Source organism: Camellia sinensis, chromosome 7 (assembly GCF_055761805.1).
Source record: "Camellia sinensis isolate YWXY chromosome 7, ASM5576180v1, whole genome shotgun sequence".
Taxonomy (NCBI): Eukaryota; Viridiplantae; Streptophyta; class Magnoliopsida; order Ericales; family Theaceae; genus Camellia; species Camellia sinensis.
The window spans coordinates 38,637,421-38,709,509 of NC_138967.1; the positions used below are offsets into that span (position 1 = coordinate 38,637,421).

At 35.5% G+C, this 72,089-nt stretch overlaps 3 protein-coding genes across 4 annotated transcripts; 1 reads left to right on the forward strand and 2 right to left on the reverse strand.

The window, feature by feature from the left end:
- The first annotated feature begins 9,981 nt into the window (after positions 1-9,981).
- LOC145795740 (uncharacterized) lies at positions 9,982-12,175 on the forward strand. Its single transcript, XM_082880620.1, has 2 exons — positions 9,982-10,135; positions 11,691-12,175. Exons 1-2 carry the CDS (start codon positions 9,982-9,984, stop codon positions 12,173-12,175), a joined length of 639 nt encoding a protein of 212 aa, XP_082736746.1.
- Positions 12,176-24,342: 12,167 nt separating this feature from the next.
- LOC145795051 (uncharacterized) lies at positions 24,343-25,987 on the reverse strand. Its single transcript, XM_082877788.1, has 3 exons — positions 25,240-25,987; positions 24,635-24,885; positions 24,343-24,513 (listed from the first exon to the last, which is right to left on the reverse strand). Exons 1-3 carry the CDS (start codon positions 25,427-25,429, stop codon positions 24,442-24,444), a joined length of 513 nt encoding a protein of 170 aa, XP_082733914.1. The 5' UTR covers positions 25,430-25,987; the 3' UTR covers positions 24,343-24,441.
- A 12,135-nt stretch (positions 25,988-38,122) lies between these two features.
- LOC114259979 (protein PAM71-homolog, chloroplastic) lies at positions 38,123-60,064 on the reverse strand. Of its 2 annotated transcripts, XM_028200015.2 has the most exons (10): positions 59,615-60,064; positions 58,190-58,349; positions 57,326-57,509; positions 55,846-55,893; positions 53,535-53,631; positions 40,074-40,231; positions 39,779-39,844; positions 38,836-38,886; positions 38,635-38,739; positions 38,123-38,508 (listed from the first exon to the last, which is right to left on the reverse strand). In XM_028200015.2, the coding sequence occupies exons 1-10, from the start codon at positions 59,730-59,732 to the stop codon at positions 38,443-38,445; spliced, it is 1,053 nt and encodes a 350-aa protein (XP_028055816.1). In that variant the 5' UTR covers positions 59,733-60,064; the 3' UTR covers positions 38,123-38,442. The 2 variants fall into 2 exon arrangements, with proteins under 2 accessions (XP_028055816.1, XP_028055817.1); XM_028200016.2 differs by lacking the exon at positions 39,779-39,844 and having other exon boundaries at positions 59,615-60,023.
- Positions 60,065-72,089: the final 12,025 nt, after the last annotated feature.

Here is a 72,089-nt window from a genome sequence, read left to right on the forward strand (position 1 = left end):
TTTAGTTCAGTGACTCATCACAGTTATCCACGGTCAATCAAAAGTTTACAGGTATTTAAAGTGGATCCAGACACTGATTCCCGAGTCAACAAAGATAAAAATGAAGCAATCAACCACACGACATACGTAACTCATATATCCCCATAGTACCAATTGTAAAGTACAATAACATCGAGGAAGTCGACTTATAATAGAATACACGTGTCCTCAATTCATTCAACAGTTTACAGTTTACAATTCGGTTCAACATTCAATTCCCTGCTCCTTCGAGTCTTTCCACACTATCTCATAGTCGCAAAAAATAGAAGGCAATTCGTATATTAATCCCCATGATGTCAAAGATGATATCAAAACAGTCAATCACATGTTAAACACAATTTACACATCCTCAGAGCCTCAATTGCAGAATATAATGGCACTGAGCAGTTATTTACACAAGGCATATTGAATTCACATACTTTCAGACAATCAGGGTTTTTAAAAGCTTCTTGGATGTTAATAACATCTACATAATACCAAAGGATGACACTCCGGACAAAACAAATGGATAACCGTCTCGGAATCAAAGCACACCCGTTCACGACCGTCTGTGGCCGACCCGAGATCGATTAGACAAACCCACCCGTACCAAACCGTCGGTGGCAAAAGAGATATCCCAACAAGGTGCTACATAGGCTTAACGTCCCCTAGCATGAAAGGACGTCTCAAGAATGTCATCAAAACAAACACAATACCACTCACATAACCTGATTTTCCAAAATCCGATAACACTGAAGCAGGCATATGAAACATATTCTGATTAGTTGAGGATAAATATTCATTACTATTTGCAGTCAAATCAATCTGTTGTCATCAGCTTCCATAGCATCAAATAAGCAAGAGTATGACAATACACAAGCATTGTTCCTTAAGACACCCGATCACTGGATTTGCACAATTTAGTTCATTTCTAACACATATGTCCTCAATAGTGTTCATGGTTAGATAGATCTGTTGATAGTCCACAAAGGTCTTTCAAGTAAGTCAAGTACTCCAAACGGATTCAAGTTTTTAGTCTATCAATTTTCCTGCCAAGAATAATCTGGCTATTTATTCATACGTAATCCGTACTTCCCTTTAACAAGGTCAAATCAGATAGAGGGTCTCATCAAATTATATCAAATGAGGGTTCTAATAGGCCCAATCAAACAAAAGTTCTATCGGATCGAATCAGATAAAAGTTTTCTCAATGGGATATTTTTGGTTCTATAAGGCACACTTCATTGCTTAGGTACATAGTCATTAGTTTCACAACTGTTCTAAGTTCATCAATTTTCAAAGTCATATCGGAGTCATTTATCACAACTGTTCATGTCAAAGTATTTCAAATCATGTACAATATGGCATTGTTCACATAAGTTCAGGTGTAGTTACATATACAGGCGTTCATATCAGGAGGTATATATCATAATCAGTATAAAAAATCTCAAATAGGTCTTATATGCAAGCACATGGTGCACAGTAACACATTAAACAAGGTTCCTCGGTTGCACATAAGATAGGGTCTGTTACGCAAAAGTTCCAAATTAGTCACGAATCATAGGTTTATGAGTTAAGCCCAATATAGTCACATAGTTCAGTCAATTTTCTACCAATCAAAATACATGGTCTCACAATTATAGAGTTCATTACTTGGGGTGCTCAACTCAGTCACACAATCACAGAGTCACAATTCCAGTGGTTTAGTCAATGAAGGCAGTAATATAACAAATCACCCCGAGCATAGGTTTAGATGTACATGTGCATGTGCAGAGTTAATCGATCTCCCAACACATATTTCACAAATTTCCCAAATGGAACATATACATTCAATGAATACGGTCTCGATCTTGTGGGTCTAATCAATCTAGATACACATACAGCAGATATGAAAGAATATGCCGACCCGAATCAAATAATATTCCAAGCAAGGATGTACACATGCACTAGTCCAGAACCAGTCAACATATAGGCATTCGTTTATAACAGTATAATTACCTGGGATAACGGTCGCAGTATTCTGAGTGCTTTCTGGGACGAGTGCAATTACTCTATCCTGATTAGCAGTTCCCGCCGCTGGTACGAATCCAGCTGAGACCACGAGTCTATTCACGTTTTGCTCAATCCGGCAACAGTTCCTTACCATGTGGTCCATTTTACCACATCCATAACAAGCCCCAGAAATTCGATAACAAACTCCTCGGTGTTTCTTACCACATTCACTACATGTCGGTGTTGTATTCCCTGTAGAGTTTGAAGTGCGCGATAACCCCGTATTTTGCTTTTTAAATAACCTCTTCTTTGAGAAAAAACCTTGTCTCTTGTTTTTCCATTCAGAAGATCGGTTCACGTTAGCTTTAATCATCAGTGTTCGGTCTAGCACCTCAACGTATTTTGTGACTTCCAACTCATTCACTTGGTGCTCTTGCACTGGTGGTGGCAAAGGTTCTTGCTGTAGCGACAACTGATACTGTTGTCTTAAGATCTTTGCCATTTCTTGTACTGTTCTTTCCAGTCTATCAAGTCGGGCTGTAGAAGAGTCTGTCAACTCGTATGCCCTTACCTTCTCCATGATCTACACAAATTCTTATTAAGCCATGCCAAATAAGAAATGCCCAATACAGAAATAAACACAGATACACATAGGTGCATTCACACATAGGCATGTCATTATATTCTCATTTCACGTATCATCAGGGCACAATTAATCGTATGCAAAACAAACGACTGCATACTTATCAGATACCGCATGCTGAACATTTACTCAGTAATTATATACTCAAATCATATTCCACATAAACACCCATTTGCATAATTGAATGCACATATGCAACTTTTCATGATTCATATGTTCCTGTATGTGCATTATAACAAAACAAACTTGTTGTACACATTAGTGCAACAATTCATATCTCATATAATCGCATGTTCTCATCATCTAATTAAGCTTGCATTATACTTTATACAAAAGAGTCACAAGTATGCACATACTAAAGAGCATATGTATTCAAATAATTTGTAATGCAAGCGAATCACAAACTTGTAACACATAATCGTTCACAATTAGCATTTAAACGTATTCTTGATGCTTTCAGATTCATACTTATTACATGAATGCATCCCAGATCTCTTCTAGACGCTTATTGCTCTTTTGGACAAGTGTGTGAATTATTGACTCGTGCTCTAATACCACTCTGTCATGACTCGAACCCGCCCCCGTGGGTTAAGGACATAACCGGCAAGTAATCATGAGATTACCTATGTCCTCAAACCAAACAAAACGTATTTTAACAGAGTTAACGGGGGCCAAACGGAAGCAATTTAAAACTTCGTCCATAGAGCTGTGCTTACATGGCACGTCATAACAAACCATACATATGTACATTAATAACTCACAATAGAAGTATAGTACCATAAAGTTTTGTACAGACAGGATCATCCAAAACTAAGTCAACCCATGAAAACTATATACAGACATGTTCAAAGACTTCGCCAACATCACAACATAAAACAAAATGACAAAAAGGCAAAGACGAGTCTCGTGCGTGAGAGGCAAGGACTGACTCTTCAAACCTTTGTTGTTCCACACATACTTCACTGGGGCTGGGTTTGGACTTCTCTTGGCTCACCTACAAACACATGAATGAGCATTAGCGATAGCCCAGTGAATAATATCAAATAAAGGAGTTATACAAACGGTATATAGAACAACATGCTTCAAACGGCCTTGGGCCCAATTCATATTTCTATTTAACATATATATATACACAATTTAAGTCAAGTGACTGTGGTTCCAAACATACTGGCCTTTGGCCCATTTATCTTCCATTTGTCAAACTGGCCTTTGGCCCATTTATTCTTTCATTCATGTCAAACTGGCCTTTGGCATTCATGTCAAACTAGCCTCTGGCCCATTCATTCATGTCAAATTGGCCTCTAGCCCACTCATTTGGTATAGCAAACATTGTCCACCAATCGAAACAACGAACTTATAAAACTTACATAGAGGTAAGTAATTGGACAACAACATATCCATCGAATCAACGAACTTATAAAACTTACATAGAAGTAAGCAATTGGACAACAATACATTTCATATATCTTTGTTAAGATATTACTCACGGTGATCGGTTAGTTGGTTTTCTCTGGAGCTCGACCCTACACATCACATAACACATATGGGTCACAACCGATTCAATCCGTTCTTTAATTCACATATTCCTCTCTAAGCTTTATTTTTATCCTTCTAACTCAATTACAATGCTCAATGCATGCCTAAGAGTACTTAGAAGTGAAAGAGAACAGAAAATGAAACACATAATGTCTTTTCAAATTTTCAGAAAACAGGGTCCCCGCTCGAGCGTGGACTTCCCCGCTCGAGCAGACTCTTGAGGCCTGCAAAGTTACTGGTTATGTCGAATTTACGCTCGATCGTGCACTCTGGCGCTCAAGCGGAAGGCCTCTCTACATGGCTCCCCGCTCGAGCGTGAACTTCCCCGCTCGAGCGGACATCCATGTCTGCAAAAATATTGGGAGCACGAATTTCCCGCTCGAGCGTATCTTCCCCCGCTCGAGCGGACATAAAAAATTCTGGGTTTTCCAGAACATATTCTTGAGCTTCAACTTGACGTTCAAAGGTTCCAAATGCATGATTTTGGCTCAAACTTCACATATATATATACCAGCATGGTGTAAACACTAAATTTCAACATTATGAAGCTTAATTCCAAGAATTTCTCACATGCATGTCTCAAATTAACCCAAACTCATCACCAACATATCAAATTCAAACATGCAGCTCACACCTCCATGATCTACACTTGCATGTGAGAGATATTCATTATTCTCAATTTAATTGGTGAGGAGATGATCAAATACATGGATTTCAAACAAGATTCGTCATGGATTACACAATTCATGCTTAAACATGGAAATTTATAGCAATTTCCTACATGCATGCCTCTAATGACTTCAAATACAACAAAATCAACTCAATTTCCTCATAATCAATTTAATCTATGTTCATGACCATTATTCAACCTTGAATTTATAAGATGATAACTTACAATTCATGAATTCACTTACCTAGAGGCTTAATTCTTCCGGTCTATAGCAAATTCTTGAGTTTAATCCTCAAATTCTTCAAAAACTTAAGCCAAACCTTCAATTCCCTACACCATCTCCCTCTAATTCGGCTCTCTCATACTTAAGAGCCCAAATCAGCCAAAATGAATCCAAAAGAGAGAGATTGAGTGTATATGGCCCTTTATATAGCCCCACTAAGTCAATTAATTTAATATTAAATAGTTGGGCACTTAATTGATCGTTCTGAATCTAATTATTTTGATCTGAATAAATTTTCAATCAAATTTCACCGTAGGCTCTAAAAATTATGCCAATCACGATGGCGCAATCAATTTCGGGTTTTGTGGCTGATAAGGCCTTCAATTTAAATTCCAAAGCACATAATCAAACAGATATTCCTACGGTGAACAGATAGAAATTCAAAACCACATATATTCATATAAATGGCACTGAAAATCATATCAAACACATAATCATATGCATAAGGAGGATCAATTAGCATAATACAGAACAGGGGTATCATACATACTGTGACCCTCTGGCGGTAACAATCAATAACTGCCCGGTATGACGATAGCCAGTCCATACCCAAAATAGCATCAAAACCTGACATAGTCATAACTACAAAAGAAATAGAAGCCGGCGGTCGGCGACCTCTATATCGCACCCTCTACACCTTTGTTTCAAAATCAATTCACCCCCAACAGGTGATACTACATAAATAGGAGATGCTAACTGTGCCAACTCCAACACCAAAACAGATGCAAATGCAGCAGATATAAAGGAATGAGATGCACCCGTATCAATCAGCACAATGGCAACCGAGTTGCAAAACAAAAAGGTACCTCTCACAACAGATGGATCCGGTACTAGATCCTGCGCGGTAACAGCATACACACGCCCTGTAGGCCCCTGATCTACCTGCTCACCCCTAGGAGCAAAAGACTGCTGCACAGACTGAGACGATGAAGCCCCCTAATTGGCCCTCGAGGCCTGTACTGACTGTGCTGGCTGAAAACTCTGTGTCTGCCTAAAACCAGACGCACCCGATGTGGCACTCAACTGTGGGCAAAACCTCTTCAAGTGCCCCGCCTGACCACACTGGTAACAAGAGAGCGGCTGGCCTCTGCCCTGACTCTGGTTCTGAGGTCGAGCTGAAGATGAAGCTGCTCTTTGACCTCCTCTCCTCTGCGGGCAGGCTGGAGACTTGTGGCCCAGCTGACCACACTTGTAACATGTAACGTCTCCCTGACTGCCTCTCTCCGAGCCTACACTCTGCACTGGAAAGGTCAATCTAGCAAATGCACCCTGGGACTACTGAGGGTTAGAGCCCTTCTGCCTCCTACCATCTCCCTGACCATCCTGACTCCTCTTGGAGCCCCTCATCCTCTCACCCTCCTTCTGCATCATAATCTCCATATGGGCCGCGGCATCCACAAGGCACCCATATTCCCGGGTCATAGACCCCCTAACTCTCATCTTGAGCCCATGCCTCAACTTCTTCTCAAAGTCTAGACAACGGCGTTCTTCAGACGCCACAAGCTCAGGTGCAAACCTAGATAAACTAGTAAATATGGCCTCAAACTCGACCACTGAAGAACTCAGCTGCTTAAGCTGACAAAACTAATCCCTCAGCTTCTCCCTGACAGCTGGAGATAAGAACTTCTCCTGGAAAGTATCTACAAAGGCCTCTCATGTGCCACCAATACAACCCCTCATGAACTTCCACCACTAACCCGTATCCCCCTTAAGCTGGAAAGATGTCAAGGTCACCTTCAATGTCCCGTCTTTGATGCCAAGCATCTCAAACGACTTAGTCATCTGTTCCAACCACTCATCAGCCTTAAGTGGCTCTTTCGGATCACCGACAAACTTATCCGGATTTGACCGGAAAAACTCCCTCTTTAGAAAAGAAGACCCTGCATCAACAACCTGGGCCGGGACTTGATTCTCAGCTCTGAGAATGCCCATGGATTCCCTCAAAGCTCCTGCTATCTCGCGGGCTAAGGCGCCTATGGCCTGCTGACCTACTGGCTCGGCCACATTGGCTTGACCAACCCCCTCCTGCTGCGCCGGAATCTCATCCGGTATAGGCATCTCCTGCCTACCACACCTACCACCTTGTCCTCGTCCTGACATCCTAATAAAGGTAATGAAGACATTAGCACATTCACAAATGTGCCGAAGCTATAACACTCGCATCCTAATACATTGGACAACTGTAATTCATTCCGCGTAAGCACATAATCACATAAGCACCTACGAATTTTATTTTTGGATAATGATAGTCCCGAGGCGCTATTAGAGTTCCAGTTAGAAACAGCATTGATCAAGTGCTTTTCCAACAAGACTCACAGAAACCCAAGGATCCAATCAACATCCTAGAAACTAAATCTCATACCCAAATAGTCACATAAACATGTCATCAAATAAACACATAATGTCATACATAAGTCTCTAACAAGCGAGACAAACTCATTGTGGTACTAACCACTTCCCATGTACCCAAAGTATTCAAACCCGGTACGCTCTAATACCAAGTTGTAACGCCCTCGAAATAAAACCATAAATCATACAATCTTAACATGCCTAGACATAAGAGAATAAAACATAATTTCATTCATCAGAGTACTCATTACAAAAGTATTACATGTTGACATCAAAAGTAAATGCCCTACGGGCTTACAACTTTCTAAGTCGACACTTGGTTACAAAAAGAGAGTACTAACTCAAAACACAAAATAAGTCCTTGGCTTTATTTATATGTAATGCACAAAAATAAACAAGAGCCTTCAACTCCCACAACCATCCAAGCTAAGACCTCGGAGACGGCATAATACCTGAACTTGAAAAATGGTGTCCCATATAGGGTGAGCCAACGCCTAATAGAGATATGCTAAACATAATATGAGCAATAACTAAAACATTAGCATTCGATAAATGTTTAACTCATATATACCAACTTATAACACATTTCAATTACATGACAAATATGTCCATGTTTCATTCCATTTCCCATTACTTATCCAGTTCTCAATTTATGAATAAGGCTCAGAACCTGGCCAATAATTTAATGAGACTATAACTCATATCAAAACACTTCTATAATTCACAAATGATACACAGATTCGCTGTATCAATAACACATTAAAACACTTCCATACTTCATAAATGATACACAGATTTGCTGTATCAATGGAGTTCATCCTCTATCTCCTCCCAAATAAAATTCGGTTTAGGAGTCCATCCCCTATCTTCCCCTAAATCATGGAGTGCATCCCCTATCTCCTCCCACACAACACAATGTATATAAACACATATCATATGCATGAGCAGTCAATACATAAATTTGATGTATTATTCCAACCGTCATATTTGATGACATAATCAATTGATTAGTTTTAATTCGTCTAATCATCATGCATTGTCTACAACAATCAAGGCTATCCTCCACCGATAGCCCAAAGCAATTTATTTCTAAACAGATAATAAATGCATCAACAGATAATTTGACAACAATTTCATAAGTGAGCGATTAATAAATCCAACTCCACCATTCCCTTTTATAATGAGCCAATTACATTATTTCCAACTCAATTCCATATTTCCATAACATTCTCAAATTAATTATATAAATTAATTCATACAACAATACAACAATGTAGGGCTTTCTCTCCCTTTTTCTCTACAATGACCCAAAGGTCCCATATATCATCAACAACATCAATACCATCATTTTAAGACCCAAGATACACATCTATGAGTCAAAATAACCAAACCCCTCTTTATTCATTTTGAAACCCTAACACCCAAAATTACCTAACTTCAACATTACATCAAAATGACCAATAGTTTATGTCAAAGACCATAAAAATGAGTAGTTATCCCTACCTCAAATTCGGAGCTCAAATGAGAAGATGAAGAAATTTGAAAGTGCTCCAAACCCCAATATTTTCGGATCAAAATGTAGCCCTCAACGAGCTCCACACTTTTTACAAAGGCCTAAGGATAGAAGATCACTCCTACTAGATCAAACCCTAGAGAGAAGTTGGAGTTTTAGAGTGAGGTGCTCTCCAATGGAGGTTTTGAAAAAGTAGGGGAGAGAAAGAAAGTCAAAAAGTGATCCAAAATGTCACTTTTCGAACTGATATAAAAGTCGTCCCGCTCGAGCGTGGAACTCCCCGCTCGAGCGTCAGACACAGGCTCACGCTTGAGCGTGAAAAGAGCCGCTCGAGCATCGATTTCATACTTCCAGAAGTTTTGCAAGCCATGGTCCCCGCTTGAGCGTCAGACTCCCCATTCGAGCGGAGGAACAAAATCGAAAGGGCCCACTCGAGCATCAAAACTCCCGCTCGAGCGTACGATGACCTGCAGAGAAAATACTGGGAGATGAGTATTCACGGCTCAAGCGTCAAAACGCCTGCTCGAGCGGATAAGCAACAACAAAGGGCCCACTCGAGGGTCAAAAGCCCCGCTCGAGCATGAAGGCCAAAATCTGGGCATCAACTTTTGATTTCTAAACACAATCAACATGTTCCAAACCTGCCCAACACAACCCAAGATTCAAATACAAAGAGTAAAGGACGAAAATGAGAATAAGACAACAACATAACCACGGAACCAAGTCCGGAATACAATAAACAAAGGAAGGAAAAACCGGGATCGCTATAGGATGACATCAAACTAGTCAAGTTTACTGAAAGTGATTGGGCTTGTTCATTGGATGACAGAAAAAGTACATCAGGATATTTGTTTTGCCTTGGGGCAAAGGTAATTTCTTGGAGCTCAAAGAAGCAAAAGACTGTTGCCTTATCCTCAGGTGAAGTTGAGTACATTTCAACAACCGATGCAGCATGTGAAGTAGTTTGGCTAAGGAAAATGCTCTCAGATTTGAAACAACCGCAACAGCAGCCAACTATTATTCATTGTAACAATATGTCCGCAATTGCTATGACAAAAAATCCAGTGTTTCATGCACGGACAAAGCACATTGAGTTACGACATCATTTCATCAGAGATTTGGTGAGCAAAGGTGAAATTTGTTTGGAGTTTGTAAGCACTAATGAACAGCTAGCTGACATCCTCACAAAAGATGTTACTTCTGAAAAATTAGAGAAGTTCAAGAAGCAACTGAAAATTACAAATTAAGAGGGGGTGATGAAAGATAATTTGTAATTTCTAAGAAGATAATTTGATGAATATTCTGGAAGTCTACTCTTTGGAAATATCTGCCAAGGAGAATTAATTAGTTCTAAGTGTTGGTTCATCTCCCTAGAGCTTGGAAGAAGGCAAAGGTTAATGAGCAGAATTTTCTGAAGCATTTACTTGCAAGTATAAAATAATGGTGTTGATCTTCCTGCAGTTTAAGCCATCAGAAAGACATCCCAAAGATCTCAAACAATCCTTTGTGTAGCAGCAAAAGGTGTAGCAGTAGAAACAAAGTTGGAAAAGAACCTGGGGCACCATCAACTTTCCGAATCAAATTAGGGGAGTTTATATATATGTTTTTCAAGTATTTTTCTAATCTGTTATTCAGCCCCTTATTTAATGAAAATCTGCAGCACTTCAATATAGTTTTTCACTCTTCCTTTCATCCACAAACTTTTTGATTTATATCTTAATCCATTCACACTTCCGTCAACAAATTCTGCTTCTTCTTCATCATCAATCTTATTTTTCAGATTAAGGTTTTGTCTCGTCTCTGTTTCTTGAATCTTGGTGGCTTTTATATTTTGTGATGGAAAGGGACCCTGGAGGTGGTGGCATTCACTCAGCAAGTTGAGGGAAGATGACTCGCTTGAAGAGCAAAGAGGGCCTAGGATTTAGAGACTTCAAATCTTTCAACAAGGCTTTGCTTGCTCGACAAGGGAGGGGAGGCTAGTTAGATTCCCACATTCTTTCTTTGCAAAGTTTATGAAAGGAATTTATTCCCCCAATTCAAATTTCATGCACGCATCAAAAGGGGCTTGAGCTTCGTGGGCTTGGTCTAGAATTCTTCAAGGTCGAGCGGTGTTGAATAGTGGACTGAGGTGGCAGGTTCACAGTGGTACTTCGATAAAGTTTTGGGAAGACAAATGGCTTCCAAGTGCTCCAGATTTCAAGCTCAAGACTAGAAGGCCTGTTGGGAATTCAGTTGATCGTGTCAGAGATGTTATTGACTCCTCCTTTAAAGTTTGGGATCAATCGAAGCCTAGAGACTTAGTCTCTAAAGAAGAGAGTTGAGGCCTATTTCTTTGATTCCCATATCAATGGAAGATAAAGACGATCAGCTGGTTTGGCACCATAATCTGTAAGGCTCTTACACTGTCAAATCTGGAAATCAGTGTGCTTTGAATCAAGATGCTGCTTCCCTTGGAAATCTACCCTCCCCTTCTTTCTAATGGCCGGATCAGGACTGGAAGTTTATTTGGAGTATTAATATTCCACCGAAGTTAAGGCATTTCTTTTGGAGGTGTGCAATAATTTCTTAGAAACCAAACAAAATCTCCATTCCCGAAGATCCTCATTGACGGACAAATGTCATATCTGTCTTCACAATCCGGAATCTACTGAGCACTTATTGTTTGGGTGTGGATGGTCTAAAGCAGCTTGGTTTGGTAGTGGCTTGGGTCTTCGTATTGAGTACCATTCAATCCAATCCTTTCAGAAGTGGTTCAATGAGATCAGGGAGCGCATGAAGGATGATGAAAGATGTAAGTTGATGTTTTGTCAAGTTGTGTGGCTCTGTTGGAATATTTGGAAGGCCAGAAATGAATTTATCTTCAACCATACCCCAGTGGATCCAGTTTTTGTGGTGACCAAAGCGCAAAGGGATGAGGCAGAATACATTGCAGCTCAGATGTCCTTATCTTCCTCAATTGGTGCTGATTCTGGAAATAGAGTTGAGGAGATGCCTGGGTGGAGACCCCCAGCACCAGGTTTTTTAAAAGTTAACCGTGATGTGGCGGTTAATCTGAGGTCTTCAAGTAGAGCTACTGCGATTGTATTGCGGGATGCTCATGGAAGCCTCGTGAATGGTATGGTTCGTGCGGTAGCTGTTTCTTCAGCAACCCTGTTAGACTTGCTTGTTTGATGGTCATCTCTTTGAACCTGACCATGGTGGAGGTTGATGTTAGGGAAAATATGTGATTTCCTACGTGTAAATCAATCGATGAAAATAAAAATTAATGCGAAAAAATTAAATCAAAAGCAACACAAGAATTTTTACGTGGTTCGTCAATGTGAGGTACGTCCACGGGATCGAAATCCAATTCCACTATCAACCAAATAGTTTCCAAACGATTACAAACGAAACACCAATGGTCTCACAAAATCACCCTCAGGTGAATTCCAAATAATCACAAATAAACAAGAAGAAAGACCTCACTAAATAGATGAACCAAAATCTTCAGAAGCAAAATTGAAAAAGACCCAAAATAATAAACCCAAATCAAATCTATTAAACCAGCCGAATTCGAACCAACCACAAAGTATTTTTCCGAAGCTTGAACAAATCACTCCACCAAACTTAAATGCCATCAAATTGATTGATTAGCCCAAAGCATTGACCAATAGTCAAGAATTGAATTTATCCAGCAAAGTCACCAAAAAAACAAATCAATATTGATAGCACTCCCTCTGTCTCTTAGGCCGAACAAATAACAATATCAATATATGTATATTGTGAATTTAGAATTTTTTTTTTATCAAAACTTTAGTTGTTTCCAAATTGAATTGGGTCTTCATAAAATTAGATATAATATATAAAAATATATTATAACTAATACCAAACCAAATCAAACTCTTTTAATAAATCAATTGGATCCCACACTCCAATAAAGAGGTATACCCAACAGTTGAAGGGGATAACAAGCAGGTTATCCAATTGTCTCTGAAGATGCACCACCATGGGAGTGTAGCACTGTTATTGATGATATTCGGTCCATGGCTAGGCAAAACTGTGTCTTTTAAGTCATATTCTAGGAAAGCTAATGGGGTGGCTCATTGGGTAGCACAAGCCTGTTTGGGGGTTTATCTTCCTTTCAATTGGGTGTCTTTCCCTTCTGTGGCTTTGTTATCAGTTTTGTCCAATTCAATATAATTGGTTCTTTTAGTTCAAAGAAAAAAAAAAAAATTATATTATTTAATAGGGGCTTCTGGTCATAAGTCAATTTCTAAAATTTTTAAGTTATTAGACCAAAACTCTAATATTTTTGAGTCAAAATAATACAATTTGTCCAAAAAGACAATTATCAGTTGAAATTAATATATCTATTAATCAGTTGAAATCAACCTATTTGTCTATCTGTTAAAATGCATCAAATTAATTATTTGTTAAAATGTGACACATGTCACTTATTCAATAACTTATTTATTGAATATCACACATTTATCTACCTCACCACCACCACCACCACCACTTGCTGCCGCCGATCGCCAACGACTTTTCCGGCCAATGTTTTGGTTACTTTTCTGGTATATCCTTATCACCAAACAAAATTTTGCTTTGAATCTAATACCTTATACTACTTTTTGGATGGACTTTTCACCAATTAAATATGTTTAATAAGTAATTTTGATTTATAGTAAAAATTTGAAAATTGTTGAGTTTTATTTTTTTTTTTTTGAGTTAATGAGGAAAAATAGTTGTTCACTTAATTTCATGACCTTTTAGTAGTTAGTGACACCACATAAAATTGTGTCATTACCATACTAGTGTCTGTTTGACAGCTTAATTTTTTTAGACTTCGTTTGTTATTTTATTATATTATCATAATTAGGTCACAATTATTTTATTTAAATCACATCACCTCTATCACATTACTTCAAACTCAACTCATATTTTATGTTTTTTCATAAAAAATCAAAAAGTATACTAATCTAGCACTTCCTAAACAACTCCTTAGTGACTTTTGAAATTTTTATTTTTTTTACAAGGCAAAAAAAATCAATAAAATAATTTTTTATTTAAAGAAATAGTTATGAGAGAAAAAAGTGATTAATTGACATGTATGCCATTTTGATTTTTTGACCTTTGTTTTTTAAATATAATTCTTTGACTTTTTAAAGCCAAAATCATGTGTCAAACCAACCCTTAATATTTTTCACCAACTTGAGATTAAAGATTATTGTTGAGTCATAGTAGGCTTATTTCACTAGACTGATTTTTATTTAATACTTTTTTAGAAGATTTTTCATACAATAATTAAGTTGATTGTCTAATTTATAATCACATCATATTTTAAAAAATAATGTGATTTGATCATGTAATTATAATTACTTGGTCAATTTAATTTCTTAAACACACTGAAAAATGAACAAATTAAATCATTAATGCAGGTTCAGGGTTAAATCCACTAATGCCTAATAGAACACTCTGGGGAAAATCTCAACCCCTAAATAATTTTTTTTTATTTTAATAAAAAATTAGATTAAAATGTCCGCTAAAAATGTTGAATGTACATTGAAATCATACCTTAAAATAATAATAATAATAATAATAATAATTTTTTGGGTAATAAGTTTCCAATTAGGCCAATTGTTGATATTGTGAGAACCTAAATATAAAAATAAAGTAAATAATTAAATAATAATAATTTTAGAAACTTCAAATATTTTACTTGTAAATCTTAAGGTGCAAATCAAATATTACTGAACAATCTTTTAATTAATTTTAAACATAAAATAAATTTATGGTGAAAGTCTTTAATTTAGAAGCAAGATTATTTTTTTTTTTAAATGGAGAAGAGAGTGTAAGTTGAACTCTAGACCACAAAATTAATAAATAAGGCTCTTATCATTTGAGTTGCATATAACTTATATAAACATTTTGTATATTAATTATTTATTTGATCTACACATGCTTTGGGTGTACCCAACCACTAGTATTAAATAAAATACACACAAAACCCTACCTTCTTATTTATTCATCACAGCAGCGTTGAGAGAGAGAGAGAGAGAGAGAGAGAGAGAGAGAGAGAGAGAGAGAGAGAGAGAGAGAGAGTGAGAGAGAGAGAGAGAGAGGAGAGATTTGAGAGAAACTTTTGGCAACATTAGTGGTCAACAACTCTAAAGTATTGTCCTATTTTATTATATCTATATATTGTGATAGTTCATATGTGTAATCTTCTTGTTCTTGGGAAGGAATAGGAGAAACGGGTGTGTTGTTTGGGTGCCAAGTCAGTGATTGGTGATGAGAAATAATGGGTGAAATTATTAATCCAAAAATTCTGTAAAGAACCTCAACCTTTAAAAATCAAGAAACTATATTAAACGAATGAATTTTGAACTGAAATTTTTACAGTAGATTAATTACATATTGAGTTGCATATCAGAATTTTCTCATATTTTTTGGGAGTCAAAATCTATATTAACTACTGCGTTCAAATCTGTCCAGAAAACGAGTTTAAAATAGTAACTTCGGAAATGTCATTCTCTTTGGATATAAATCCAAAAATTATCAAATCAGCGTCATTAGAACCGATTACGAGTCTAGTTTCTTATATTTTTACCTTGTGTTGATTGCTAGTGTATACTAAGAGAACCATTAATTTCTTTAAAGTGCTGCAGAAAATAACCTGTTTGGATATAATTAATTGTAATAATTATTTTGATAAGAAAATCAAGTAAAACCAATTGGGTTTGAAACTTATGATATATTAGTTGATATCTGGAGGGCTTTGAAATTTTTCCACAACGTAGAGTGGGTTTTGTAATTCAAAGTCAGTGAATAGATTGGGAAAACTTGTTTAAAACTCTATTTTATCTTAAAATTACTTTTAATTAAGTTTCGATATGAACCCATATCTTGGGTAATTTTAAACCTTGAAGAACATGAACTTAGGTAATATTTAAGAGTAACGGTGAGTTGCTTTGAGCCGTGTTAGTGCGCTTTAATTTAGGGTTACTTAGTTCTTATTCTTTAGTATTTTTAAATGAGTAGTGACATGTAGTTTTCATATTTGGTTCAAGGCACTAGTTGGACTTTCATACTCTATTCGAGGATTATATTATTTCGTTTTCAGGTGAGTAGTTGCATGCTACATATTTTTATAAATGTTCCCCTACCCTGAATTGTTGAAAAATTGAATTCTTATTTCAGAACTAAACTGTTTTGATAAATTATTATAGTATCATTGGAATTAAATTATTTCTAAAACATGTGTAAATCTGGCATATTGTAAACTATTTCTTATGGTGAACTACCATGTTTTGCAAAATTGAATTGTACTGATTATTAGGACCATCTGTATATTTTGTCTAGGAAAATTCTCCCACTGTGTGGGGTGACTCTGGTCACTAGGGAAAAGATCTGGGTCGGGCAGTGATGACTCTAGTGCTCAACGATTATAAGAAAAAAACCTGGGTTGGGCTAGGTGACCTTCAATCGGATCGTCTTAGAGAAAAAGTCTGGGTTGCCATCCCGAGGATGACTCTTGGTTCAATATTGGATCCAATGGGCTTATTATCTTGAGAACTGTGTGGCATGTTACTTACTATTCCTAGTACCCAGAAAATTATTGGTGTTCATGTTGTAATCTGTTTTAAGTGAAAAATGTCATTTATCATGTTCTTGAGAGACATAAGTATTTTAACTGTTGAACTGTGGAACCTTCTTTTTGAAATAGATTATCTTTATCAAAAGTATATGTCAATCTAGTTTCTGTAATATATATCTTATTTTGGAATTGATCCATGTTTTCAAAACTGTATATACTATCCATGTTGCTACTCATTGAGCTATTAGCTGACTTAGTTGTTTATCATTTCCAGGTGTTAAAAGGAGTTAGAGTGGACTCATGGCGTAGTAGGGACTCAATTGTATAGACCTCTAGGACATTCATTTATTTTGTTTTAGATTGTTATGTCAAGTTTGTGCATATTTATTTTTATTTTTATTGAAGTTCATTTAGGATTATTTTGATATGCAGGCTGTTTATATCCCATAAGTTTGGATGGTATTGATTACGGTTGGTTTTGCCGTTTATAATTGTGGCATGTCACTAGATTGAGTTTTGGTTATTTGTTATTGGACTATTGTATAATTATTCAATGTGTTTATGGATTCGTATTTAGGCTTACGTATGCCTTAGGCTAAAGCCTTGTGGGCCATGGCCGGTCATACACGGGTTATTTTACTCATATAAAATGAATTTTATACTAATTTTTCACTCATGACTCCTGACTCCTAACCAAAAAAAAAAAGAAGGTTACAGTTACAAGAAAATACACAACACATCACAAAAATATATAACAAGATGCATATGGTACACACCCTTCAAAGGGTGTGTATCATAATATTTCCTTTAGATTTTTTTAAATGAAAAATGTTAAGACTAATAATTTTAGAATCACAAATTTACTTATAATAGTTGAGGCTTATATCATTAGATGTGTAAGAAATGAAAAGTTGATACATATCATACCACATCATTATAGGTCAAATTATTAAATTTTTTATGGATTTCAGACATTTTTCTTTTAATAATTTGGTTTTATTTTTTGACTTGAAGATAATGTTTGTTTTAGTAGATTAAAAATAATAATTTCATTTCATTCTATTTAATTCAATGGCATTCCATGGCGTACGTGTTGTGCCTCCACAATACTGTGCAGTCCATTTGGGCCCTTATCCCAAGTGTAATTTTTTTTTTTTAAATAAATCAGTCATATAACAAGTGATTCATTTTGTTAATAAATAAATTATCAATTTAATTAACAACTTTTAATGATATAAGAAATGTTTTTCAATGCATAATTTTGATAATTTTATTGTTGCATAGGAAAGTAGTTAGATTTTTTTTCTTATATTTGTAACGAGCGGTAGTTGTAATTTCTAGTATTATAAGGGCGACTCATATTTTAAACAAATCTCATTATATTTGTAATTTAATTAAAATAAAATATTTATATATCATGACTGACCAATATTTTTTTGCATAATTAGGATAAAACTTTCATCTAAATTACAACCACCAATAGTGATAAATATTACCAAAAGAGAGGGCAAAATGAAAAAATTAAAATAAGTAAATAATACAAAATAAAAGGACAAATTGGAAAACTAAACAAACAACCCATACTAACAGCAATTGGCGCTTATTAGTATATAATTTTTTAACAACCAACTTTTCAATTTAATAAATTTATTATTGAAAAATTAAAAAGAAATTATTTGACATATTGAAAAAAAAAATTTAAATGAAATGTTACATTCAACAATTAAAACAAGTTTAATGAACAAAGTTTGAACAAATTTTAAAATGCGTAAAAGTTTTCAAACCAAACTTGAATTGTTAAATGAACAAATTTTGAAATTCGTAAAAGTTTTTAAACCAAACTTGAATAGTTAAAGAGTGTTGCTATTAGTATTTGTCAAAATTCTTTGGACCCCCTAAATTTTAATAATATTTTTTTGGACACCCCCCACTTATTACCAAATCTACACATATTCATAATATTTTCACAATCAAATGCACACTCACCCAATTTTTCATACTCTATCCTTCCCTGTTACTTAACTGTCCGTCTCCTCTGCACCGACCCAATCATGCTATTTTATTTTTTTATTTTTTATTTTTTTGAGAATGTCTCTTGCTATTAAAGAACACCAGTCTCTTGCTAGTGGTGGAACCGCACACAATGTAGCTGGTGGTGGAGCCACACACAACAAAGCTGTAGACTTTTTCTTAAGAATCAAAGGTATAATTTGCTCCTTTCTTCTCCGCAATTAACTATGACCACACAAACAAAAACCTTTTACCAACCAAAACTACAACCACACAAAACCCTAATTGTGGAAGAATATTATAATGTAATGGATGGCCTGATTCCACATAAAATTCAAATATTTTAGGGAATAGAGGTCTGAATATTATAATCTAATGGATGGCTTGAATATTATAATGTAATAGAAGTCTACATACCAACTAGAAATAAAATAAAATAAAAATATCAAAACCCTTTGTCTTTTAAAAATTTTGTTTGGCTAACTGTTTGTGAAAATTGAACCTTCTGTCTTTCTTGCATTATTAGGGCCTGTTTTTGTTTTTTGTTTTCATAAAATTTGTTTGGATTACTAGGACATGTTTTGTTTGTGTTTTGTTTTTCTAATTTCCTTTATAATATACTGGTGAGATCGGCTGCGTGCATAGCACGCAACCTAGTGCCCATTATCTGGTTATAGAAGCTTCTTTAATTGTTGTTCATTGTTTTGTTTATTAATTATTGTTGGGAATCAAAGAGAAACTTAAGAGAGGAAGGGTAATAATTATCACATTGAAAAATTTCGAAGTGATTTTTTTTTTTTTTTTTTTGAGGACAAACAAGCAAAAACATATATAAAACTTAAGAAATATTGTTTACAAGATGAGCTAGAATATGCATTGGCTTAACCATAGACCTATCAATTTTAGATACACTTAAAAGTTAAAGGACCTAGTAATTGACCAAATATCTTTTACTACGGAAGCTATCTGCCAATTGATTATACACACCACAAACAACCATCAAGATCCAGTCATCATTTGTTGCTAATTTTGTGCCCTTAACAAAAAAGGACATTCACATTTTTTAGTACCAGTCAGTCATGTTTTTTTGGTCTTAGGCGTGTTGTTTTCTCAACTCTTCCTATGAGATCCACTCCTCTCACAAGCTAGGCTAAGTCTTGGCTTTCTACCACGAATACCACCGCCATTTGATTTTTCCACGACAATAACGAATCCATTTCCTCTTTCAACTTGACGTGCCCATCAAATTAACTTATCTCAACTCTTGAATATCTAAAATAAATAAATTAAACTAACCAATTATTGCACATAAAAAAGGACAAAAAAGGTACATTATTTGTAAAATAATCAAAGACTCACCTCATGAGTGATAAATTCATTACTGTAATCCATTAAAAATTTTGAATCAACCTTACTGCCTCTAGTCGAAGCATCACCCTGAAAACACGTGTGAATGTAATTTCAAAATTGAAAAAATCGTGTTCTGTTGAACAGTCCCGAAACTAATGGTTTTGTTCAGTTCAACAATGCCGAAAATAAAGATTATATTCGGTTCAACAATATTGACTCTCTGCATTAATGTTTGAAACCCATGTATTGAACTAAAGGATTATGTTCAGTACTGTTTTACCGAATATAATCCTAACAATCGGCAAACTAGTACTGAACAGCTCGAACAAAAGAAGAACGACTGAAAACGACCAAGAATATTAATGTAAGACAAATAAACTTACCAATGGAACGCCAGTCTCATTAGAATTGTTGTCATCGTCCTCCATTGCTCTACACAGTGAAATAAGTGATGAAGTATACATTATACTTGAAGTAAAACTTTCTGGTTCAATAGGGTTGATGATAGTGATGAAGATGACACATTTAGGGTTTAAGATGATTATGAAAAATAATAGATTTATGGTTTATGTTGGTTGGTTATGAAGAGTAATAGGTTTAGGGTTTACAAACATGGAATACGTATAGTTAGAGTTTGAGGTGGAGGTCGAGGTGGGGGTGGTGGTCGAGGTCGAGGTGGGTGTCCAATATTATAGAGTATAAGTTCTTATTTGATAGGTGGGTGTTCCATTAAATAATGTCTTTTAATGTCATTTTACTATAGGGTGTAATTGTAATAATAAAAAAATTATAAATTGGAGGGTCCAAAGAATTTTGGCAGGTACTAATAGCAGCACTCGTAGTTAAAATGTTAGTAAAAGTTACAATTAAAACCTTTTTTTATACGTATTTAAGAGTTTTAGTTATGAGTCCGGATTCTCTAAATTAATTTTGATTTTTTTTATATGACTGGTATTTAATTGTACAAAAATTAAAGAATATAATCATAAAAAGTTAAAAGTATAACAACCATACAAATAACCACTCTAACATCACTTTTAAAAAACAAATAAAGTCAAAAAAATCTCTCCTTCTAAACTATTAGTAGGTTAATAACAATGAACCAAATTTCTCCCTTTTGTGTGCGATTCTCTCTCTCCTTGTCGATTTTTCTCTCTACCTCACAAGTTGGTCGATTTCTTTTCGCTCGGTTACATAGAGCCGAACATGTTGAATATGTTCGGTGCTCCACAATCGAACATATGCCTTTTGTTTGGCTACATAGTACCGAACATCAGGATTTTGTTCAGAATTGGTTTTCTGAATGACAGTGAAAGTGGTCACGAAGGCAAAAAGATGGGTTTTCCGAACTGTTTATTCATCTTTCATCTTCAGCAACATCAATGTGATTCTCTACAATGGAGGAATCACCTTTCAAACTTGGGCCCATTATAGTTCTAACATTGTTATATTCCTTGAAACATAATTTGCATTTGTCTGATAATCCAAGGAAATAGATGGTTGCTCTGTTACTGCTGTCACTGTCTGAGCAGGTTGCCAGCAAGAAAGGGTTGCCAGAGTGGAAGGGGGACTGCCGGAGTAGGGAAGGATGAGTTGAAGGTGGAAGGTGTAGCGGTGGAGTTCAAAGGGTATATTTGAGATTATGGTAGGGGTCTAAAGAAAAATAAAAAATGAAGCAATTTTGGTGGTAGGGGGCCAAAGAAGTGGAGGGTCCAAAGTAGAAAGGTAAGGGTATTTAGCAGCCCTCTAAAACAAGCCTTCTCAACCAAAACAATCAAAATTTCTTACATTATTTCCAAAAGGCCACCACCCAAATTGTTTCACCAACCAAGCTAAAGGATAAAATAACAAATTTGAAAACAAACAAAGGTCAAAATAGGAATAACAAAAAGCAACCCACAAGCAAGACAGTGATTCTTATATATAGACTAGTAAAAAAAAGCTCGTGCAAGGCACGGGTTAGTATGATCTTTTGACTCTAATATTTTATTGAGTTTACTAAATAAAATTGAATAATATGACATTTTTTTGAAAATATTTATTTTATATTTGATTCATTCAAAAAATAATAAAAATGCATTATAAAAAAATAATAATTATTCCATAAAAAAATTAAAAAATAATCATTTCATTCTATTGCACTTTATTTCATTCCATTACCTGAACTTTTTTTTCCAAAAATAAGATTAGTTTCTTACAAAATTGATTAGAACCAATTATTAAATATATGATAGAAATTTTAATTTCTATTATAAAGTACAATTGTGGAATAAATAGGTGAGATAAAATTTTAATTCAAATGAGTGAATTATTTTTTATTATTTTTGATTAAGATGGAATAATCGATTGGTGATATTACACGCCAATGATCATATGGTACCACTGTTAAATTTTAATTTGGTTTCATTTGTAAAAAAAAAAAATAGGGATATTTACTGATAAATCCCATCCTACAAACAGTTTTACCAATTGGTCCCAATTTTATTTTATTGTTCTCATTAGTCCTATCAGTGAGGAAATATATTCATGTTTGATCCTATTCATTTGTTTTGCTTCATTTAGTGGGACAATTATACCCTTCCTTTCACACAGGACCGATTTTCTAAGAATTACTTGCACACATTTTGGTATTTCGTATATTTCTATTGGTGGAACATTCGGGGTGTCACGTTAAGGTTTTAGGGAGGCGTGGGAGGTTGTGTGTTTGTTTCACACACATTGATAGCTTCAACACACACACTGATACACGCACACACACACACACTGATAGCTTCAACACACACCCACACACTGATACACGCACACGCACACACACACACTGATGGCTTCAACACACACCCACACACACAGCACACACAACGCATACAGTACACACGACACAGACTGGGACATCAACACACATGCATCTACACGCACACACTGATACACGCACACACACACTGATACACTCACACACACACACACTAATGGCTTCAACACGCACACACACACACACACTCATGGCTTCAACACACACATACACACACACACACACACACACTGATACACACACAACGCACACAGTACACACGGCACAGACTGGGACATCAACACACATGCATCTACTGGCTCTCTCTCTCTCTCTCTCTCTCTCTCTCTCTCTCTCTCAGTGGATTTTGGAAGTGAAAAAGATCAATACAGACCTCTCTCTCTCTCTAGTTGAAAAACACACAAGATATATATCTCTCTCTCTGGTGAGGGATTAAAACAAAGAGAGGGGATAGACACACGCACAGGAAGACAGCAGCGGCTCTCTCTCTCTTGTGATGGCTGTAAGTACAAAAAGAATAAAAACCCTTAGTGTACTTTTGCACTGTGTGTCACAAAACCACGCGCACACCGTTGCACATTCTCATCAAACGCAGGGCTAAATATCATGTACAACACAGCTGTCACACTAATCAACACAAACTAGTGGCAATTCCGTCTTTTTCCAATATAAAGGACCAAATGGATCAGAAGAAAAATTTTGGGACTAAATGGAACACAAGTTCAACATTTAGGATTTATGGGTAACTTTTCCAAAAAAATATTTTTAGACCCATGCAAGGCACGGGTATTCTTGTGATAAATTTATATTTCTAAAATGCAAAGCCTATAACAAATTATTTTGTTTGATTTGATTTTTTAAAAATTATTTTTAGACAATTTTTCTTTTGTTTTAATAAACTTTTTCATATTTTATTCAAATTAATTTTTTTTACAATTTTTTTCTGTTTATTCTGTTAAAATAAAAATTCTAATAAGGAATAGTTGTAATTTCTAGTATTGTAGGGACATTTCATATTTTAAACACACCTCCGGAGTGTATTTGTAATTTACCCAAAACCAACATATTTATGTGTCATAACTGACGAAGAATCTTTGCATTATTACAAAAAACCCTTCATTCAAATTAGTACCATCAACATTGGTAAATATTACCAAAGAAGAGGGTAAAATGGGAAAGTCAAATTATAGGTTACCATTAGTAAATTATACAAGATAAAACATTTTACGTTACCATTAGTCAATTGTAGTCTATTAATTTTGTTATTAAGTGGTCTTTATATTCATTTAAAATATTATGACTAATTTGACACATTTAAAATATTATGATTAAAATGACATAAAACACATATTTTGAAAATAATTTATACATTTAATTCTAAATATCTATGTGTATAATAATAATAAATTTGATTTTCTTTGTGACAAAAAAAATGTGTGGTCTCAATGGCAAACACAGTCCACAACGTATAGATGCAATGAGGGGGAAAATGATGCAATGGACAAAGGAAACAAGGAGAGGAGCATTCGTGCTTTATGCGTATGTTTGATTGAAGTATTAAAAGGGAATTGATTGAAAAGGGAATATGTGGGGTTTATGTACCAATTAATGTGTACACTAATTGATATACATAGTATCATTGTTTTAGAAATATTAATAGGACAAATAACAGTGTAGTGGAAGTTAGAAAAATTAATTAGAATTATTGTTCCCAAATGAAGTCATTATTGTTCTCTTCATGGAATCATCTGCATTCGTATGAGCCTGCATTACAATTATACACACTTGTAATATGCAATGTCAACTACACTTGTAATATGCATTTCATATGGAATCCAATTGTAATATGCATTTCAACTTATTTCATATTAAATATTTGGATTACCTTTATCTCCCTCCATATGTTATCTTTATTTTGCTGTGGGACATAATGCCAAGTCGTAAAAGTGAGTGGTGCAAGACTCCCATCTCGTGCCAGAACGCCCAAATGTGAAGCAAGGGGTGTGTATCCTTCAACTACTTGATTCAACTCATTTGAAACAAGTTTTAAAATGCCATCATCTGAAGTACCCCATTGACCATGTACATATGTGGGACCCCTTGTCTGCTTTTGTGTGGCTTGACTTGAGCTAGGACCTATAAAAAAACAAAAACGGGGCCAAATAATTGATTTAATATATATATATATATATATACTACTGCAACAACAAGAAAATGTAAATGTGCATGTGCATGACCATCATGAATTTTCAGCGTCAAACATTCCCATTCTCCAACCACATTTTAGTCACCCTAAATTACTTTAATCAAGTAAGTTGACTTTAACATATTTTTAAAATCATGAATTATCTTTTTACTTTTTTCCTTTTTTGTTTGACATTATTTTTAGATCTAAATTGAAGAATATCCATACAGCATTATTTCAAATTAGCAAACATTATTTTTAGATCTTTAGAGAAAACAAGCACAATTAAAAATATCTATACATACCAGCTGAAACTGAGCCATGTGATGTACTACCGCTACGTGATGTGGTAGGAAGACTGCCTGGTGGATGCCATGATGCCGGTGGATCGGGTATGACTCTCATCTTAAGTGTGGCATGAGTCTCATCTGAACTAGAACTATTAGAGCTTGATTGCTCACTCTCACTAGAAGAACTCTCGGAGCTAGAACTCATAAATAATCTATAAAGAAACTACAAACATAAAAGTAAGGACATGATAATCTATAAAGAAACTGCATTCAAAACAGAATAAGAGTACATGAAAGGTAAAAATGGCCATTTAAAGAAAACTACAAAGGTATAAAAGCAAAGATTTTATTAACATGAATATCCATACAGAAAACACAAATGTAAAAGTGAATATGCAACCAATTACAATATCATATCATTTCTTCGTCATCTTCAAATGGTGCCTCTGTCGATGCTTCAAGAGATCCAATAGTTTCATCAACAGTTGTTCCATCAAAACCTTGCCTAACCCAATCCATGTCCTCCTCACAAGTGAAGGAAGCTACATCTAACTCTTGATCACCAAATCCTTCCACTTCGTTGTAATGTAGTCCTTCATCAATAGTTGGTTGTTCTCCACACACCTCATACAAGTCTCTAGGTTTCATCTTGAGTACAACATTCCAATCTTCATCAACAGAATCATTAACATAAAAGACTTGTTGTGCTTGAGATGCTAGGATGAATGGCTCATCACTGTCCTGTTTCTTCGCATACAACAAGTGATTGAAATTAACAAGTGTAAAACCAAAATCATCCCGCTTGAGTCCCTTATTGTTGTCAATCTAGTTGCACATGAATAACATGTATCTATGGTCATGTGAGTAATACAATTCAATAATATCTGTCACATATCCATAGTACACTACATCACCTTCCACTGGATTAATGTCTTTCGCACTTGCATAGCTAGAAGTCTTTGCCTTCACCATAACCCCACTATTCTGAGTTTTTCTTCTCAACTCACGACTCCTAGTATGATACCTAGTACCATTAATTATATACCCATTAAATCTGGTGGCCTTTTGGCTAGGTCCCAAAGCCAAAATTTTGATCTCATCTGACAACGCTACATTTTCAGTAGCTAACAGCTCTGCAACCTATTTTTAAAAGAAAGTTATCAATATTAAACATCAATTAACAACTTCAAAAATATAGAAACACGTGTATTACAAAAATATAAAAGACTTGTTGTGCTTGACATGCACTTACATGAGAATTGAACCATTTGGGAAACTCATCATTGTGACGACGATCCACATCATAATCTCTGAGATGACGATGTGACCGCTTAATAAATTCACGATGTTCCCTACACAATTAAACTACTTGTAAAATGCAAGATAATTATAGTTGGTATAAATACATTCACAATGAGACAAAGGTTGTGTCTATCTTACTCTCGATATGGGACAACCGCAGCGATGTTAAATAACACATACCGATGAGCCTGTACCCATGTTGTGTTATCAAGCACAAACCCTTTTCCTTTTCCTAAAGCCCGCCCCATTAATATCTCAGGATTGTCGCTAACATCACAATTCCTTAACGGTCGATGCAATTTCGACTCAACATCATGCAAGTACCTTGAGCAAAATATCATACATTCTTTGACTAAGTATCCCTGTGCAATTGAACCTTCAGGATGACTTCGATTACGCATGTATGATTTAAGCGTCATAAGGTACCTATAATCAAAAAGATGCATACATGACTTCCAAGTATTAACAAGCAAATATATACAAAATGGACATTGGAGTAGAATTACACACCTTTCTACAAAGTACATCCATCGATATTGCACCAGACCGGCAATCTTTGCTTCCTCAGCTAGGTGAATGGGTAAGTGCTCCATTATATCGAAAAATGATGGAGGAAAAATTCTCTCAAGATGGCAAAGTGTAACAGCAATTTGGGATTGAAGACGATTTAGACCATCCACCTCTAGGGTTTTGAAACACAACTGCCTGAAGAAATTGCTTAACTCAATTAATGGTTCAACCACTTTCTTCGGTAACAAATTTCTCACTGCTATTGGAAGTATTTGTTGCATGATTATATGATTATCATGACTTTTCAGTCCAGATATGCTACGCTGTTTGAGGTTAACCCGACGAGAGATATTAGATGCGTAACCATCTGGAACTTTGATATTCTTTAAAAGTGTGCAGAATAGACTTTTCTCTCTATTGTTCATGGCAAAACATGCAGGAGGCAAATAATACTTGTTCCCAACCCTTTTCTGAGGATGTAGTGCCTTCCGAATTCCCATATCTTGCAAATCTCGGCGAGTATTTAAATTGTCCTTCCCTTTCCCATCAACATTTAATATCGTCCACAATACATTATCACACACGTTCTTTTCAATGTGCATCACATCAAGATTGTGGCGAATCAAATTATGCTTCCAATATGATAGCTCGAAGAAAATACTCTTCTTCTTCCAATTATGACCCGAGTCCTCATTTTCCTCCTTTTCTTTCCCCTTTCGATTCCGTTTGCTAGATTGTTGACGCTTAGAATTCAATTTGAACTTAGGGCCTAGTTGTTGTAGCACATTAGCCCCTGATAACCGAGTTGGACATGGTTCGAATTCACGAGTGCCATCAAAAGACGCACTAGCTTTCCGAAATTTGTGACCCTCATTCAACCAGCGACGATGCCCCATGTAACATAATTTCCTTCCGTTCTTCAAATATCGAGAACGAGTATGTGTGTTACAACAAGGACAAGCTAAAGCACCTTTCGTGCTCCATCCAGACAAAATTGCATAGGCAGGAAAATCATTTATAGTCCACAATAACACAGCATGCATTCGGAACATCTGATTAGTTTCCGCATCATACGTGTCAACACCGTTTTCCCACAATTCTTTCAATTCATCCACTACAAGGCGTAAGTAGACGTCAATGTTATTTCCAGGTGAAGAAGGACCATCGATGAGCAATGTCATCATCATATGAGGCTGCTTCATGCACAACCATGGTGGCAAATTGTATGGCATCATAATAACTGGCCAACTGCTATGAGAGACATTCATTGCCTTGAATGGATTGAATCCATCCGCTGCTAAACCCAGTCTGACATTGCGAGGCCCACTCGCAAACTTGGGATACAAATTATCAAAAAATTTCCAGACTGGAGAGTCAGCGGGATGTCTCATTTTGCCGTCATCAATTCGGCCCTCTGCATGCCATCTCATTAAAGAAGATATTTTGGATGACATAAACAATCTTTGAAGCCTTGGAATCAATGGAAAGTATCTAACAATCTTCTGTGAAATTCTTTGTTGCTTCTTCTTAACATCATTCCCCTCCCCCTCAACCTGTTTGTATCTAGGCATATGACACACTATGCAATCATCCATACTAGCTGTTTCCTTCCAATATAGTGAACAATCCCTTGGGCATGCATGTACCTTATGATAATCGAGGCCCAAGTCCCTAAGGAGTTTCCTAGTTGCATAAAATGACTTTGGCAAAGTTTCACCCTTTGGGAACGAATCCTTCAAAAGCTCAAGCAACATCGTGAAAGACTTGTTACTCCATCCACTAAGGCACTTGATGTGCAATAACCGAACAATAAATGAGAGCGTTGAAAACTTCTGACACTCAGGATACAACTCTCTTTCGGCCTCTTTCAATAAATTGAAGAATTTTTCGGTTTTCTCATCTGGACCTTGTTTAATACCAGAACTTGCTGCCTCATGAATAAATCTTGGTGGAGGAAGTCCAAATCCTTCATATAGCATTTCATAAGTTTCATCACCATCGTTCAAATCAGTTTGCCCGACATTCACATTGTGTGGCACAGGCGACGACAAATTCTCCCCATGAAAAATCCAACTGATGTAACTTGGAAGAAACCCATTGATCATTAAATGTTCCCCTAACTGGCCTTTCTCCACCAATTTGACATTACGACACCGTTTACATGGGCATGTGACTTCATTCAACAACGGCTTATTTTCGCATGCAAATTTAATAAATTCCTTAACCCCTTGTATATATTCCGGGTGCAACCTATGCTGATTTATCCAACTTTTATCCATCTGACTCTGTCTTACACTACAAATGTCACTGCCAAATCAACAAAGTTCAAAATTACCGTTCCATTTTAATTAATCTTAACCTCAATTCAGTACCTTATAATGCATGCGACATGACATTATTCACCTCTAACTGGTCTCTAATATGTTGGTTCATCTTACTTTCCCATTCAGGAATGCACGGTCTATATTGTAAAAAGCAGTTCATACCGCTCTGTTCATCTCTAACGAAATTTCGGCAGCATCTCCCCATGGTTCTCCAAATACACGACATAGACTAGGTGTACTGCTACACCTTGTCTAGTATGCACTCGGAGAACACGAGGAGTTGCTACGCGAAATCTCTACGAGATGGACTATAAGCAGTAGAACTACTAATTACAATACAGACTTGTGCTCCTGAACTGTCCAAACTGGACAATCCAAGAAGAGCTTCATCAAAGATGACTAGGTATCTCTAATGAAGATTCTTGGACGGGTCTAAGGCTATTTATGCATGCATGCACCATTAATGATTGCATCCCGGTGGTGCAATCTAAATTAGTACTATCAAGCATACTAGAAGCATATCTAGTATGAAGCATATTAATGAAGAAACCAAAAGTTTCTACAATGCTCTTGATAGATTATGATAGATTCAAGAAATACATTGCTCTCTCAAATCCATCAATAATAGAATAGTTTTGGCAGGAACTCATGGATGTGGGAAGTTCAAACCCACTACCCAAACCAATAAGTGTACCAAAGCTCGAATACTTCTGATGATGATGATGATGATGATGATTCAAAAAACACCAAAGAGCAGCCACCATATGAGGAATCACATTCACAATCACAATCATATTAGTTGAGGAATCACAATCACAATCACAATCACAATCACAATCACAATCATAGTTATCCACGTTAATAACTAGAATCACAAAAATATAAGACACAAGTGAGAAGATTGTCTAGCTCTCTGATTAATTTATCTGTTCCTAACTTTTAAAGTCAGCCAGGTACACTCATGTGAGCTATTTTACCTACTCTCTTAAGAACAGTGCTATGCTATCAAGATTTGTGATGGAACAATCAGGACAGGTTAGCCAGCTGGCATGGCTAGACGGTGTTCGGGATTGGCAAATATTACTGACTCAACCAAGTAAACTATCCGAGGTTTATGCTTATTGTGGGGCGTTTGGTATCTTCAATGAGAATTCCTCGACCCATTGCACGTGTTTGCAGGGTTTTAAACCACTTTCAACCGAAGCAACGCTACTAGATGAGTGGAGGTTTTATAGACTCTGAAACAACAATTAAAAGTTCATTTATGTTACTAGGAAGCTGCCAGCTTTTCACGTGGATATAAGTTGTCTGATAATATGACATTGTTCTAGTCGATGAAATGTTGTTAGCATGGCTTATGTTGTTAGCATATGATATTGTTCTAGCGGATGACATTAAGAGAGGAATTAACACTAAATTAAAAATTTGGCAAAAAACACTCGAGTCAAAAGGGTTTATAATTAGTAGAAATAAAACTGAATATATGGAATGTAACTTTAGTAAGAAATAATGGAGCTGCACCTTATGGGGACTTGCACTCGAGCTTGCATCACCTTCTTTGTTTGCTTGTCTACTAAAAACATATAAGGTTAAAAGGAAAAAGTTCCCTAAATTGACAATGAGGTGTAATTCTTCTACGTAGTTCATTTAATTAAACTTTGAATTGAGTCAAATAAAATGAAACATGAATATTGCATAGATGTATATACAATTGCCTGGTTTTTATGCTATTGATGTGTGTTTAAAAAGGAACATTAAAAATCTATTATAGTCACAGCTCAGTGCAGCTATCAAATAATTTAGTTGTTAGACTCCAATGTGATTTTTTTATCTATTTGGACTATTATCAGTATACATGCACATATTAGCTATATGGTTGTTAACTTTTGAACAACCTTTGGATATATTATTTTCTGCATCACTTTTTTTTTAAAAACTTATTTAGGATGCTTTACTTTCCAGCCTACCTCGCCTATCAGATCTGAAATTGAAGTTAAGCTTGGGGGTACTCAGTGCAACATCATAATGAGCAGACTAAAGCCATGGATGCACCTGCAGTCCTCAAAAAAGAAGAAAATGGTGCTTCAAGATGGAAATTCTAACCCTGAAAGGCTGCGGTCAACCGAATCCAAAGCCATCATGTGGACTTGTACAGTTTCAGCGCCAGAGATGACTATTGTGCTTTATAGTCTTAGCGGTTCGCCCCTATATCATGTAAGTGATCTCTTCAATAATACATATATATATATATATATATATATATATATATATATTACTGTTGTTTGGTATTAGGAAATTGTCCGTTCATTCGGAGTATTGTATCATGCTGTCTATACTATCCCATGTGTAGATGAAAAACCTTTAACTAGTATGTATGTGGAAGGCTCTATTTCAGATCCCATATCTCAGAGATTGAAAATAAGTAATTAATAGTTCTCTAGCTAATGGTAGCTCAATTTTTCACTGCCAAAATGTAAACTTCCGTGCAAGCAGCAGTAGCTCCTGCCTCCAATATTCCAATGTACTGATTTTTTGTTGCATGCTGATGGATTCAGACTTGCTGCTATCAGAAAATGAAAATTCTGATTGATTATCGCTTATAATGAATACTCTGAGATTTCTTATTATAAATTTTCTTATAAATTCTGATTGATTATCCCTTTCCAGAAGTTTTATATCATCATTTCCCCGACTCTGCTTATTACAAAATTGTCATTGCTACTGGTATTATTTAACATTGCTATTCATATATTTGGTAGTATTATATCATCACAATAGAATTGACTAAAAAAAGTAATGAAATAACTAGTGCCTGATGCCAATACAGTAATTCTTCATTTTTCCCAAAGATCACAAATAGAGCGAGACAGAGAGAGAGAGAGAGAGTACCGATTGCAGTTCAGAAACAAAGTAGACTATTCAATGGAGGTTGAAATGCGAGTAATCGAGGGGACGACAGAGTTCAGATCTGAATCTTCGAAATCGCAGGCATGGAGCTTCGAAATCGCGTCGATGGAGCTTCGATCCGAATCTTCGATGGAGCTTCGAAATCGCTTCGCTCTGAATCTTCGCTCTGAATCTTTGATGGAGCTTAGAGAGGGTTGAGAGAGAGCGAGAGAGAGGCTCTGATTCAAAATAAGGGTTGAGAGAGAGAGAGAAAGGCTCCGATTCAAAAATAAGGGTTGAGAGGCCCGTGTTATTGTTCAACAAAAAAAAAAAAAAAAAAAAAAAAGAGGCGCGTGTGGCTACCGCATTCGGAGGCGTTTTTAAACGCCTCCCATTATAAAACGGTGTCGTTTTGCGTAATACAATACGTGGCGTTTTATAAAACGCCGTTAAATAATAAAAACAGTGACGTTCACAAAACCGTCGTTAAAAAAACGCCACCAAATCCACTTTTTCCTGTAGTGAATGGACAAAGGAAACAAGGAGAGGAGCATTCGTGCTTTATGCGTATGTTTGATTGAAGTATTAAAAGGGAATTGATTGAAAAGGGAATATGTGGGGTTTATGTACCAATTAATGTGTACACTAATTGATATACATAGTATCATTGTTTTAGAAATATTAATAGGACAAATAACAGTGTAGCGGAAGTTAGAAAAATTAATTAGAAAAAGTTATAAACATTATAAATATTCATAATAAAAATGATAATTATATTTATGTGCAATGATTTTTAAAAATTATCACTGACTCATAATTTTTTTTACTAATATGGTGTTTGATTGTGAGATAAGTGAGACAAGATTAAAGAGGGGGATAAATAGTTTCTACAAGATAATCTAATTCGATGTTTGTTTTTGCATATTACTAAATTTTGGATAATTTTAGTAATGGTATGAAGAATTCAATAGGAAAAAATAAGGGGAGTAAATAATACCATATATAGTGTACATAAAAAAAATTTAGGAGTATTTTTTTTATTTAAGGTCCTTGATATTATGATTTTATAGTATAAAGAACATCAACTATTTTCATTATGTCTAAGGTCCCTCAACATCAATCCAGAGAAATTTCAGTTCAGAGAAAATTCGATCCAGAGAAATTCTGGTCAGAGAAATTCTGGTCCAGAGAAATTCTGCCCAGAGAAATTCTGGTCCAGAGAAATTCTCTGAGTTGAAAATGTTGAGACTAGATTGATGACAATTTTGGAAAGGAAATGATTATGAAGGGCAAAGGCTGAATGCTTGTATGATGATGGGGGCAATCAAGTAATCAAACCCAACAATCAGAGAGAGAGAGAGAGAATGTATAAGCAGTTCAATTTTGACAGTTGAAAGCAAAGCACTAATCCAAAGTTCCAAACACAAACACCTCCTTTCTTGGAGAATAGGCAAAATATGCCTTCTATTACCTTGGTAGCTGAGAAAGAGAATGCTGGAAAGGAATTTAAATTGGAGAACCAAAAATTCACAAAACTGCTCGAACCACAGAAACATGCAGTTCTTCCCAGATCAGGTTGATTTGTCTTTTGGATCCTCCTCTCCAATCAGATCGTCGTAAGTAACAGGTACCCTCATTCTATCATGAACAGATGCCCGTTTCCTCTCAGCATCGGACTGCTCAAGTTGGTTTTGCACATGAGCTTTCGCCCGCCTGCTCTCAGCAACAAGTTACAAAATTCTCTGGTTTGGTTGGACTGAATTTTCTCTGGGTTGTTGGACTGAATTTTCTTTGCGTTGAACCTAGAGAAATTTGAATTTTCTCTGGGTTGGACGTGTATATAAGAACCAGTTTGTGTGTATACTTTTAAAAAACAATTTTGTAAAATTCAAGGATTTATAACAGAGGAGGAATAGTAGGTATAGCATATCAATCAACATAAGAACTGCAAATTTACAAGAGGATTTGGAAGTTTCATGAACATGCATGATAACTAGCTTTATCAATATTATCTCTCCAGAGAAATTTTGAAATTTCTCTGGATCCTTTGAATAATTTTTTAATGCAGTACCTAACCGATATAGCCACTGTATACAGATGCAGTTGAAGTTCACCAATCCAAAGACACTAGTTAGTCGCAATCTCAGAAGCATGCAAGGAGGTTTTCACACAACAAAACCAAAAAGACAGATAAATACATATATTTCTAGTTCAAAGCCCTTCAAGGTGGCTATAACCATCCATTACACTTCAAACAGCCGCAACTCAAGGAAATTGGCCATCTTCTCTATTCCCTCGGCTTCGGCATAGCCTTCTTCACAGTTTCTCTGGGTTGGTTGGTCTGAATTTTCTCTGGGTTGTTGGACTGAATTTTCTCTAGGTTCAACCCAGAGAGATTTGAATTTTCTCTGGGTTTGATGTGTATAAAAGAACCAGTTTGTGTGTATCAGAATAATCAGAGGGAGCAGGATTGACTATAGAGGTGAGTAACCTATACTCCAATGAATTGGATGAATAACCCCCTTTCCGATTCAGGTCTGAAAAAGCAGAATCCCGGGCAATAGAAACAACAGTATTCTGAGGAGGAGTCCCTCCAAGCACAGACGGAAGCATGTGATATCGCACAATCCCCTAATCTAGACAGCAGATCCTTTGACAAACTACATATTTCTGAAGGTGCAATTGTTGGCACTGCCCCTGACAACTCTAGAGAGGAAAAGGCCGATAGTATTCCCCATTCTGGGAAGAATCTGACACTTGAAACACTCTTTGGGTCTGCTTTCATGAAGGAGCTGCAATCAGCCAAAGCACTAGCTTCCATCCAAAGGGGCTTGGTTGGTTCTGCAGGAATCAATATTTCAGAACAGTAAGGGCTACCTTTTGGAATCATGGATGATACTCTCTTCCCGACTTCCACAGTTGGCGAGGGAGACGAGCTGCGAAGAGAGAGAGTTGAGTTCGTCGCAGGATTTGGAGTTGAGGAAGGAGAGCAACTGGTCAAGGGTTGGGGATTTGGAGCTAGCAGTGATCAAGCTCAGGACAACGTGGATGGAGAGGGGATGGGGTGAGGGACCTTAGACTACAAAAGAACACATTGTGGACCTAATCCATTACTAAAAGTTGGATAGGGACCTTAGACCGATTTTCCCAAAAATTTATCCAACACTAAAAAATAATTTTATCTTTTTATTTCATCCTAATCAAATATAATAGCTCACTAATTTTATTCAATTATTTATCATCCTTCATAACCCTATATATGGAAAACAGCAAAACCCATTGGAAGCAGAGACATGAAATCAAAACAGCAAACCAAAAATTAAAAAAAAAAGAAAAAATTAAAATTAAAAACAGAGAGAAGAACTGAATAATATGAGTAAATAAATAAATGAATTAAATTAAGATTTTAAAATTTTCTGTCGGAAACATAAATCATATGATACTATAAATGAATGAATTACAAAGAGAAGAACTGAATTTGAATTCTCATTTTATTATGTAAATATTTCTAACTATCCCAAGAAAAGAAAAGAAAAGAGAAAGTAGGGAAAGGGGGAGAGGAGGAGAGAGGGAGAAAGATGTTCTTTGAAAAAGGGTTGTTTTATTGGAAATGTTTGTTTGTTTGTTTTTTTTCTCCTTGAATTCATACAGTTAAAAAAAGGGAAAAAAAAAGTTTTTCTACTGCTTACTTCAGTTTATATAAGAAGGTGTAATTTTTTAAGGAACACCTGGAAACTATTAACCTCTAATAAAATTCATGATAGTCTAATGACAAAACTATTTGGGTGGAAAATGATTTTAACATCCAGCCAAAAGTTTATGCTCTTTAGAACAGAAAAATGAACATTGGATGGTCTACTGCATTTTTAGAAATTGATGCTGAAGTTGGGTTCTAATATATTGGAGAATATGGTTGTGTACATGGTCTATAGGCCATGTTTGTTTACCCGCGCGTGGGAGATCACAGCTTGTTTAGTGATGATTTGGGAAGGGGAGTAATAGTCCGAAGTAAGACCGTCAATAAGATCAGATTTAATCCTAATCTGCCCGAATCCAATCTGAAAATCTAATCCGATAATCCGAATCCGTTTAATCCGTTTATTAAACGGATTGAATACGCAAAAATCCAATCCGATCCGATAATTCAAGAATCCGATCTGATTATTAAAAATTTAAATGAAGAAAACATAAAATGAAAAAAAAAAAAAAAAAATCAAATTACATAAAATTATAGCTCAATAAATAAATAAATGGATCGGATCGGATATTCGAAATCATCAGACTCAGATTCAAATATATATAATCGGATATGAGCTAAACGGATTCGGATCGGATTCAAATTTTTCTTAATTGGATCGAATTCGGATTTTGACAGATCCGATCCATTTATAAGCCTAGTCCGAAGGACTTACTAATCCCCCCTCAGTAGGGTGTTAACGTCGCTCCTTATTTTCTTTTATGGGTACAGAACTGCTCTAGTTCAAAAAAAAAGTTCAATTTATTTTTCCTTCATGTTTTTTTATTTGATATAATTTACTCACCAAAATTCCTTTGATTGCTCTTGATGATAATAATTCATCTTGTAGAATTAAAATCAAGAAAATTGTATCAATTGTCTTGTGAAATTCTAAACTGACCAGAATATATGAATGGAGGAAGAGAGTACACAGAAATGCAAACAAACACAGAAATCACAAAAATCAGAAATCGCGAGTGAACACCGAAATCGCGACTGAGATTCAAAGAAATTGGGCCGTAATTCGAAATTAATAGCAAACAAATCAGAATAATTTGATAACTTATGCTGATGGAAGACCTAAATATACGAGGAGCAGATTTGTTGAGTAAGAACACAAATTGCAGAGTATTCACAGGACAGTTCTTATAAAACCCCAACCTTCTAATACTGTAGAACTCTCCAGAATAGATCTTTTTTCTTTAGATAGACTTCAAAATAGACTTTGATTTAAGTATTAAGGTCATGTTTTTTTTTTTTTGGGGGGGATATAATTTGCCCTTATTTATATTAAATAGATAAATACATGAATAATTTACAATCACACTGAAATTTATTTAAAATATAAATTACTTTCTATAATTTTGAAAATTATATCTCAATTTCTAATTGCATAACAAATTATCTTTTTATTTATAAATCATTAAATCAATTAATAATTTTAATGATATCAAAAGTATAAATTTTTTTTTTTTTTTTTGGTTGCATAGTAGACAACAATTAAAAATTATGACTTTATAATTTTTATAATTACTGAGAATAATTAATGAGGCCGCTTTTTTTTATTTTGTTTTGTTTTGTTGTGTATGTGAAACGGTTCGTGGGCGCAGCGCTAGCCCAATGTTGAGCAATTTTCATACACAGCTTTTTTTTTTTTTTTGGAACTGAATTTTCATACACACCTTACAATGAGAATAATAAACAGTAAAATAGGGAAAAAAATCATGGGCAATTGTGGAAGATGAAAATACAAGCCATCAACCCTCCGGCAATTCTTGTGTATATAGATATAGATATGTCACTTCATATTGCCTATGTGCCAAATCCACAATGACTCTGTTTGGTAAGACTTATTTTCAACTTATTTCAATTTTTAACTTAATTTAAACTATTTTAATGTATTTGATTCAACTTAACAATACAGCTTATAACTATTTGTAAGTCAAAAATCAACTTATGTTCACAGTTATAAGGTATAATTACTTTCTCACAATTCTACCAAACAAAGCCAATGCAAAAGCCATTTTAGCAAAACTGCATACAAGCCTCATGTGCTTCCTTCATTGTAAGGCACAAAACTCAGAAATAAATAAGCAAGGTGGAAAATCCATCAACATCATTGACAACAAAACATCCGAAATATACGAAAATAATCACATCCAAAAAGCTCTGAATATTGAAGCTGGTCACAGGACAAACCGAGTAAAACTCATTAATTTCAGGCTCAAGGGAATTATTGATCAACACTGCCACAATTCTCTACGGAAAAAATTTCTCTTAAACATATCTATTACTACAAGTACAGTTTTGTCCCACATCATCTTCAATGGGAGTTTGTGATCCCTCTTCTTCTGTCTATATCCCTAGCATCTAATTCCAAGTCGAGTTCAGTACCGCATAAGTATTTTTTGTAAAAAAGATTTCCTTTTTTAAATTATTCCATTGACTCCCCAAAATTTGTCAGAACACTCCTAGAAATGTGGCTACAGAGAAAATCAGAAACAGTGCTCCACCCAAGTAGCCAACCTGATTGAAAATTTCGGTTAGTCATAGAATGAATTCCCAACTTCTTTAAACAGGGAAAGAAATTTGTTACTCAGAAGACCATGTGGGGCGGAGGGTGGATTGAGTTTCAGAGAATTTCACTCTTACCAGTTTTTCAGAGATGAAATTGGCCAGAAATGCTCCCCCAACAATGGCAATTGATGTTGCAATAAGATGTCCAACAATTGCCCCGCTTGCCACGCCCCAAGGAGACTGAAAAAAAGAAAAAAAAAAAAGAGCAAATAAAAGTTTGCCATGGTTAGAAGATGAAAGTCGTTTGTTTAAGTAGAAATTTTAGAAAATTTGCACCTGAGCAGCACCAAGGGCAATTGTTGCTAGCATCGAGCGATCTCCCCATTCCTAGAAGCCATAACAATACAGTAAAATTGGAATGTGTGCTTTAGGAAGAACTCTTTAACACTTGGAGAATCCAAATGAAGTTGCTTAGATGGTAATAAGGATAGTTGCATATGACATTCGGATTCAACTCCACCATAAGTGTAGATATTTATTTTTGGGTAAATTATATTATTGGTCTCTCTAGTTTGAGAAAATTTCACTTTGGTCCCCATACTTTCAATTTTATCAATTAAAACCGACATTTCCAATTTCATTTCAATTTGATACCTTCGTCAGTTGCCCTAACATTTTAGGCAAAAAAACAATGTGTGCAACTAAATGGACCAAAGTGGAATTCCAAAGAAACTATAGGGACCACTAGTGTAAATTATTTATTTTTCTTTCTTCTGTGGGAATCACTAAATTTCCCACGTGAGTTGCAAGTGGCATTTTTCTGTCCAAAATGCTAATGACAACTGATAGAGGGACCACATTAAAACATAATTGGAAGTGTAGAGTTTAAATTGATGAAATTGAAATTACGGGGACCAAAGTGAAAGTTCATTCAAACTAGAAGGACCAACGGTGTAATTTACCCTTTATTTTTCAATGGGGTGCGGGAAAAGAAGCATGGAAATGCAATCTACATAATTGTACCATTATCATATAAGAAAATGCTGACTTGTTGCCAAGAAACTGAAGACATAACAGAACCTTAGTTTATGGATAAAATGAAAACAAAAGTCTCCACTCTCGATTGCAAAAATGTTTGACGATTGCAACAAAATTTGGAGAATTGAACAAAAGAAATAATTGTACATTATTCTGAATGTTTGAAAACCAATGGAAAATCAAGCAGAAATCTTGTGAGGACGAAGAATTTTGCTGCAAATAAGGAGATGGAGATGCTTACAGCAAAAAATACGAGGCTGAATGACTCCCACAAAATTTCAAGCGGATTTAAGAGTCGTTTTGACACCTGTGGACATCACATAGAGCAGTTCTGATTAGTTTGGATACTGCCCAAATGCAGAGAGAGAGAGAGTCTTTTGGAAAGGATGTTGCACACGCATACGTCATATTTTGAACAAAAGAAATGAATAATAACGCATCTACATACCGGAGTGTCTTTAAACTCATGGAAAAAGAAGAATCTTATTCCCGAATAAAGCCTTACAAAAGGAACCCAATGCATTTTAATATTTTACCTTTTCCTTTACAAGCTCCTCTGCTTCAACGTATTCACCAAGTTCGGGGATGTTCTTATCACCAGCTGCCTTTGATGGAAGGTCCCACGCATCTTTTATTGATTTGAGGCCAAAGAACATTAAAAGAGTTACTGCTGCATATTCTCCAATGGGTAAGGCTGTTCATAAGACCACACAACACAATGATTAAAGAACAGAATTTCTTATACAAAAATGGATTTTAGGCAGATATACGAGCCCAAAGTTATCATATCTCAAACATGGAACACATCAGAGGATTTTCAGATCTATATAACCACCCGCCACATATCACAATAATAGCTTTTGAACTTGGTCAAGAGACATTGGCTTACTTAACCCTCGTGAAAGTCAACGTAAATGAGAATCTGCAAGTTGGATAATAAGACAGAGCTATTTACCCTAACTGCAGTATTTAATGTAAAAATAGTAAAAAAACCATGATAGTCCCCTCTCTTGTTCATCTTTGCTATCTTGAAGCTCTGTCAGATTGCCCCTCGGGAATAAACTCAACGCTTGAGATTTTGTTACATGGTTTCTTGCTAGAAAGCCAAAACTCCTGTAGTTCTAGGCTATACTTTTAAACAACAGGTTCAGCAATTTCTCTTAAATCCATAACCAACTATGCCAGTCCATAATGAGATATCATTCATCAGACAAGATGTGCGTGACCATATCAACTTGAGGCAAATGGTGAAACATGCCACAAGTATGGGATATGGGATATGCACATCTTGTTTGATGAATTATATCTCATTATGGACTGAGTGTCAGACACATCCCATGCCCATACTTGTGGCATGTTACTGTTAAGTTATGAATTGTCCCAAAAGCTTAATCTTTTAGAAAATGGGCCCAACAATGTATATTAAGCTATCCATCACTCTTCCTCACGTTTAACCCCATCTTGCACATGGAGATACAAACATCCATAGATAGAGAGAAAAAAGAATACCAAAGCAATTTTTAAAAACCGGACCAGACCGGCCAGTTCAACCGGTTAACCCATCGACCAGTCCAGATACACCTCAGAACCGTTTTATTTTTAAAATAAGCCTTTTTTAGAGAACCCGAATAAACCCACAGTTAAACCGGTCAGCTGTGCAACCAAGTGCCGTTGAAGCAAATTGGCCAGACCATTGAGCACTCAAACAAGCTTGTGCTTGGCGTGGAAAAAGTGTATTTGCTGAAAATCAAACACGGAACCTCAAGTTGGAGAAGCTTCCTTGTTTCCACTAGGCCACAATCCCTCCTTGTTATTATATAGTCAATATATATTATTTATTGTTAGAATCTATTTACTCTTAAACACTAGCATGACTAACAGTTTTATAAACAATATTAATATAAAAATATATGTATAAACATATATGTTAGAATGTCTATGTCTATGCCTATGTTATTTATTTGTGTTAAGGATATTACAGTCATTTAGTTATATTGTATTTAGTTTAAATATTTTCTGATGGTTTAGGTTTATTATATGAGCCTAACACTTACGTTCAATACAGTTTCGCTTCTTCTCTTTGTTCTTCCCTCTTCTCTTTAACCCTAGTCTAAGTTTTCCATACTTGTGCACTTCAACTTGGTATCAGAGCACTGATTCGACCTTGCCAATCTGATCATCAGACTATTGAGATTTTTTTGAGGTGACAACGACGTGTTGACATCATATTCCGTACGATAATGTCAGTGTGACATTAGATTCTGTATGGGCAAGGTTCACCCTTCTTGGTCATCTCTCCCTCCTGATGTCCATGGTGATTTTTGTGGAATTTTTTTGGCACCATCTAATGTGAGTTTTCTATTTTTGAATATTTTTTGTGTTCTTGGTGGGCATTTTTTGATCTGTGCAAAAACTACTTACCCAGCAGTTTTTGGGTGTTGAAATCCTCTCCTAGGGGGCTGAAATTACCCTAGGAGTCTTTGCTTGAGCGTATTTTGCATCTGGGTTGCTGATTTGTTGTTTTTTCTGCTACTCCCTGTTCAACTCTTCCCATTGTCTTGCTGCTAAGTTGGTTTTTTGTGTTGAAATTCATTCCTTGGGAGCCGAAACTGATATAAGACTCCTTATTTCAGTTTGTTTTGCATTTGTGTTACTGGTTGTTGGATATTTTCGCTGCTCTAGTCTCGGTTGTGTTGTTTCCTTGGTGATTTTGGATATTTTTGCCATATCTGTGTTCCCTGGTTGCTTACTACTTCTATTTTGGGTATTATGGCTGAGGACAAACCTGTTCCCAAATCCTCTATGATTAAGGATGATGAGTTACCTAAGTCCATTACCACAAAGAAATTAAATGGTTTGAATTATCTCGCTTGGGCGCATGCTGTTAAGATTTTTTTGTGGCAAAAAGAAGTCGCGGTACCTTACTGAACTTCCACTTGCTGAGGATGATAAAAGCTATGATGATTGGTTAAGTGAGGATTTGTGTGTTATGGGTTGGTTGTGACACAGTTCGGAACCTCATGTTGCCACTACAGTGGAATTTTATGACACCTCTAAGGACATTTGGGACTCCCTTGATGATTCATTTTCCAATCAAAGTAATGTTTCTTGTGTTTATGAGTTGTATGAGCAGATTTTTGCTACCCGACAATCTGGCCTCCCTCTTCTTGAATATTACAGTGGCCTTAAGACCATGTGGGATCAATTATTGCAACACCAACCTTTTACTAATGATTTGACTTAACAAAAGAAATATTGAGAGGAGTTTATGATGACATCCTTGCTTTTAGGCTTAGATTCTGATCTACGGGGTTTTCAAAGATTAGATTATCACCGGTGAGACTTTACCTTCTACTGATAATGCCTATTCTCGGTTGTTGCGTTCTTTACTGGAATAAGGTTCTTCCACATTTGGTTCCTCTCATCCTTTATCCACTAACTTTACCTTCTGCTGATAATGCCTATTCTCAGTTGTTGCGTTCTTCACTGGGATAAGGTTCTTCCACATTTGGTTCCTCTCATCCCTTGTCTACTTCGGCTTTGATCACTAGCAGTGGTAACCATGGGCCTACTCGGGGTAGTTTTCATGGTAGCTTGAGTTCTCGTGGATCTATTGGTTGACGTGGTTCTCGCGGTGGACATTATTCTCATAGATCTCGTGGTGGTGGTCGTGGCACTGGTTATGTGTCCCGTGGTGATTGGAAGTGTACTCATTGTGGTTATGTGGGTCACTCTAAACCCTTGTGTTGGCAGAAATATGGTAAACCTGATCATGTGAATTAGGCTATGGATGCTCCGTCCTCTCAATCAACTTATTTTCCCTCTAGTTCAAGTGATTCCCCAGATTAATCTCATAATGCCCTCACCACTAAGATTAGCGAGCTTACTGAGATAGCTAATTCTCTTCGTATCGCACTTCCTTCATCCTCTACTGCTAGCTCAGGTAATATTGCATGTATAGCTCAATCTCCCCAACCTTGGCTTCTAGACTCTGGAGTTAGTTCTCATATTTCTGGTAATTCCTTTCTTTTTCATTCTCTTCGTCCGGTTACCAGATATATTATACTCGCTGATAGCTCTTCTCGACCTGTTAATGGCCAGGGCACTCTTCAGCCCACTTCATCTCTCTTTACCCTCTAGTCTCTATGTTAACTCCTTTCCTTTTAATTTGCTTTCTATTAGTCAATTAAATCAAGCTCTAAATTGCTCGGTAACCTTTTCTCCTCCCTCTTCATGTGTTTTACAGGACTTCCGGACCAAGAAGATGATTGGTTTGGGGCATAAGAATGATGACTTATATTTCTTGGACACTGCTAGCTCTCCTACTCCTAGTTCTACTGTTTTGAGTGCTACCGTGTCTCCCTTACAATGGCATTTCCATCTCGGTCATCCATCCTTGGCCAAGCTTAAGTTAGTTATTCCTAGTTTAAGTCCTATGTCTGAACTTGAATGTGAAGCATGTCAGCTTGGCAAGCATCACCGTAGTTCCTTTTCTAGTCATAGTATTAGTTGTGTCTGCGTCTTTTGATGTAGTCCATATAGATATATGGGGTCCTTCTCACACTCCTACTATTAATGATTTTTTTTTTTTATCTTGTTATTTTCGTGGATGATTATTCTAGGATGACTTGGTTGTTTTTACTATGGCAGCGGTCTGACTTGCCCCAAATAATGTCTAAGTTTTATAATGAACTTTTTAGCCAATTTGGGAAACATATTAAGATATTTCAGTCTGATAATGCCTTAGAATATATGCAGTTTGTTGTGAATAATTTTTGTAATGGTATTATACATTAAACTAGTTGTGCTCATATGTCCCAACAAAATGGTATTGCCGAACAGAAACACCGCCATTTGTTAGATGTTGCTCGGACCTTAATGTTTAACATGCATGTTCCCAAACAGTTTTAGGTTGATGTTGTGCTTGCTACCCGTTCTCTTATTAACCGAATGCCCTCTGCTATTTTACAAACCAGTCACCCTTCTCTCACTTATACCCTAATTATGCCCCATTTCCTCTTCCTCCTCATGTTTTTGGTTGTGCGCCCTTTGTTCATATCCTTGATCCGGGGCTAGATAAGTTATCTCCCCGTGCTCGCAAATGTGTTTTTTTAGGTTATTTGCATACACAAAAAGATTATCGTTGTTATCATCTTGAGTCTCCGTTCTTTGTTAGTGCCGATGTTATCTTTTTTGATTCCACCTCCTCCTTTTCCTCGTCTGGTCAGCCGTTGTCGGATGATCTTATCTCTCGTCGTGAGAGGGAGCCATCTTTTTCCACTCCTACACTTCCAGTGCCCTTTGTTCCCCCGTCCTCTTCTATTGGTTTAGATTCTTCTCCGTCATCTCCTCTACAGGTGTATCAACGATCCCAAGCTCGTCGCGTGGTTTCTTATGGCTCGGCTGCTTCATCTTCTTTGTCAGAGGTTCCTGTCCCTCTATCTGTGCCATCTACTGATGATTTACCTATTGCATTGCCCCAAGGTAAAAGTACTTGTACTCAGCACCCTATTTCAAATTTTGTTTCTTATGCTCGTCTTTTCCCTAGCTTTCACTCCTTTGCATGTAACCTGTCTTGTCTTTCTATTCCCTCTTCTTGTTAGCAGGCTATGTCCATATCGAGTTGGAAACATGCTATGGATGAGGAGATGAGTGCTCTTCATCAAAATCAGACTTCAAAACTTACACCTCTACCTTCTGGGAAACCTACTGTTGGCTGTAGTTGGATTTATACTATTAGATACCTTCCTGATGGTACTGTTGAGCGGCTTAAATCCCATTTGGCCAAAGGTTACACTCAAACCTATGACATTGATTATCTGGAGACCTTTTCCCCTGTGGCTTGCCTTAATTTTGTTCGGATTCTACTCTCTGTTGTTGTTAGTCAATCTTGGCCTTTATATCAGCTTGATATAAAAAATGTCTTTCTTCATAGCGGTCTCACCGAGGTCTATATGGATCAACCTCCTACTATATTTGTGAGAATATTAGGTTATGGTAGTATATATATTTTGTATATATTAGGGATTGAGCATATATTTTTGTTTCCTTTTTCAGTTTTAGGGTTTTAATTGTTATACATACCGATGTATTCTTGTATCAAAAAGATAATTGAATATACAGATTATTATTCAAAAATCTTACAAGGTATCGGAGTTGTCTCTGAGCCCAAACCCTAGAAGTTGTCTGAGTCATGACTCTCTCTGCGTGCATTCGGTTCGATCGAAGTCACATGTGCATCTCGCATCTTCTCAAGCTCCTCATCTGCTTCGTGCTTTGTGCCTCCTCTAGAATCACGATCACGATCTCTGGTTTTTCTCTCTCCAGCATCGCGACTTCTCCTTCTCTCTGGTTCGAAGATTCTCTACACGATCTTTGCAATCTAGTTGGTTCGAAATCGCGAACCCTAGTTTTGCGATTGCCTCTAGTTTGCAAAGCTCTACGTCATGACATCTTTTCTCTCCTCTCTGACTCGCGATTGTCTTGGTCTTCTCTAGTTTTCTCTCTCTGGATTCGTGGTCTGCTCTTGGTTAAATCTGGTTATTGTGTTTTATTATATATTCTGTTTGAAGCTCCATATCTCTTGATATGTCAGTCTGCTCACAGAAATTTCTAAATATTCTGTTTTAACCCCATATATTACAATGTGGGACACTAAAATCCAAGCCATCAAATGCAAACTCACTGGTGATAATTATGCCTATTGGGCTAGTGTTATGAAGAATTTTCTTCTTGGTCAGAAAAAATAGAATTGTGTTTCTGGTTCTGTTCCTTGTCCATCGGACCCGAAAAAGGTAGGATATTTGACTTCCTATGATACTTGGGATTGTGATAATGCCCAAGTTTTGACCTGATTTCATAATTCTGTGGATGACCGTATTGGAATGATGTTTTCCAAATATAGTATTGCCAAGGAAGTGTGGGATTATTTACTGGATGTTTATCAGCAATCCAACTTTGCCAAGCAATATGAGTTGGAAATAGCTATTCAGAGTGTTCGTCGACAGGATTAGACAATTCAGGATTTCTATATTGAGATGATAGGTCTCTAGGATCAGTTGGCTCTCATAGAACCACCTAGCCTTAAGGTACTAGACGCTTATATTGAGTTTCGAGAGCAGGGTCATTTAGTGCAGTTCTTAACGGCTCACTCCCCTCAGTATAAGGCTATTCGTGGTAGCATCCTTCACCGATCTCCTCTTCCCTCTGTGGATACTATTGTTCATGAGCTCCTCTCTGAGGAAACCCGTCTTAAGACGGCTAGTGAGACTCTGCCTCCTTGACTCCTGTTAAGCCTCCCTTGTTATCGACCCCACCTCCTCATCAGTTTCAGGCCACTGTGAAGCCCAAGATGGGGCCATTAGGTCTAGATGAGTGTGCTTCTTGCCATCAGAGGAGTCATTGGAAGTCCCATTATCCCAAGAAGGGATGTCAGCCTACCCCATCTTCTCAGTCATCTCGAACCCAGTTTCACGGTCCTGCTCTAAGTACTTTCCGACCTCCTACTTCTTATATTGCATCTGCCCCGGCTCTAGATCTTGACTTGAGTTCTTTGAGTGCTCAGATTACTCAACTTTAGCATCTCTTGTCCACCTCTCAGCCAGCCTCATCTACCTCCGCTCTTACCTCTCTTCATTCAGGTTTGCTTGGGTTCTCTTCAAGTATCTCTTCTTCTATCTAACTTTTTGACTCTAGTACTTCTCATCATATGACTCCTTCCTTACTCTAAAACTATATCCCCCCCCTCTCCTATTACCGTTAATACTGCTAATGGGTCTAGTATGTCTGTTTTATCTATTGGGTCTGTCTTACCCTCTGCCATGTCTGCTATTACTATTCCCTCTATTCTTTATGTTTCTTAACTATCTGTCAGTTTATTATCTATCAATCAACTTGATACTTCTGGTTTTGATGTCATATTTTCCTCTTCTATCTGTTGTGTACAAGATTGGGTGTCCAAAAAATAGATTGGAACCGGCCGTAGAGTTGAAATCTTTGTGGTAGAAAGCTTAAATCTCCCTCTATCCACATCCCCAATTGCACTTTTCTCATTTCAGTTAGATTCTCAGTCGAGTCAGTTTTATTTATGGCATTCTCGCCTAGGTCATTTGTCTATTGACTGCTTACGGTCTTTAGCTCAATTAGGATTGTTGGGTAAAGTTTTTTCTAGTCAAATTGATGAATGTCGGGCTGTAAGCTTGCCAAAATGACAACTTTACCATTTAATAAAAGTACTATTTCTGTTTCTTCTTTTCCTCTTATGTATACCGATGTCTGGGGACCCTCTCTTGTTCTCACTAAAGCGGGTTCTATTTATTACGTGTCTTTTGTTGATGATTGCACCAGTTATACTTGGGTTTATCTTATGACTCATAAATCTGACTTTTACAAAATATACCGCACCTTTCAGTCTATGATCACTACAAAGTTTGGAGCTACCATTAAATTGTTACGGTCTGACTGGGTGGGGAATATTTTAAAACTGAGTTCTGTGAGTATTTGGCCAATTTAGGTACCATTCACCAAACTTTTTTTTACTAATACACCTAACCAAAATGGTCGCACTAAGCGTAAACACCGTCATCTCCTTAAGACAGCTAGGTCTCTCCTTCTCTCTGCCTCTATTCGGGCCTCGTTTTGGGGTGAAACAGTCCTCACTACTGCTTTTCTTCTAAATCATATGCCTACTCTCATACTCTCTGGTTGTTCTCCTTATGAGGCTCTGTTCTCCCAACCTCCCAAAAATTACTCCCCCCTGCGTGTTTTTAGGTCTACTTATTTTGTTCTTCTTCCTCGTAAAGATCGGACTAAACTTAGTGCCCGATCTATTCTATGTGTCTTTTTAGGCTACAGTCTTACCCAGAAAAGCTATCGTTGTTATGACCTTGTTTCTTGTTGCTTTTATGTCTCCCACCATGTTGCCTTTCTCAAACGTCTGTCTTACTTTCAGTTTCCTCTTATCACTACTCCAGTTTCTAAAGAGAATTTGATTCACATTGATTTATTTCCTTCTGAGGTCCCTCCAAATGAGCACATCTCTACTATTTCCCATGAGCATGTTCCCTCTACCACCCCTCCTGCTGAGTCTCTCTCCACCGATTCCCATGAGTTTGTTTCCTCTTCTCCTTCCCCTCCTGCTCCATCTCCGTCTCCTCCTCCTTTGTTAGTCTATTCTCGTCGCAAGATTCTCCCTCCACCAGTTGTCTCTACCTCTACTGCCAATCCTCCTACCTCTGACGACTCTGATCTTGCTAGCCATAAGTATCCCCTTCGCATTCGTAAATAGGTAGTCAAACTTAGTTTTGCTAAAATATGTTTTTCTCTATCATACTATTCCTTTTTGTCTGCTATTCAGACTTTTTTAGAATCCCAGTCTTACAAGAAGGCTTGTCAGGATCCTAATTGGATTCGAGCTATGGAGGATGAGTTATCTGTCTTGCAGAAGACTATTACTTGGGAGCTAGTTCCTTTACCCATTGGCAAGAATCTGGTTGGTTGTAAATGGGTCTATAAAGTAAAGACTCATTCTAATGGTTCTCTCGAGCGCTACAAAGCTCACCTGGTTGCGAAAAGTTTTTCACAGGAGTATGGTATTGACTATGAAGAGACATTTGCCCCTGTTGCCAAGATAACTGTTGTCTGTACTTTGATCTTTGTCGTTGTTGTTCGTCATTGACCTCTTTATCAGATAGATGTTAAGAATACTTTTCTTAATGGCCATCTCACTGAGGAGGTATATATGTGTCCTCCCCCCAGCCTTCATCATTCGTCTAGACAAGTTTGTCATCTTCGGCGTGCTCTATATGGTTTGAAGCAATCTCCTTGTGCTTGATATGATCGTTTTCAAATAGCTGTTATTGAGCTTGGATTTCATCCTCGTGCTCATAACTCTGCTTTGTTTCTCCTTCTCATATTTGCTAATTTTGTTGCCTTATTATTGTATGTGGATGATATGATCATAATTGGCTCGGACTCTTTTATTATCTCTACGGTCAAGCAGCATCTCTTTCGTACCTTTGAAATGAAGGATTTGGGACCATTGCGGTATTTTCTTGGTATTGAGGTAACTTCTTCTCCTAAGGGTACTTTCTGTCTCAGGCCAAGTATGCCAATGAGGTTATTCATCGTGTCAGTCTTACTGACACTAAGATTTCTGATACCCCCATTGAGCTTAACGTGAAACTCAACACTACTGATAGTATTCTTTTGGATGATCCTACATTATATCGAAAACTTGTGGGTTGCTCAATCTATCTAACAGTTACTCGTCCTAACCTTACCTATGCTGTTAATGTGATTAGCCAGTTTGTTTCTGCTCCTCGCTCTACACATTAGGCTGCATTGGTTCAGATTCTTCGCTATCTTCGAGATACTATATTTCAGGGTTTACTATTGTCCTTTACCTCCTCTCTAGACTTGGTGGCCTATGCTGATTCTGATTGGGCTGGTGATGTTACTAATTGCAAGTCCACATCTGGTTTTTGTATGTTTCTTGGCGATTCTTTGATCTCTTGGAAAAGTAATAAACAAACTATTGTTGCTCGCTCTACTGCTGAAGCTAAGTACCATGCTATGGCTCATGCTACTACTAAGATTGTTTAGCTTCGTTATGTCTTATCTGATTTGGGTGTCTCTTAGTCTTCTCCGACCTCCTTCTACTGTGACAACTGCAGTGCTACTCAGATTGCCCATAACACTGTCTTCCATGAGCAAACGAAGTACATTAAGATTGATTGTCACTTTATTTGTCAACATCTGCAGTCTGACTCTATCTCGCTTCCTTTCGTCTCTTCGACTGTATAACTTGCTGAATTCTTTACCAAGACTCACACCACTGCTTGGTTTCAATTTCTTCTTGGCAAACTCACTGTTTTCTACTAAAACACCTTGAGTTTGAGCAGGGGTGTGAGAATATTAGGTTTTCCGTATATATGGTAGTATATATATTCTGTATATATTAGAGATTGAGCATATATTTTTGTTTTCTTTTTCAGTTCTAGGGTTTGGATTATTATATATACCAATGTATTCTTGTATCAAAAAGACAATTGAATATACAAATTATTATTCATAAACCTTACAATATTATCCCTGGTAGTGAGCATCTGGTTTGTCAGTTACGAAAGGCTTTATATAGTCTCAAGCAATCTCCTCATGCTTGGTTTGATCGCTTCAGTACAGTTGTGCTTGCATATGGGTTTCTCATCGTTCCACTTCTGATCACTCTGTTTTTGTTCGCAACTCATCTACTAAGGTTATTGTTCTCATTGTCTATGTGGACGACATCATCATCTCTGGCAGTGACTCCATCGGTATTGCTAATTTGAAACTTTATTTGGGTACACACTTTAAGACTTGGGTCATCTGCAATATCTTCTTGGAATTGAGATTGCTCGCTCCTCTCGAGATTTATTTCTTTCGCAATGTAAGTATGTTCTTGATCTTCTTTTTGAGACTAGTCTCCTTGGCACTCGTCCTAATGATACTCCTATTAACTCCTCGATCAAACTTATGGTGAGAATGGAGAGTTGTTTCCTGATATTGGTCGGTATTGTCGTTTAGTTGGGAAGTTGATTTATCTTACTGTCACTCGTCGGAATATTACTTACGCATTTTATGCATGCTCCCCGTCAACTCCATTTTGATGTTGTGTGTTGTATCTGGCATTATCTTAAACGTGCTCCCGGTCAAGGTTTATTTTATCTTCCTCCTTCCTTGACTGTCATTGGCTTTAGTGATGCTGATTGGGCCGATAGTCGGACTAACCGTCGTTTTACATTTGGATATTGCCCCTTTGTTGGAGGGTAATCTTGTTACCTAGTGTAGCAAGAAACAACCCGCTGTTGCTCATTTGAGTGCTGCGGCCGAGCACCGTGCCATGGCTCATACCGCCTCCGCGATGTTATTCTTCACTTCTGCAGGATTTTGGTATTCATGTTCCTACTCCTATGAACATGTACTATGATAATCAAGCTACTATTTTCATTACTAATAACCCCGTGTTTCATGAATGTACGAAGCATATTGAAGTTGATTATCATTTTATTTGGGATTTGTTGCGTAAACAACTTGTGACACCACATGTTTGCTTTGATGATCAATTGGGTGATATACTCACCAAGCCCTTGCTCATTCTTCATTTCAGTGTCTCTGCCAAGCTGAGCATGTTCAATCTCTATGCTCCAGCTTGAAAGGGAGTGTTAGAATGTCTATGTCTATGTTATTTATTTGTGTTAAGGGTATTACAGTCATTTGGTTATATTGTATTTAGTATAAATATTTTTGATGGTTTAGGTTTATTATATGAGCCTAACACATGCGTTCAATAAAGTTCTGCATCTTCACTTTGTTCTTCCCTCTTTCTCTTTAACCCTAATCTAAGTTTTTCATACTTTTGCACTTCAACTATATGTTTATGTAAATATATATGACCTAAAATACAACCATATTGAGAGTCGTATGATAATATAACGATTATGCCAGCTTCGGCTTTTGTTTAAATTTGATATATATATATATATATATCTTTATTAGATTTTTTTCAAACATCATACATAATTATTTATATATGTATCTTAAAATTTAAATAAATGTATCTTAATTCTTATATTATTATTAAGTCTTATTTTAATATATTTATAAAATAATTATGACGTCACGGTTTGATTCTGATTCGACCCAATGGTTGAACTGGTGACCTCTCCACAAAGATCCCTTTTTCGGTTTGCTAGCCGGTCCGGTTTTTAAAACATTGTACCAAAGAGAGAAGAAAGAATGCAAATGTGAACCAAATGCAAAAGGAGAGACTTGAGAATCCAAGACCTTTCCCAACCTAAGCTCTAATATCCTGTTAACTTACCAATTGTCTCAAAAGCTTAAGGTTACGTTTGGTAGAGTTTTAGAATTATGATTTGATAATAGAGCTGCATTTTGAGTTTGTGAGTTTTAGAATTATGATTTGAGTGTGGAAAATTTGTTTGGTTATGAGTTTTGAAAAGAGTTTTGAATTGAGTTTGAATTGGGTGATGTGACGTATGATATTTGTTTCAAAAATTTACAACTCATAACCAAACACACATTCCAAAATTCTATTCAAAGCTCATAAAAAATTCAAAAAATATCTCCAAAATATATTTTTATTTAAAATATAAAAATAACAGGTGCCACAAAAAAAAAAAAAAAAAAAATTTGAACACTGTTCAGGTCAACCGACCAGACATCCGAGGGGATGTCCAGGAGGATGACTGGGTAGATTCAAAATTCAAAAATCCTCTACTTTTTAGCATGGAGAACACGAAAGAGAGAGAGTAGCCAAACAAGAAAGAGAAATATGTTTTGAAATGTGTGGTGAAATCACAATTCCAAAACTCAATCCAAACAATGCATGCAAATGTAGGGGTGGAATTAAGTTTTCAAAGCTGCACCAAACACAACCTAAGTTTTTACGAAATGGGCCCAACAATGTATATCATGTGATTCAAAAAGCATCCAAGACCCAAAAAGTTCATGTAACACAAAATATTGGTTAAGAGTTGAATTGGATTAGTCATATTGTAGAAAATGATTAGAAAAAAGAATGGCAAGCAAAGGGTGTACAATTCAAGATTAATGTGTTACAAGAATGAAGAGCAAAGACAAAATGATGCTAGTTGAGTACGCTACAATGGGGATGGCAAGCTATTATCTAACAATGGCCGAGTCCTTGACATTGCCAACAAACAAAGACTAGTGCATCCAATCTGAGACAATTGTGACAAGACTTTGTCTAGCTTGAGTTCAATTAGTTTATCAATCAACATATCTCAACAAAACTGTTAGTCAAAACATTGGGTTCGTATGATGTATTTCTTTGGAAGCAAGAAAAACAAAATATAGCATAATATAGCATTAGTCTTAAATCTTCAGTACGATATTTGGTCACATTGCCATTCACTTTAAGTTGTTATCAAGCATCAAAACATTTTTTTTCCAAATAGTGTGCTAAAATTATGACTTACTTGTCTGAAACTGCGCAGGCACCGAATGAAATATCCGTCCTATTATGACCGACAAGACTGTCATAAGTGAAAGAGCACCCATGGACCCCAGAAGAACCTAGTCAAGGATCCAGCAGCTTGTAAGGAAAACTAATTTTCCAAGTAAAACATTTAAATTGCCTTCTTATGCGTCCGTTATTAAAAAACATATGCTATACAAACATCATTACTTTAAATTCCAGTATCAAAAGATTAGTGCAAATAATATAATGTTCAGAAATGCAGGAAGCCCCTCAATAAAAGTAGTGTATACAAAGAATTGGAACATTTTTGTAAATGAAGAATGGACAAGAGTCATCCCAGACATGACTTCAAGTGTATGCTAGATAAGCAGCTGATCAAAATAAAGTGTATGCTTGATAGGCAGGTAGATATATCTCTACGGGGAATCTTTAGAATTATTGTAGTTACAGAATGACAATTATTTTTTCTAAGTTTTGACCCTGAGAAGTTGGGGGCAGATTTCATTTTAGCCCATTGTGGTTTGGCTCATGTCCGGATGACCCCTTGTCATTTGGAAATAAGCAATAGCCCCGTATGGTTATGGTCTGTGAACCAAAGTGCACAGTTAACTTCCAACTTCCAACCGATGTCCCTATCCATTTGCTTCCTAGCTTGAATCCAATAGCTTTGCTTTAGCGTAGAAGGGGCTTGCTTTCCTTCCTCTAAAGGACGGGGCTATCCAGAGAGTTACTTACTCACAAGCATTAGAGTTATAAGAAGAGCTCAGCTAGTCTACTAACTTCTTTTATTAGCATAGAGTAAAGAACTATATAAGACTATCCCCTAATAGTGTACCCTATTCTTTTCTTGTGAGAAAGCATTTTGAAATCGGTACACATATGAATAACGGTTTAGAATGAATTGATGTTCTCGCTTTAATCAAGAAACTGTAACGGATCTCTACTGAAAGATCTGTTTGATAGTAAACCTAGAGTTTCGTCAATCTATTGGCACTTATCTGTAGAAAGAAAGCTTGTTAACAAGAGAAGATAAGGAGGGGGCTTTAACAAGTCTCGATAAGACAACTTAATCAAGCCTTCTGTTCAATATTTGATATCTGTAGTTTAGCGAGTTTTGTTGTCAACTGTATCAGTAGTGAATCAACTGAAGTATTGAAGTTGTATTATTGCCCTTGTTAGCAGCGAATCTGGAATCGGAACTATTTAAAGGAATTAAAGATGCAATCGGTCAACGGTCGTGTCTCGTACTGTATCGGTCTCAACTGTCTCAATCTTTTCTCTTCTGTCTTCCATAGGGAGAGACTAAGTTTTGACCCTGAGAAGTTGGGGCAAATTTCATTTTAGCCCATTGTGGTTTGGCTCATGTCCGGATGACCCCTTGTCATTTGGAAATAAGCAATAGCCCCCTTATGGTCTGTGAACCAAAGTGCACAGTTAACTTCCAACTTCCATTAATGATACCCGTAAAATTACCCAGATACCCTCATCTTCTTCCTCTAAACTCATATATATACGTGTTATATGTATATCACCTGTAAGTTTACGGGTTCACCTCCCTCCCTTGTCACCATCACTTCCCCACCGCCACCCCCAAAGTGCCCTATGCTCACCCCATTCCAACTTCCCCCCATCAGCTCACTGCCCCACCTCCACACACTTCCTCACCCTTTACCAAAGTCACTTGCAGATTTGGTACCTTAGCCAAGATAAGTAATTTTATGTGTAAATAATCAATCTAGGAAGCATAGATAACTATTGGTGGCTTCCACAGGTGGGGGAGTGGGCAGTGCACTGTACAGGGGAGGGGAGTGTAGTTTTGGTTTGTGGGTTCTAGTTTGTGTTAAGGGGGTGAGCTGCTGCCATGGTTGCTCTGGTGTCTGTGCTGGGGTTTAGGGGGCGGAGGATGGTGACTGATGATTGGCAGGTAGGTGGCCATGTGTGTGGTGTTGGCAAAGCTAGAGGAAGAAAAGGAAGGCAAGATGAAATAAAATTGCATTTTTTTTAAAAAAATTCGAAAATGTATTAGGGGTAATTTAGTCTTAAAAATGACTTACTCTCTCTCTATATAGGCACCAGGTTTCATCTTTTATTGTTTGGGTTTCCATTCTAGGGAAAATTATCTGCTAACTTTCACATATATACATCGACACATACATACACACACACACAAAGTAAACAAAAGAAACTCTCAATTGAAGGAGTGAGTTCCAAAGATAATTTAACAGTCCACAATAAACGTTCACAACGCGCGTGCGCACACACACACACAGAGTAATATATAAAGAAAATTGTCAGGATATGATACATACCAGCCCTTTCTCATACTGCATGGCCAAGAGTGCAGCAATGAAAAATGTCTGTTAATAAAGAGGAAGCATTACTTATACTATCATTTCAATAAGAAAATACTAAAAGATGCTTTCTAAAAATTGAAAGTGGGCAAAATTACATCTGATCATTCAAATTGAGCAGTAGGATTGGTGTTATGAACAGAACAATAAAAAGAATAATTGAGTACAAAAGATTTGTGTGTGTGTGTGTGTTGTGAGTATAATATAGGCATTCTACACAAGCCTTCTCCGTATTTGGAGATACCAACGTTCATATCATCTTCTATAAAATGAAAAAGGAGTAGAGGCTAATATTAGTTTAAAAATTTAGAGAACATGGTCATAAGGAATAAGTAGGTACAAAAATAATAGTCTTCCTAAGCAGTTGTCCTTCTCTAGCCTCCGAACTAGATATCTAGAAAGATTAGATCCTAAACCTGACTGGAACAAATGATAAAGCGAAAAAGAGTAAACCTACGTCCACAGATACTACTAGTGATGGTCTAGTGTATCCTTGTTCAATATTCATGTTGTAGTTGTTAAGAGGCTTGAAAAGTTGCAAGGAGAGTTATTGTTGGGTGATATAGGGGAGGATTTTAAATATCACTTAGTGGATTAGGATAGTTTGTACCCCGTTGAGGAGGAGGGGTTTGGGGATTCAGAGACTTGTCATTTTCAATCAAGCTCCTTTGGAAAAGTGGCTTTGGAGCTATGTTTGCAAGAGAGACAGATTTTGGAAAAGTGTGGTCAAGACAAAATATGGATTTATGTGGGGAGATCGGTTCACTGTGGAGGTTTCCATGTCTCATATTAAGGGGCTATGGAAAGGATCTGAGCAAGGTGGAATGATTTTTCGAAATTGCGGTTTTGGAGGCAATTGTGGTGTGGAGAGGCATGGAGGTTTCTATCAGTGATTACCTTAGAAAAGAAGGTAATCAAGTCGTTTGAAATCTTTCCTTAGAAAAGAAGGTAATCAAGTCGTTTGAAATCTTTCTTTCAAAAGGGAGCTGAATGATCGGGTTGTGGGGGAATTGGTGGATCTTCTCGGGCACTTGTATCTATTCCCTACATTGGTGGGGAATGTACGGTAGACAAGATGGAAATATGAAAGTTTTGAGGTGAAGGCTTTTCATGAAGCCTTGAGAGGTCAAGCATGAATCTTCCATTCCTAGGAAAGGGGTTTGGGGAACTAAGGCTCCAACAAAGGTGCCTTTTTTTGTGGTTGGTCGTGCATGGTAAGATTTTCACTATTGATAACTTGATTATGAGGGAAGTTCATATCAATTGGTGCTACATTTGCAAGAAGGGTGGTGATTCAATCAACCATCTTTTTTATTATGGGGTTACGGTCTTTGATTCAGCTCTAAAGGGAGCTTGACTTTGAGAATGGCTTATATTTAAAAAATAATAAAAATAAAAAAAGACAATAAACATTTACTCTTTTTTCTGTTATAGTTACCTTGTCACCAATTTCAGAAACAAATATCAATGAGAATGCAGCAGTGAAGCCTGACTTCGCAATTGCTGCTAAAATTGCTGAAGGTCCTCCTTTCACAAAGGCAATCAATGAATATACAAAAGCACATCCAAATAGCACAGAGGCCAGAGAGAGAAGGTATGGAATTCGATTAGGAGGTTTCCCACTGCCAAATCATAAAAGATGCATAGATCAGTTTGCACTCAATCAAGGATGCTCACTACAGTCAATTGGCTATTTATAGTGCAATAATTTACATGACATAATTATTCAACAAGAAAAACACAAGTGAAAAACATGATCCTAACTGTTAAGGATCCTGAAAATCAAGCACGAAAAAAAAAAAAAAAAAAAGGCAAGTTTCATACTCTGCCATCAACTAGAACTTTAACCTCATCCAAAGTAACTCAGAACAATAACTTTGACTGAACTAATTGTTTTAAGTTCTTGATAGGACAAATATTATCTGTTGCTCTATGGATGATTTATGCTCAAGTAATTTACAGGCATAAAAGGGCCCAAGTATATATTGTTTATATGTTTAGTATTGCCATGTTTCTGTAATGTTTCTTAGTTTCTATGAGAGGAGAATAAAGACATACTGGGAGAGTCACTTTTAACTATAAAACAAGATAATTGCAGTTCCCTACTTCCTTGTCATGCAAGCAGATGATACATTGTAGCTTCCCATAATTTGTATGATACATAATTCATATAACTTGCCTACCACCAATACAAGTCTGAGTTCCACACATCGCACAATCTCATTCACAATCACAACTCAAAAAAATAATAACATTCACAATAATAGCACATCACAAGTTCATTTGACATGATACAACTTACATTTTAGATGAACTGTCACTTTGTGCATCATTGACAAAGATTTTTTGGTTGTCATTTTCCTCCCTCCCTCCATAGCCCGCAGATCCAACACCGACATTAGATGCCTGTGCTCTGATAGTGTCGCACACAGATTTCAACCTTGATAGTTCTCTACATCTTACTAAACATAAGTCAGCAAATAAGTATTTGTTGCTCTGTGAGTCATATTTAATGATAATGTACAACTGCAAATGCCAAGAGGATGAAATTAAATGTCTATGAAAGGTAAATATCTCAATGCACAGGTGTCACAAAATTAGATCAAGCTCTTTTCTAGTAACAGCTTCAGTACATGAAGGAATCATCACCCAACTGAATATATCAACACCTCATCAGAGTTAGCTTGGTCCTGCTGTATGAATTGATAGTTTTGAACTATTAATAAAACGAACATACGGGAAATTTAATACAATTAAAGCTCCTTCTCATACAAGGCAATTTTAGAAATGAATTGGATGCTTCCTGTGCACCTGGATATTAGTGTCAATCTTGATATGAGTAAAGACATCCTACTAAACCATATCCCCCAGCATCACAGTTCCTTAATTCTCACACCCTACTTGCAAAAGAATCCAAAATCAACACAGATACTGTTCACAGCACCTAGAACAGTCTGCGAATAGTCCTATAAATCCTTTCTCTTCAATCCCAAACCTTTATCTTTTTATTACTCCATACAAACCCTTAAACCCTTCATTTTACCTCCCATCCAGCATTTGAAAAACAATGAAAATTTGCTCCAATACCCTACTTTTCCGCTGCTATACATTTGTTTTGGGCTCATTACTACTAGAAGAGAGATCACCAAACTTGTCCTATATCACCTTTATAAACCCCAAGGGGTTGGCCAGTGGCAAAGACTTGAGGACTAAATCCAAGGTCCCAAGTTCGAGTCACTCCAAGGGACCACTGAAGGTTTGCTCGGTCATTACACTGAAGGTTTGCTCGGTCATTAACTTAGTCGAGGTGCAAGCACACTGGCCTAGACACACAGTCATTCAAAAAAATCACCCTCATAATTTTAGTAGTTCCTCCAAACTCATCTCTACCCAGATAATTCAAATACAACAAAAACTCATCCACATTGAGCAATCAAAAACAGTGACCAAAAACTCTGAAACACCAAGAACAAGTTAATGTAGTCTACTACTGTTTAACAAGTAAACTAACTCAAACTAAACTGCTGCTCAATACTTGAGTAGCTCAAACGCTCAAATCATTTAATTTTTGTTAATTTCCTTGAAGACCCACCTAAAGGGGATTAAATTCACAACCAAGAGAGTTAAAAATTTTCATGGGTCATTGAATTCCCATTCTTTCCCATCTTTTTTGATATCTGGGAAAGTCAAAGAAGAATAACAGATTGGAGAATATTGGAGAACTTACATGAAGGGGAAGTTGAGATGGCTCTTCTGGAAATTATGGTATAGCAAGGTACCAAAGCCAACAATGGAAGCTTTCCTCTTGAAATTGTGGAAGGTGTTTGAAGAACCATCCCTTTCATTTTTCTTCTACTTAAAAAATTCCTTAAAAATTCATATCCTACATTCAATTTCAAAACCCTAAACCTAATTTGGAGCAGAACCAAAACCCTGCTGATTCAGAATTTGAGAGTTGAGTGAGGAGTGAGAAGTGAGAACCAAACTGGGTTTGCCCCCTCTCTCTCTCTCTCTCTCTCTCTATCTTGGTTGCTAAATTTTCTCTGCAGGCGCTGGGGGACTCTTGAAGCGACCACGTGTCTATGTGGCAGAAGAGGCAGATAACTTGCTTTTGCCAAGGCAGTTAGTTATAGTTTTATTACAAAATAAAAACAGAAAACAGAAAATTAAATAAAATAATTACAAAGTGGTGTTTGGTAATATTTATAGTTTACTATTTTAACTTACAAAAAATAGTAAATAGGTTTATGTTTAGGGTTATTTATATAGAGATTTTTTAAATTATTGAAAAGTATTACTTTAATATATATTCTTAAATTAAGAATACAGACGAATCCCTTAAACTATTGAGAAGTATCAGTTTGCTCTTAAATTATAAAAACATACAAATAAACCTTCATAAACTATAGTTGTGTTTCATTTTGACTCGTTTCGTTAAGGAGTTTAATTTGTACCTTTTTATAATTTAGGAAATTCATTTGTACGTTTTTATAGTTTAGGAAATAAAGTAATACGTCTCAATAGTTTATGGTAATCATTTGTATGCTTTTATAATGTAGGGGGTCAAAGTAATACTTCTCAATAATTTAAAGAGTTATTGTATAAATAATCCTAATGTTTATTTTTCCGTAAAAGAAAATAAAAAACATGTTGGTATATATGTTTAAAAATTTTATTTTTGAAAACAAGTAAAAGAAGTGACTGGTAGAAGATGATCGTCGATCGTTGAAAATTATGTTCAAAGGTAGTTGTTGTGACAGAAGTGGTTGACAGTTGCAAGGGTGAACCAAAGTAGTTGACACAGATGGGAGGTAGTTGGTAGTGGTCGGAAGTGGTTGCCAACCTTGAGGAGTGGTGGCTGATAGTGATAGTGACTGCTGACGGTTAGAGATGTTGGCTAAAGGTGATTTTTAATAAGAAATAGTGACCGAGGTTGATTACCATCTGTGGGAGGTGGCTGATAGTCAAGAGAAGTAATGGCTCTGGGTGGTTGGTGAAGCGGTTGCTCTAGCAATGGTGAACAGTACTAATGATGACTAATGGGTGGTGGTTGAAATTGGCAGGAGAAAGAAAAAGAAATGATAAAAAAAAAAAATTAAATAAGTAAAATTAATGTTTTTGTGTTTGCAAAAATAATAAATAAGCAAAAATTAAATAAGTAAAATTAATTTTTTTGTGTTTACAATTTTTTGCAAATTTAAATGATACCAAACAGACTTTAACTCGTTGTTTTTACATTTTTGTGTCCTTACCAGCTAATTGGTTTGATTTTCATAAACTACCTTGAAACTAATTTGACAAAATAAACATTGAAAATGATATTTTTTTATTTTTTTAAAATCATTTCTGCCCCTAGAAAAATAAAATTTTATAAAAATTAAGTATCTTTTATTTTTGATTTTATTAATCAAATAACTTTTGAAACTCTGTCTAGTTTGGTTTTAAAATATTTATTAAAAAAATCAAATAAATAATTTGTAGGCAAAACTCATGTTAGCAACTAATGAGACCATTTTCAAATTTTGACACTACTATGTTTATTGTTAAAAGTTCGTGAGTGAATTGATTATTTTAATTAATTTTTTACGAAAAAAACGTATAAAAAAATAAGGGAGTAATGTGATTGAGAGTATTTTAACTTTTTAATTATTTTAACAAAAAAAATAAGCTACCTAAAAAGCCCATGTAAATAAGTTTGACATAACTTTTGATAGATTTTAAACTTTTGATTTCATTATCAACGGCTAGATGTATTTTATAGTGATTAATAGTTGTTGAAACATGGTTGTACCCAAAAGGGGAAGGGGAAAAAAAAAAAAAAGAAAGTAAAATTGTCAAATTTTAATATTTTTATACTTTATTATAGATAAAATTTTACAATATAATAAATTTCACACTTAGTAGTCAAGATGTGCACAAAATAGCCTGAACACCTAGTTATAAAAATAAAAATAAAAATTGACATTTAGCCTTGGGCTAAAAATTTAACAGTTGGCCTGCATGACCCTAACTTTGGAAGGACTTTTTTTGGGCAGGTGTTGGTTAGAGTTTGTAAAACGGGCCCAACTTTTCAAAAGTGCATTCAAGGAAGTAGGAATGTTGGCTTTCGGGTGATTTCATTTGCATCTAAAAAATTAATTATTGGGGAAATTACCCACAGGTCCCATGTGGAACATGTAGACACTATTTAATCTCATAACTTTTTGGGTACACTCAAAAGTTCTTTCCTCCATCTCTCTGGTTTTTTCCTCCCTTTTTACGTTTTCTTCTTTCTCTTTTTTTCTACATTTTTCTCTCATCGTCTTCGTCATAGACGATGGTGCAAGTGTTCATGTCTTTCTCCATTGATCGGGGTTCACTGATAACCGCCAACCATCGAAATCAACTCGTGATTTCACTCTCACCGACGGCGAAGATATATATTTCCGACGAAGAAGATGAGTGGATCTACTTAGATCTGATGTAGATCTGCGTAGATCTACATCAGATTTGGCTAGATCTAAACAAAAAATAGTTGTCGGAGTACAATCCTCTCTCTACATCCGCCTTTCTCCTTCGATCTCTTTTTTTTTTCTCTGCTATACACTTCTGTTTTTCTGTTCTAATGGAGAAAATTTTCGAATTCTGAACAAGTAGTTTTCGAGTTTTAGTTACAGACGGTGAAAACTGTAAAATTTTGCAGTTTCAAAATTTTTTTTTGATGCTAGAATGAATCATGGTTTAAAACTGTAAAATTTTACAGTTTTATAACATTCTTTAGAACTTTAAAATTTTACAGTTTCATAACATGTTTTAAACATTCCGACGAGTCTCCGGCGATGTTGAACATTCCGACGAGTCTCCGGCGATCGTTTGACGGAAGTCCGACGGTAGTAAAATATGAACAGTGTCTGTAAATTAAAAAAAAAAAAAAAAGATTTTTTGGTAACAATTAAAAATATATTGGACTAATTGGTGCAAGTATTTTGTTTTGGGATTAGCTGGATTTTGAACTTAGTACATGGGACTTATCAGTAAGTTCTCCAAAATTATTAGTATGTTTAATTTTTTAAGTACCCTCTATTAAATTATTTAAAATTTTAATTTATTCTCAATACACTCTATATTTTTTTCCGAATTACCCTTCAAGATAAAATTATAATTTGTGATATATTCAAATAATAAACAAATCAACCCTCTGATTTCTCTCTCCGATCTAATCAATCAAGATCCGTTCAACACTTCTTTTTCGTCTATCTATAATCTCTATATCCACACAAACCCAATTCAATCACCAAATCATTTCAATCAAGGGAAGACATACAAAACCCATTTATCTTTATTGTTCTTCTTTTTACTTCATACCCTAATCTTCACTTTTTTACTTGTATCTTTCTTCGTTCTAGCCCTTTTTGCAAAGTTTAGGCTCAAATGATATTACTATATATGAAGATTAGCTTCTTTGTTTTTTTTTTTTTTTTGGGGGGGAGGGGGGGGTTTAATAGGCTATAGGAATTTATGTGCAAACGTACTTCCTCTTTGATAGATTACTTCAAAAAAAATACCTTTAATTATTATTTTCATTCGTTGTTTGATTTTGTTCAAACTTTCTTCTATTTATAAGTAACAACACAATAAGAAATAATGATATTGTTAATAATTGTGAATTTTTGTGGGGTGGATTGAAATTTTGGAGTGAAGAAGAAGATGAAAAAAAGTAATTCAAAATTGGGAAATAAGATGAAAATAGTTGAATATAAAGAGTACATAGTTTGGGTACACTATGAGAAAAAAATAATATTTTATTTTTAGAGTTTAATGTGTATTATCCTTATTAGTAAATTTACATTAAGGTATAATAGGAACTAAATTTTCAAAATTTTAATTGGGCGTACTAAGATATTATTTGGGTGCAAATAAAATCACCCCTGGCTTTTAAAATCAACTTCTCAAAAGTCATCTTATTGCTTCTTCTTCTTCTTTTTCGGTTAATAAGTGAATTTTTTTAAACTATTTACATTTTCTCACAAAATGCCCATTTTATCCTCATTCTTTTTTAGATAGACAAAGGCTAGAAAGAAAAACATTACATCGAAATACTGGCTGCCTCAAAAGGCACAAGCTGCTCTAGAGAAGAGGAAACTTCCTCCATCCAGATCATAGCATCTTCAAACTCATTTGCCATACGGGCAAGACAGTGGGCGACTGAATTACCTTGGCGACGAACATGTTGCACCACTTTATTTGTGATAAACAAGTCTAGTCATTATTAAATTGAAGTTGTCAATGGATAAACAACAAAAAATAGCAACCCAAATGAGCAAAAAGAAAGACGTTATGGAGGATTCTTAGGTTTGCCTTGCATACCATACGCAAGGCATACATGGTTCCTTATACGTTTTATTTGTTTAGGTTATACAAGTTTGTATCAATAGTTATACAAATTTGTGTTAGAAGTTATACATTGTTGACCTGCTAAGCAGATCAACTTACTAGAAAATACTATTAAACTAATAGATTATATTATATACACGTAAGTATTTTCACAAAACTGCGTAAGGTAACACAAATCTGCGTAAGTTTGTTCATAAAAATGTAGAACAACATAAAAATGTGTAAATTTTCACAAACCACGTAAGTGGTTTCACAAAAATACGTAACTGAACACAAATCCGCGTAAGATAGTTTTTAAAAATTTAGAACAACACAAAATGCGTAAGTTTTTACAAATCACGTAAGTGATTTTGACAAAAATACGTAAGTGAATACAAATACGAGTAAGTTAGTTTCCAAAAGTTTAGACAAACACAAAATGCGTAAATTTCACAAATCACTTACGTGATTTCACAAAAATGCGTAAGTGAACTCAAATCCGCGTAAGTTAGTTTTCAAAAATTTAGAGCAATACAAAATGTGCAAATTTTAACAAATCACATAAGTGAACACAAATCCGAATAAGTTAGTGTCTAAAACTTTAGAGTAATACAAAATACGTAAATTTTCACAAATTACATAAGAGATTTCATAAAATGCGTAAGTGAATACAAATCCATGTTCGTCTCCAAAAATTTAGACCAACACAAAATACGTAAAATTTTACAAATCAAGTAAGTGATTTAACAAAAATGTGTAATTAATACAAATCCGCGTAAGTAAGTTTTCAAAAATTTAGAACAACACAAAATGCATAAATTACACAAATTACATAAGTGATTTCACAAAAAAATGCGTAAGTGAACACAAATCCGCATAAGTTAGTTTTCAAAAATTTAGAGTAACACAAAATACGTAAGTTTTTATAAACCACGTAAGTGATTTCACAAAAATGTGTAAGTGAACACAAATACGCGTAAGTTAGTTTCCAAAAAATTAGACCAACATAAAATGCGTAAGTTTTCACAAATCACGTAAGTAATTTCACAAAAATACGTATGTGAACACAAATCTGTATAAGTTAGTTGTCAAAAATTTAGAGCAATACAAAATATGTAAATTTTAATAAATCACGTAAGTGATTTCATAAAAATGCGTAAGTGAACATAAATTTGCATAAATTAGTTTTCAAAAATTTAGAGCAACACAAAATGTGTAAGTTTTCAAAATCACATAAGAGATTTCACAAAAATGTGTAAATGAACACAAATCCGCGCAAGTTAGTTTCCAAAAATTTAGACCAACACAAAATATGTAAGTTTTCACAAATCAAGTAAATAATTTCACAAAAATGTGTATGTAAATACAAATTCGCGTAAGTAAGTTTTCAAAAATTTGGAACAACACAAAATACATAAGTTTCACAAATCACGTAAGTGATTTCACAAAAAATGCATAAGTGAACACAAATCCGTATAAGTTAGCTTTAAAAAATTTAGAATAATACAAAATGCGTAAGTTTTCATAAACCACATAAGTGATTTCATAAAAATGCGTAAGTGAATACAAACAAGTAGGAATGGCAACGGGGCGGGACGGGGTTGGGTTGGGGATTACACTTTCTATCCTTGATCCCTGAATGTAAAAAGCTCCTCGTCCCTACCCCCGATCCCCGGGGGAGAACCCATCACTCTCCCGCTCCCTAACGGGGATCGGATTTCCCCTACCCCGAAAAATCCCCAACCCTTTTTTTTTTAGGTAGAGGGATGAACAGATGTACAAAGATACACAGATATACAATCCAATCTTGAATGCAAGAATAGATATACAAAGATACATACATGCACATACACACAGAGAGGTTGTACTCATCCTTTTATCACATGATCTAACACCAAACAAACAGTAATAAAAAAAAACAAAAAAAATATAAAAGAAACAGAGTGTGAGAGAGAGAGAAAGAGAAAGAGAGATATGTATATACTACTACTACTACAACAACAACAACAACAACAACAACAATGGACAAGTGGCCAAAGAAAGAAAAAACACAGATCACTCTAAGATGAACCAGAGATGTATATCCTTAGATTTGTTAAAAAAAAACACAGATCTGACTGAAGAAAGAACCAGAGATGAACTAGACGGGTAGCTGGAGATGAACCAGACGGGTAGCTGGAGATAAACCAGACGGTGGCGGAGATGAACCAGACAACGGCGGCGAAGAGATCAGCAAAGGCGAGTTTGGCGTTGGTGGAGTCTTCTTCACGGCGTCCGATCACTTTGAGATCGGCGGTGATGGGAGGAGAGAGAGAAATATAGTGGAGAATGAGGAGGATAGAGAGGAGAATTGCGGAGGGAGATCGGCAGTGAGGACAATGGAGGAGGATAACGGAGGGAGATCGACAATCCAGCCAACATAGCGCACTGTGGAATGACAATGAGATTAAGCTTTGAGGGTGGGTCAATTTTAGAAGAGAGAGAGAGAGAGAGAGAGATGGTGTGTTAGGATTAGATCTGATGAGAGAGAGAGAGACTCTATGTGTGTATGTGTGTGTATGTATGAGGTCTCAGCTCAGAAGATTGAGATAGATAGATAGATATAATAAACCAAAACCTAAACATACATATATATATATATGGGGACTGTTCGGGGGTAGATCGGGGCAAGGGCGAGGTTGGGGGCACATATCACTGTCCCCGGCCCGAAAATCATCGAGGATCTATTTTTTAATACCAGCCCCGGCCCTATGGGGAGTAATTTTGGAGGAAAACCTGACTTATCGGGATGGGTCTCTGTCGGGCTGGGTTCAAATTGTCATCTCTACAAATAAGTGTAAGTTAGTTTTCAAAAATTTAGACCAACACAAAATGCGTAAGTGATTTCACAAAAATGCGAAAGTGAACACAAATTCGCATAAGTTAGTTTTTAAAAATTTAGACCAACACAAAATGCTTAGGTTTTTCACAAATCACGTAAGTGATTTCACAAAAATGCATATGTGAACACAAATTCACGTAAGTTAGTTTTCAAAAATTTGGACCAAGACAAAATACGTAAATTTTCAGAAATCATGTAAGTGATTTCACCCAAATGCGTAAGTGAACACAAATACGAGTAAATCGCTGGAGAAAACTTTGATTTAACAAAAATGCGTAAGTTTTCACAATTCACGTAAGTGGTTTCACAAAAATGCGTAAGTTAACACAAAATATGCGTAAGTTAGTTTTCAAAAATTATCATAGAATACAAAATGTGTATATTTTCACAAATCACATAAGTGATTTCAAAAAATGCATAAGTGAACACAAATACAAGTAAATCTTTTGACAAAACTTTGATTTCACAAAAATGCATAACTCTTTACAAATTCACATTAGTTGTCTCATAAAAATGCGCAACTGAACACAAAATTCACGTGAGTTTGTTCCTAAAAATTTAGAACAATACAAAATGCGTAAATTTTTACAAATCATGTAAGTGATTTCACAAAAATCTGTAAGTTAGATCCAAAAATTAGACCAACACAAAATACGTAAGTTTTCACAAATCACTTAAGTGATTTCACAAAAATAAGAAAGTGAACGGAAATTCACGTAAGTTAGTTTTCAAAAATTTAAACCAACACAAAATGCATAAGTTTCATAAATTACATAAGTGATTTCATTAAAATGCGTAAGTGAACACAAATACGAGTAAGTCGTTGGAAAAAACTTTGATTTTACAAAAATGTGTAAGTTTTCATAACTCACAAAAGTGGTTTCACAAAAATGCATACGTTAACACAAAAGCTGCGTAAGTTAGTTTTCTAAAATTATCTTACAACACAAAATGCGTAAATTTTCATAAATTACGTAAGTGATTTCACAAAAATACTTAAGTGAACACAAATACGAATAAGTTCTTGGACAAAATTTTGATTTCACAAAAATGCATAACTCTTCACAAAGTCACCTAAGTTGTCTCACAAAAATGTGTAACTAAATACAAAATTCACATAAGTCTGTTCATACAAATTTAGAACAATACAAAATGCGTAAGTTTTCACAAAAGTGAATACAAATCCGTGTAAGTTAGATTCCAAAAATTTATACGAAACACAAAACGCCTAAGTTTTCACAAATCACATAAGTGATTTCACAAAAATGAGTAAGTGAACATAAATCTCCGTAAGTTAGTTTCTGAAAATTTAGGCCAACACAAAATACGTAAATTTTCACAAATCACATAAGTGATTTTACCAAAATGCGTAAGTGAACACAAATAAAATTAAGTCGTTGAAGAAAACTGATTTCACAAAAATGCGTAAGTTTTCACAACTCATATAAGTAGTTTCAAAAAAATGAGTAAATTAACACAAAATCTGCCTAAGTTTCCAAAAATTATATTACAACACAAAATGCGTAAGTTTTCATAAATTATGTAAGTGATTTCATAAAAATGCATAAGTGCACACAAATACGAGTAAGTCCTTGGACAAAACTTTGATTTCACAAAATTGTGTAACACTTCACAAAGTCACGTAAGTTGTCTCATAAAAATGTTTAACTGAACACAAAATTTACGAAGTTTATTCTTAAAAATTTAGAACAATACAAAATGCATAAGTTTTCACAAATCACATAAGTGATTTCACAAAAATGCGTAAGTGAACACAAATCCGTGTAAGTTAGATTTCAAAAATTTAGACCAACACAAAATGTATAACTTTTCACAAATCACATGAGTAAGTAAACACAAATCCGCGTAAGTTAGTTTTCAAAAATTTAGATCAACACAAAATGCGTAAGTTTTCACAAATCACGTAAGTGATTTCACAAAAATGCATAAGTGAACACAAATACAAGTAAGTCGTTGGAGAAAACATTGATTTCACAAAATTGCGTAACTTTTCACAACTTACATAAGTGGTTTCACAAAATGAGAAAGTTAGCGCAAAATCCGCCTAAGTTAGTTTTCAAAAAATATCTGTTATCCCAGGTAGGGAACCCAAGAGGGGGGATGAATTGGGTTATTAAAAATAATTTCAAAATATTAAATATAATAATCAAATATTCAAATTTTAACAAATAAGAACAATGCAATAATAATCAATATAAAATTAAAAGAGATGGGGAGAGAAAATCAATCACAGAGATTTATTGTGGTTCGGTATGCCGGGCCTACATTTACTTTTTAAGGATCCTCTTTGAGAATTTCTTCAATATCAAAACGAATTAATACAGTACCAAAGCTTCACCAAGTTTGTGGATTTTACACAGGTCTTACACTTATCCATCAAGCCTTACTCAACAATAAATGTCTCACCTTTACGAAATTCCTTCACAAATTAATGAATAAGGATAAGAGGCACTTCAACCGTCTTTTACAATAATTTTCTCACAAATAGTAGGTATGAAAGTATAAGAACAAAGATAATACTTAGATCTAAAAGTGAAATAACAGAGTGAAAAATACAATCACAATTTTGAAGTACACATAATTTTTTCTCTTTAAGTTCTCCAATTTTTTTCCACACAAAACACTTCTATATATACTCAAAAATATACCCGTTGGGGGAGAGCCAGACGCTCCTCTACATATTACTTTCATGCCTAGACGCTCTTTTTGCTTTTTCTAACTTATCATCACACGGAGCCTTATGAAAAAAAGAGATGTGAAAAGATGCTTAGTTGATCCAATTCAAATGATTATAATATATATTATAAAGTGTTTTCTATCAAATGATTTGTCAGGTATATTTTTACACATACCAATATGCATACATGTAATATGATAAAATATAAACTTAAACAAAAGTCTAATTGTCCACGTGGATATATTTCTATATTCCAATTATATTAGATATGAAAATTTATACCCTCTTAAAATTTTTGTAATTTTTGTAGAGATTTTAAATACACTTTAAAAATAACCCATCACCCTATGTAGGTATACCAATTTGTCAAAAGAAGACAACCCATCAAATTTGTCAAAATAATACGACCAATCAATATCAAATTTGTCAAAAGATAAATAATGATCAGCCAAATTTTTCAAAACGTGAATAGTAAAGTTTTCAAAATATTTTCATTTATAAGAAAAATATCATACATCATATATTTTAAATAGATAATATTTTATATCAAATAATATAAAATATGTATATTAAAAAATCACAATTTTTTAATTAATATTTTAGAGATCATCAAAATTAAATAACATGATTAACATTATCTTACAACACAAAATGCGTAAGTTTTCATAAATCACGTAAATGATTTTACAAAAATACGTAAATGAACATAAATATGAGTAAGTCCTTGAACAAAACTTTGATTTCACAAAATTGCGTAACTCTTCACAAAGTCACGTAAGTTGTCTCACAAAAATACATAACTGAACACAAAATTCATATAAGTTTGTTCTTAAAATTTTGAATAACACAAAATGCGTAAGTTTTCACAAATCACATAAGTGATTTTACAAAAATGCATAAGTGAACACAAATTCCCGTAAGTTAGTTTCCAAAAATTTCGACCAACACAAAATACATAAGTTTTCACAAATCACGTAAGTGATTTCACAAAAATGCGTAAATGAACATAAATCCGCGTAAGTTAGTTTTCAAAAATTTAAAGCAGTACAAAATGTGTAAATTTTCACAAATCACTTAAGTTATTTCACAAAAATGCATAAATGAACACAAATACGCATAAGTTAGTTTCCAAAATTTAGACTAACACAAAATGCGTAAGTTTTCACAAAAAACGTAAGTGATTTCATAAAAATGCGTAAGTGAAAACAAATCTGCGTAAGTTGGTTTCCAAAAATTTAGAATAACACAAAATACGTAAGTTTTCACAAAACCTGTAAGTTATTGCACAAAAATGCGTATGTGAACACAAATCCATATAAGTTAGTTTCCAAAATTTAGAACAACAAAAAATGCGTAAGTTTTCACAAACCACATAAATGATTTCATAAAAATGCATAAGTGAACACAAATCCACGTAAGTTAGTATTCCAAAATTTGGAGCGACACAAAATGCGTAAGTTTTAACAAATCATATAAGTGACTTCACAAAAATGCGTAAGTGAACACCAATCCGCATAAGTTAGTTTTTAAAAATTTAGACCAACACAAAATGTATAAGTTTTCACAAATCACGTAAGTGATTTCACAAAAATGCGTAAGGGAACACAAATCTGTTTTTCATAACAGTCGACAAATCTGAACAGCGCTGGAGTATTTTTTAAATAACTAAATATCTAGGAAAGTTATAAAACTTCTAAAAGATTTCTGAAAACTAGATAAAATTCTCTAAAAATCATAAGAAGACCAAGTTTAGAAAAAATCTAAAAGTGTTTCTTTAATTGCAATCTTTAAATTGCACTAACTCTGAAAATTTACTTTTGTTAGTGAATTTATTTTCCTAACTCCATGTATGTGCTTTTTATCACTTGTTCATGTCTCGGTATGATATTTTCTTGTGTTGTTGTTATGTTTCTTATTATATTCCTTTGATGATGCTCATGCTTATGTAGATATTATTATCTTGATAAGTTGTTCTAACTAATTTAAGATATCTAACTCGACAGAAAACTTAATTATGGTGGTATTGGGTTTTCGATCACTTGAATAATGAAGGGATGATAATGTGTTAAGTATGGATTGATAGGATGTGTTCCCTAACTAAAGGTTAAGTCTTGCGCAAGCGGTTGTCGCGTGAACCCTAGAATTGAACGAACGTATTCTGATTCTTTGTGATGGTTTGATTTAGTGAGATAAAGTTGGGTCTAGATGGGACATTCAGAAGGATAAAACATTTTTTGGAAGGATAAGGTTAGATTCAGGATAATAAAACTT

Excerpts from the sequence above, each read along its gene's own strand:
- LOC145795051 (XM_082877788.1), bottom strand. The coding sequence starts at position 25,429 with ATGAGTTCTAGCTCCGAGAGTTCTTCTAGTGAGAGTGAGCAATCAAGC. Across the intron at positions 24,886-25,239 it reads ACATGGCTCAGTTTCAGCTG|GTCCTAGCTCAAGTCAAGCC; the intron begins GTATGTATAGAT and ends GTTTTTTTATAG. Across the intron at positions 24,514-24,634 it reads ACATATGGAGGGAGATAAAG|GCTCATACGAATGCAGATGA; the intron begins GTAATCCAAATA and ends ATTGTAATGCAG.
- LOC114259979 (XM_028200015.2), bottom strand. The coding sequence starts at position 59,732 with ATGAAAGGGATGGTTCTTCAAACACCTTCCACAATTTCAAGAGGAAAG. Across the intron at positions 57,510-58,189 it reads AGTGACAGTTCATCTAAAAT|TGGGAAACCTCCTAATCGAA; the intron begins GTAAGTTGTATC and ends ATGATTTGGCAG. Across the intron at positions 39,845-40,073 it reads AGGAGCTTGTAAAGGAAAAG|GTGTCAAAACGACTCTTAAA; the intron begins GTAAAATATTAA and ends TGATGTCCACAG.
- LOC145795740 (XM_082880620.1), top strand. The coding sequence starts at position 9,982 with ATGCTCTCAGATTTGAAACAACCGCAACAGCAGCCAACTATTATTCAT. Across the intron at positions 10,136-11,690 it reads CAGAGATTTGGTGAGCAAAG|CTTGGTTTGGTAGTGGCTTG; the intron begins GTGAAATTTGTT and ends GGTCTAAAGCAG.